We start from the raw sequence: 72,089 nt of genomic DNA on the forward strand, positions 1-72,089 counted from the left end.
TTGTAAAATTACCTCAAGATATCCTAGCAACCGTTGGTGGCATCCACAAACAGGATTCGAACAGTACTTCCAGAGGCGAGATGATGGAACCCCAAACTCCCGCATCTTCATCAGGCCCAAGACAATTACCGGCGTCACCTGTACAGAGGTCATTAACATCGGCAAATGACTCGGCAGCTGCTATCATCATGCCGTACTACTTCGGCGCCTTGTGGCTACCAACCTATTCGGGCAACACTCGATAAGGGTACAAGTACCTTTAGGGACTTCAAGGATAAGATGCGCTCAATGTTTAAGATTTATCTGCTCGGGGAAGAACAGAGAGTGTAGATAGTGATGGGGCAATTAAAAGGTTGGGCCCTATGAGAAGCCAAGGCGTGGGAGGATGAGGAGAGGAAAACAGCGGAGGGCATTTTTAAGAAATTAGAGCGCATCTTCAACTCCAGAACCACCTCTGATCTTAGGATCGTCTCTATGCGAGGAAACAGCAGCCTCAGGAGTCTCTGAGGGAATTTGCTCTAACCCTATAGGAATACATGCGGGCCATCCAAGCGCGAGAGACAAGAAAGGTGGAGCAGGTTGACGAGACCCTTATCAACTTATTCATCAAAGAGGTTCAAGTTGAAGTGACCCAGGCTAAACTCTGAATGTGGATGCGCCAAAACCCTGTATGTACATTCTCAGATTTGGAGGCTGTTCTATATATTCTTTAGCCTAATTAGAACCCGGACAAGGAGTATAGCACGTCAACAGAACCAGAGGACAGTGGAAATCTGGAAGAAGCCAGCTCATACATGACTCCCGACTTGGCGATGTCAAAAAAAACGGTCACCAAGCAAGTGCAAGTAGGTCAGGATCCGATTGAATTTCTTACCAATGCAGTCACCAAAATGATGAAAAAAATTAAGGAAATCCGTCTGGATCAGGCTGGGGACTGTCAGCAGGACTGGCACCAGGAACATGGAGGAAGGAATAGGCCCCGGTGGGGCGGCATTCAAGTGATCAGTTCGACCAGCACGGAAGACCCATCTGCAGAGGCTGTCAACAGGCTAGTCATATTGAAAGAAATTGCCCCCAGGGTAATTTAATCAGATAGACCCCGAGGCGAGGGACCGACCCTCGGGAGGAGGCACATCTGTAGGTCCCATGTCACAGGAATTGTGGCCCTGATATGTTGTGAGTGTCCCTATTTGAAGATTTGAGTCAACGATGTGGAGATAACAGCCCTGATAGACACTGGCTCGCAGGTCAGTACTATACAACTGTCTGAGTTTTGTTGACCAGGGCTATTGGGAGGTGAAGCTGAAGATTGGTCAAGTGAAGCTTCCAAGGCAGTGGTGCCTAGTAACCACAGATTGTAACAAACACTTACCCCTGGTGATTCTTGGGATGAATGTCCTGAAAACTGACCAGATGAATAGGTGGAAGCTCTGAAGGTGGAGATGTGAACTGCAGCCCCAAGGGAACAGAAAATACTGCAGCAGATAGTGCAGTTGCTGGAGGGGCAGAAAAAAATCACCAATGCTTTGGGAGAGGTCAGGAAGGCTAGGTTTGCTGATAGACGGTCGGGGCTGCTCTTACCAAACTCTGAGCATGTAATTTGGTGCAAGGCCAGAATTGGGCCAGGAGGAAATGACTACAAGGCAGTAATTGAGACTTGTGACTCGGACGGACAACAGCCATTCGCAAAAGCCATAACCTTAGCAAAAGTGGAGCAAAGAAGAGTACCGGGCCACATCCTCAACCCACATAGCTACCCTATCCAGCTCTTTAAGCACTGTCCCGTAGCATGAGTGCTGCAGGTGGACTTCCAGGGCATACTTGGAGAGAGCATGGCCACGGTAAACCAGGGGGCAATAACCGAAAAGATGACTGCTGCCGATAATGAGATTCCGTGGTGGAATGAGATCCATATTGGGGATATATACACCCAAGAGGAACAGAAAAGAGGGGTGATCTAAGTGGTGCAACATAACGCAGTGGTCTTCAGCCAACACTCTTCGGAGTTTGGGCTGATCGAAAAAATACCATCACATCCTCACTGGGACAAACCCTTCTATCAAAGAGACACCTTTGCCCAGTGATGTACCAACCTGTTTGAAATATGCTTGTGGAGATGAAGGAGGCTAGAGTGATCCAGGAGAGTCACAGTCCCTGGGCAGCCCCAATTGTTATTCTGAAAAAGAAGGATGGCAGCCTCTGCTTTTGTGTGGATTATTGCAAGCTTAACGCTGTAACACATAAGGATACCTACCCACTGCCCAGGATTGAGGAATCTATAACAGCCTTGCAGACAGCCGCCTATTTCTCCTCGTTGTATCTTACAAGTGGATACTGGAAGATCCCAATGGCCTCTAAAGACCGGGAAAAGACTGCCTTCACCACACCAATTTTCCTATTCAAATTTAACCAGATGTCATTTGGAATTTGTAATATCCCTGCCACGTTTCAACAAGTGATGGTGCACTGCCTCAGACATTGCAATTTTGAGATGGATGATGTGATAATCTTCTCTAAGAGTTATGAGGAACACCTTAAACATCTGGAGGAGGTGTTCACCCAGCTAGCTAAGTCAGGTCTGAAGCTCAAGCCATCAAAATGCCACCTGCTAAAACCCGAGGTGCACTATCTGTGACGTATTGTCAGTTCTGAAGGTGTGAAACCTGACCCAGAAAAGGACAGGGTAGTGCAAGATTGGTCGGTGCTCAAAACAGTGAAGGACATCCGAAGCTTCTTAAGGCCAGTACTCACGGCCCGATGCTGGAGAGATGTGTGCTGAGCGAACCGCTCAGCACACATCTCTCCCGGCGCTCAGCACAGCGCGATCTGTGCTGAGCGTGCTGGGGGAGACGGGGGGGCCGCTCACTTCACCCAGCGGGTGAAGTGAGTGACCCACTAGATTGGCCTGCATGCAGGCCAATCTAGCAGCAGCGATAGCGATGCGCGGGGCTGCGCATCGCTATCGCTGTTAGGGCTACACACGGAGCGATTTTGCTGAAAATCTAAGCAATCTAGTCAGATTGCTTAGATTATCGCTCTGTGTGTACCCCCCATTAGGCTTTGTCGGCTATTACCAATGCTTTATAGACCACTTCGGAAGGGTGGCTGCTCCCCTTCACGAACTCTTACGAGGCAGATCGGGTCAGGAGAGGATGTGTTCAACTTTGTTCATCTGGTTAGAGAAACACTAACGTTCCTTTAATCAATTGAAAGCTTCCTTGATTGAGGATCCATTGCTCGCCTACCCAGATTATGACAAGCCCTTCCAAATATACACAGATGTGAGCCATCGTGGGCTAGGAGCTGTGCTATCTCAAATACAAGATGGCCGTGAACGAGTAATAGCATATGCTAGTCGAGGTCTCCACAAGACTGAAAAAAACAATGAAAATTATAGCACTTTCAAATTGGAGCTGCTTGCCCTCATCTGGGCTATTGCAGAGAAGTTTAAAAATTACCTGGCCGCCACACCATTTGTGATAGTTACTGATAACAACCCACTGGCCCATTTATCTAATCCCTGTCTGGGGGCACTCAAACAAAGGTGGATGTCCCATCTAGCCAACTTCCATTACACTGTCAGCTACAGGAGTGGTAGAGCCAATGGGAATGCTATCGCCCTGTCTCGAATGCCCACCACCAATCTCACTGAGAGGGAAACAGATCGAGGTGAGGATGTAGAGACTCCTTTATTCAAGCTGGCAATGAAGAAATGTCGGACCACCACCTCTGATCCTGTTATTGCCACCACCATCTCGAGCCCTGAAAGCCTGGAGTCTGACACCCTGCAATTGGATTGGAATGAAGTTCAGGTAACAGATCCTGTGCTATGTCAGCCTATGGAAATAATTTGTCGAAAGAGCCGACTAACGAAAGCCCAGTGAGCCGACGCTGACCCTGAACTGGTGAAGTTACTCAGACACCGGGTTCGAATTCAGAGTAAACACGGACTTATAACTTGAAAAAGCCTGGACCCTTGCACTCATCAGCCCATCACTCAAGTTGTTGTACCCCGACAGAAAGTTGACTTTCTACTCGATTCCTACCACAACCAGTCTGGCCATTTTGCCACTCAGAAGTTGGAAGCTGTTATCCGAAGGAAGTACTTCTGGGTTGGAATGAAAGCAGACATCAAAAAACGGTGTTGTAACTGTGTGACCTGTAGCCTTAAGCGAAACCCCGATCCAAGACAAAGGGACCCACTACATTCCATCAAAAGCTGCTGCCCATTGGAGATAGTAACCATTGACCACGTCAAGCTTGAGCCCCGTTCCAGTGGCTTAAAATATGCTCTGACTATTACCGTTCACTTTAGTAAATTTCTATTTGTCATACCACCTCGTGATCTGACCACCAAAACTACTGCTGACCTTTTCTTGAGACACTTTGCCCTAAAATACGGGTACCCTGAGAGATCAAGGCCCAGCATTCAAGTCCCAGCTGTTCCACAAAATTTTTTCGCTATAGAAAGTTAGAATGACCGCCTATCATTCACAAGGGAATGGATTATGCGAGAGGTCCAATCAGACCATTGTCGGAATGCAACGGAGTTTATCCGTAGAGAAACGCTCTAAGTGGCCAACCTTTCTGTCCGAATTGGTCTATTTATATAATAACACTGAACACTGTTTTACGGGGTTTATCCATTTCTGCTTGCTCTTAGGCCGACAGGGAAAGTTGGCCAAAGATTTGGAACTGTCCCCAGAAGTACATGGGGCCATTGATTTGCAGACTGATTGGGTGCGAGAACACCAACATCGAATAAAGTCAGCTCAAGAGATTGTTGAGTCGAGAATGGAAATTGTGCGCCAGCATCAGGAAAAGTATTACAATGCTCACATCCGTCCTACCACCTTGAAAGTTGGCGATAAAGTATGGAAGAAGAAGAACCATCGCAACAGTAAATTAGATGCTATGTGGGAGGATATCCCATATACAATAGTCAGCGTTCCGTGTGATGGTCTTTATGTCTATCGAGTCCAGAGAGAATGAGATGGGCGAATCAATACCGTGTATAGAAACCAACTAAAGATCTGTACTGCTGAAGTATCTGCTCCCCAGGAAGAGAGTGTACCAGGGCAGAAGGAGGGAAATTTTCAGAGCATATTCCAATTGAAGATCTAATAGAGCTTCTAATGTTCATGGGTAGCTCAGTCCCAATCCATTCCATCAGGAGCGTAGCTCCAGAGCCATCAGTAGGAAGGTCTACTGAGCTCAGACTTGACCCCCCAGCAATAACTAATGACTCAGAGTGTAATTCGCCTATGATTGAGGTCAGAAGGTCAGAATGCAGTACTAAAGGCGTTCCACCCTTACGATACAGAGAGTAACCCACTGGTCGTATAGATGGTATATATGACATTTTGGAGTAAACTTGTTAGGATTCACCTGTATAGGTATGCTATTCTGATTACATTGTAGCAAGGAAGTACTGTGTTAGGCACTGTATAACCAAGAGATGTCTTCTTAGGTACAGACATTAGGGAGCTAGTTCTTGTATGTCTCGATATCGATAGATAACACTGTTATGCATGAGGACACAGACTCTTCTAGAGGGGAATAGGTGTAACACCCTGATTATGCCGATTATAAAGCATATAGGGTACCTTATGTACAAGTTAATTATTTAAGATGTTTATGTACAGCTCACAGAGGGAAACATTACTCTGGATCCCTCACAGAGGGAAATATAGCATGACGTTAGATCCTTTACAGAGGGAAAAACAATTGATAAAATGTTTCCTTCACAAAGGGAAGTCGGGTTGGCCCCTGTGCTGGCACTCTTTGGATAGCACCAGAGCTCAAGGAGGGGAGAGGACATCCTGGCAGCATGAGCAGTGATAGCATGAAGGGACTGCTCACGGCCGGACGTGAGGGAGATACCCGTGGTGGCTGCTGGGGAAGAAAAGTAAAAAAGTACTGCGCAGGGAGCGCGAGCAGGTACCTGGGTCCTGGAGGGAGAGAGGTGTCGTAGACATTCTGCACCAGAGCCGTGGCGGTGATCTCTGGTGGTGTGTGTCTGCGGTGGGAGGTGGTGGGGCTGCTGGTGAGTGATGGAGGAAGGCGGGAGGAGCCACGACTACAGCCCTAGCATTAAGGGAACATCCCAGAGGAGGAGCGTCCTGCTGATGAGTGACGGTGGTGGGCAGAGCCACAACTACAGCCCTAGAATTAAAGAGACATCCCAGAGGGGGAGCGGCATGCTGGATTGACAGCGGCAGGTGGAGCAACCCAGACAGCCAAAGCACAGAGATAGTGAAAAAGGCGGCGTCATTCCCTGTCTAGCCACACCATTGATTGACAGCTGTAGCTGCAACAGACCACAGGGACATAGACAGCCAAGGCTGAGATAATTACACAATCTCTTACAATAAAGGTAGTACTTCAAAACACAGCACAGTACATTTACACAGCTGATAGAGGAGGAAAGCAACATTAATTGAGTCCCTGGGACACAAACACTATATTGACCAGCATTATCACTGCTGACAGAGGACTCAATGTAGACAGTTCAACTAGTTAAAATTCAGTCCGTACTGAACTCACAGATTAATATTCAGCCAAATAATCAGTTACCCACAGTCCCTGGCTTAGGACCCACAGTCAGCTGTCAGAGTTTGGGATACCATATTAATTTATGACAGTGAGGGACTTCACTGGAGTAAGGTGTTTTAATGATAAGACACTAGAACCACAGTCTTGTGGGTTCTAGGTGGAAACAGCAGACGGTAGCTTTAACTCAAATTTATTCTAAGGAGTACAGTGTTCATCTAGACATCGCAGGGAGAGCACCTACCAACATATCCGGGTTTGCACCATTCAACCGCCTTAATATTGCAGCAGCCACATCTTATGTTCAGGAAACAATGTCGGTTAATGAGCAAAGCTTAGGAGCCACAACTGCATTTTTCCTTAGAGGAAAATAAGACGCTATCTTGAGTTCTATGTGCACCACCGTACTTCTCAGCTGAACTGAATTACTGTACTTAATTACTTCAGGGTATGTTCTATGAATGCCTATGTTTAATTAATTGTTCTACCAGACGTTAAGCTTTTATTAGTATTGCAGGGAACTAGTTTAACAAGATAACTAGGGTAGAGTGTTACTTATACTACAGTATTACGGAATAGTATTATTCGTAATATCTAATTGCTAAATTATCTGCAGGTTGGAAATTTATCTGCATCACTGAAACAATTGATATACGTGTTATTTGTGGAAGAAATTTCAAGACTCCACGTTGCTAAATAATGAAATTGTCTATTGTTTTATGGTTACGATTTCTTGTAAAATACCTCAAGATATCCTAGCAACCCATGGCCTGGTGGGTGTGACAGGGGCACTGCTGTGGGCAACGTGTGTGTAAGCGGCACTAATACTATGGGCATTGTGTGTGTAAGGGACACTGCTACTGTGAGTATTGTGTGTGTAAAGGCCACTAGTTTGTGGGGCAGCGAGAATAAGATTGTGAGGCATCATTGAATTGGGGGTACTATTCTTTAGCCATACTTGGAATCTGAAGTATTAGGAAATATTTAATCTTATCAATGTTTTATCTTTAAGTCTCCCTATGAAACCTGTGATGGTTATGTTATACAAAAAAACTAAAATCTTGGAATATGAAAAGTATCTAAGGTGATGCAGTTGTGATTGCATCACGCTGATACTAGGGGACCTTGTGCTGTTATATTATGTACTAACTGCATCTGCACAGTCATTAATCTTGTACAAACAGTTCACCTATACATCTGTTTTTATGCATCAGCTCTACAGCTGTGATATGAGGTGACAGAAATAGGCACAGTCTTAAGCATCTTTTAAGTTTTTACACCTCTCAGAAAGACTGAACTGGGCAATCATTTACAAGGCTAAACAATGCCTTGTAAATGGTTGCCCGTTTAAAAAAATGTCCGAGTTTGCTCGACGTCCGCCAAACAACTTCATATATACTTGGAAACAAAATCAGTTAAATTTTGGCATGATAAGTCAGCATGTTTTCTTGAAGAGGACAAAGATACAATTATTTGGCAAATAAAAATCATTTATAATGATAATATCAGACAAGCTCCTACTGTAGCCATGGGCCAACCATAACAAATATTCTAAAGTACTGTAGATTGTGTTAAGCGCTAGCCCTACAAAACACAAGCTCTAATACCAAAAGCAAAGCAATTGTGCTTTTTGTTTTTTACACAATATGCCAATATATCCAACTACCATCAGGGGTGTAGTATGGCTGACCGGCGGTCTCCTGACCGCCGGTTAGCTTACCGACGCTGGGATCCCGGCAGCATACCGACGCCAGGATCCCGGCGGGGAGGGGCGAGTGCAGCAAGCCCCTTGCAGGCTCGGTGGCGACCTGCGGTCGCCACGGGTTCTATTCCCACTCTATGGGTGTCGTGGACACCCACGAGTGGAAATAGTCCCTGTTGGTCGGCATGCCGACCATCGGGATACTGAGCCGGCGGGATGGTGGAGGAGGTCATATGACTGTCGGTCAGCAGACCACAGGTCACATGAATACCACCCACCATCAGATGTGACAGGAGGAGGAGTTGAGGTAATCATGCTTGGCAATGAGATTAATCATTATCTTTTGGATCCTTCTCCTAAAAAAAACAAAGCCCATAGCCTACATTGGCAAAAATCATCTGAAGATGGTGTTAGCTATCAGGGCCAAACTCTGGCAACCTATGGGGGCTGATTTGCAAATGAAAGTATGTGGAATGAGTAAATTTTTTTGATAAAAATGAAAGTCAGTTGACTAATGGAAGGGAGAGGGGAGCATGAGGGGTAGGGCAAGAGATGGTGAAAGGGGTGGGGACAAAACAGTATTATAAAGATAACTACACAATAAGCACCCCAAGAAAAAAAAAGTAATTTGCTTTCCATGGATCCACAAAAAAAGTTAGTACTCAAGAGGAAGGGGGCGTGGGTCTACGCTCCGCAAACAACCTGGGTAAAGGTCAAGCCTGGGTAAAAACATACCCTTGATCATGAGGGTAATAAGTTATTTCCTCTTAGGCTGCAACATGCCAAATCTGGGCCTTAAGTGCAGTGAGAAGCAGGGGAGAGGTCTTTTTCCAATTTAGAGCAGGCAATGATTTTCGCCAACTGTCAAAATGTGCACAAAATTTACAGACTGCCAGGTGCTGTTCCCCCGGGACAGCATAACAAAAATAACCAGGGATCCTTTAGTACGGTATCAGGACTATAGATCTACACTAAAAAGGTCTAGTCAGTAGGTCTACCACTAATGGTAGACATGCATTAGGTCGACAGGGTCAAAAGGTAGATGGTTCAACAGGTCGAAAAGGTTGACATGACAATGGTCGGATTCAGTATGATTTACCAGCGGCTTCTAATGGTTATATATTGCACCTACTCTCTTGTTCCTATACTTGCAGTAAACCCATCAGGGCCAGGAGATTATCCATTTTTTTGATCTATATAGTCAATTTCAATGGAAATCTCAGTGTTAAGATGATCTATAGCACTATAGCACTATAAGATAATTTTGGCAGGGTGGACTTGGCAAGTAATTTTTAAATCAGGTCAAACTGGGATGGGTGGGACTGGGTGGTAGAGGAGGGTTGTAGATTGTACAGGTCATTGCAGTAATTTTGAAAGGCAGCTCTAAAAACTGCAGGGTCATGAACCAGCTGCCCATGGGGATCCCAGATCAATATGATATTTTTATGGGCTCTGCAGATCGAAGCTGTGCCTCAAAAATGCTATCCACGTTGTCCCCTATTCATAAAAATTAAGGTGATCGGCCACTTGCTGGGAAAGAATAAGGTCAAGTTCCAACTTGGTTGCATGCAGTTCAGACATTGGGGGTAATTCTGAGTTGATCGCAGCAGCAAGTTTGTTAGCAATTGGGCAAAACCATGTGCACTGCAGATGAGGCAGATATAACATGTGCAGAAAGAGTTAGATTTGGGTGGGTTATTTTGTTTCTGTGCAGGGTAAATACTGGCTGCTTTATTTTTTTTTTTTTTATAAATTTCTTTATTAGACAGCCATAGAGTCACAACATAAGTTATCCGGGTCGAATTACAAGAATATTCAACAGTGACACGAACAATCAAATTCAATAAGAATAAAAATAGAGTAAATTGAGGGCTGTACAGCTTTTTTGTTTTTTTTTGTAGTAAGAGAGAAGGAAAAGCGAAAACATTTCACTTAGAGTAATCTCTACTCAGCTGTCTGACACAATATTAGGGGGTATGATTCACCGGGGTGCACCCTTACCCCCAACATCAGATAATATATATAATATGTAAACTAAGTATCACAGCTGTTAGGAAGAAAGGGAGACAGGAAAAGAAAGAATAGAGATGGAAAGTAAAGAGAAAGAAGTATTGCAGAGATACTATAAACAAATAGTATATATATTGTCGGGGGGGGGGGGTGGAGTGGGGGTTAGTCAGAAGCACAGTCTGGATTAGGAGGTGAAATCCTGGTTTTGGGGTGAGCATTGTAGTGTATAGTATAGCCTTTCTGGGGGGTCTATGTTATAAGTGGGGTCCATTCAGTAATTCTATCTTTAAGGAGCTTAAGATCAGCTAATAGTTCCCGTTATCTTGTTAGTCCAGTACCATGTTGTGTCCCGGAATACCCTCCAAATGCATTCACGTCTGTCCAAGGGCAGACTCTCAATATACATTCCCCATTTTTTATGAAAAAGTATAACTCCATTTTCTATTTGGAAGGTAGCCATTTTTCTCTCACAAAATAGTACATCCAATAAAGCGGATTCCCATTCCCCTACTGATGGGGCAGTTTTATATATCCAGTGTCTCAGTATCACTTGTTTTGCTACCGTGACCATCACAGTCAGTAGAGGGATCATCGGGGAGAGATCTAACTGTGTCAACCAGGGCGAAAAGTCAGCATACAGCAGCGGGGCCACCAGAGCAGGGAGAGTTATTTTGAGTAGTCGGGATAAATATTGGAGAATCTTACACCAGAAACGTTTAATTTTCCCACATGACCAAAGATTGTGTGTCAGGGATGCTCCACTTACTCCGCATTTAGGGCAGTTGCCCGACTCACCCGGGCGGAAGTGTTGTCTTTGGGAGGGGGATATATACATCCTGTTTACTACCCTTAGATGTATTTCTTGTAACTTAGCGGATTTTAGGGCCTTGAGGACTCGGTCGATGTTCGTGGAGGTCTCACCCATATCAGGTGCCCCTGGAAGTTCCCGCCGCCAGGAATCAGAGAGAGGGGACCAAGAGGGGGCCGACATTTCAATCAAGTCATTGTAAAGATATCGGATTTTGAAGGGATTTTGTCTGCAGAACGTGAGAGTGTCGAGAACTGTTCGAGTAGCGGCCATTTTACCTAAGGGGTCATTAAGAGAGTTGATATAATGGCGTGCTTGGAGAAACATGAAAAAGTTGGAGTGGGGTAAAGAGAATTTGTCTCGCAATTGCAAAAAGGAGAGTAACTTTCCACCAGGGTCAAAAACATCTCTAATAGTGTGTATCCCCTTACATTTCCATGTATAGAAATGGCGGTTGTCTAAAGAGGAGGGAAAGTTGGGGTTTCCCCATAAGGGTATGTATGGTGACTCATATGGATCAGTACCAAATAGTTTATGGATGGAGGCCCAGGCCTTATAAGTGTCCCAAAACAAGATATTAGTCTTAACTTCCTGAGGTAGTTTGGCCTTTGGTGTGTGAAGCAATGCTGCAGGTGAGTAAGGAGAGAACAAAGGCCCTCATTCCGAGTTGTTCGCTCGGTATTTTTCATCGCATCGCAGTGAAAATCCGCTTAGTACGCATGCGCAATGTTCGCACTGCGACTGCGCCAAGTAACTTTACTATGAAGAAAGTATTTTTACTCACGGCTTTTTCTTCGCTCCGGCGATCGTAATGTGATTGACAGGAAATGGGTGTTACTGGGCGGAAACACGGCGTTTCAGGGGCGTGTGGCTGAAAACGCTACCGTTTCCGGAAAAAACGCAGGAGTGGCCGGAGAAACGGTGGGAGTGCCTGGGCGAACGCTGGGTGTGTTTGTGACGTCAACCAGGAACGACAAGCACTGAAATGATCGCACAGGCAGAGTAAGTCTGGAGCTACTCTGAAACTGCTAAGTAGTTAGTAATCGCAATATTGCGAATACATCGGTCGCAATTTTAAGAAGCTAAGATTCACTCCCAGTAGGCGGCGGCTTAGCGTGTGTAACTCTGCTAAATTCGCCTTGCGACCGATCAACTCGGAATGAGGGCCAATGCCTCTTCCAGTTCCAGATTCGTGAATATGTCTGACTGTAAAAGCCAATCTGAGGCAAACTTAAACAGTGCTGACCTAGCAAACATCGTTATATTGGGCATACTCAGCCCGCCTTTTCGTTTATTAACATAAGTTCGGGCCTTGGGCATGCGTGGTTTTGAGTTTTTCCAAATAAATTTTGAGAATATTTGCGAACAGAGCATGGTGTCTTGTTTATTGATCGTAACGGGGAGCATCTGAAGTAGGTAGGCTAATTTTGGGAAGATAATAGCCTTTATCACCACTACCCTACCCAACAGAGAAAGTTTGAGATCTTTCCAAGATTCTAACCGTGTTTTGATTTGTTGAATAATGGGTGTATAGTTAAATAGATATAATCGGGAGAGCACCGAGGGGATATAGATACCTAAGTATTTTAGTTTAGTAGGGGTCAACTTGAATTGGGAAGAGAAGTCAGAAGAAAGAAGAGGGTCTGTTATGTTAGTCAAAGGGAGTAGTTCGGATTTATGGGTATTTATGCAGTAGCCAGCAAAGGTACTAAAGCGGTGTATGGTGTCAAAATGGCAGGTATCGAAGTGCGTGGGTTGGAAACAAATAAGATCATATCATCCGCAAATAGTCCAAGTTTAACTTCCCTTTTCCCTACTGATATTCCCGAGAAGGTTGATAATTGTCTCAGTGCTACAGCCAGGGGTTCCAATGCTGCTGCAAAGAGTAAAGGGGACAAAGGACATCCCTGTCTGGTCCCCCTATGAATCGTTAAGGGCTGAGATAAATATCGATTTGTGAAAACTTGTGTAGATGGATTATGATATATGGTTTGTATAATGGCCACGAATTGGTCTGAGAATCCGAAGCGTCGGAGTGTCTCAAATAGGTGATCCCACGTCACCAGGTCGAATGCCTTTTCCGCATCCAATGATAATAGGAAGGCTGGGTCACCCGTTTCAACGTCCTTCAGGGATTGTAAAACTGTTAGAACTTTACGGATATTGGTCACCGAGTGTCTGCCTGAGATAAAACCGGTTTGATCACTGTGGATTATTTCAGGAAGGATAAATTTTAGTTGGTTTGCTAATAACTTAGTAAATAATTTATAATCTACATTAAGTAAGGAAATAGGGCGATAGGAAGACGGGAGGAGTGGGTCTTTGCCAGGTTTGGGTAGTACTCGGATCAGAGCCGAGTTAAAATAGTGAGGGATAGTAAGGCTGGAAAAAATGGAATTGAAAAATGCTGTTAAAGAATCTACTATTTTAGGTGAGAGTAATTTAAAGAATTCCCCGGACAAACCGTCCGGGCCTGGTGTCTTCAGTGTCTTAAGGGCTTTAATAGCCTCCGTCACTTCAGTGACAGTAACAGGGGCCGTAAGGGATTCTGTTTTTTCTGAAGAGATCTGAGGCAACTGTAGTGTGTCCCAAAAAGAGGTTTTGGTAGGTTGGTCGATATTACTATGAGAGTATAAGTCGCTAAAGAAGGAGTAGAAGATGTCAGTAACCGCCTTCCCTTCGGTCCGCATTGCCGAAGTCGAATCCCTCAAAGCTGTCACATGTTGGGGCCCTTTGTCAGTTTTAAGTAAGTTGGAAAGCATTCTGCTCGGCTTATCTCCATATTGAAAGAGTTTGTGTTTACCTGCTATAAGGAATCTATTATCCATATGTGTCAGAGTATGGTCAAATTGGGTCTTAGCGTCTCTATATTTCTGTTTGTTAGCTATCGTAGGTGAGGATTTAAAGGTCTGGAATGAGGAAGTGAGGTTAGATTGTGCCGCTCTATATGTGGCATCTTGGTCCCGTTTATACTTTGTCATGTATGCAATTATATCCCCTCTTAGAACCGCTTTAGCTGTCTGCCAAAATAAGGCAGGGTCAGCTAGATGGTCAGAGTTATTGAGAGCATAGGAGTCCCAGGAATTCACCAACATAGCTTTAAAGTCTGGAGAGGCGGCCATCTTAGCAGGGAATCTCCAATGTGAGTTAGAACCCAAAGTGAGTCTACCTTGAAGCACTAGTGAGATAGGGGCATGGTCTGAGATTGTTATAGGGTTAATAGCTGTCTCAGTGATCCTGGGTGACAGATCAGTGGAGACAAGGAAATAATCTATACGTGAGAAGGAATTATGGGTTGAAGAGTAGTAAGTATATTCCAGTTCTACAGGGTTATGGAGGCGCCATATATCAACCAGTCCCAACTGTGTGGATATGTAATCTAGGTTGATCTTGGGTAGTCGGGTTCTCTGAGACGAGGTACCTTTCCTGTCCAAAACCAAAGATGATACCATATTCATATCTCCTCCAACGATGAGAGAGGTATGTGAATATGGGCGGAGAATATTCGTTATCTCCAGATAAAATGATTTGTCATAGACAGCCGGGGCGTAAATATTGCACAATGTTAATCTGGTACCCTCTAAGGTGATATCTAATACTATATATCTTCCCTGAGGGTCAATAATCTGATGATGTATGTCAAATGATACCCCTTTACGAATAAGAATAACTACCCCCCTTGCTTTAGATGAAAATGAAGAGGACGCCACAACTTCTTGTCTAATCATAGTAAGTTTAGCATGTTCAGGAGGGGTCAAATGTGTCTCCTGGAGCATGGAGACGTCGGCTTTTATTTTATTTAAATAGGTAATGATGCGTCTCCGTTTAATAGGAGAGTTAATCCCCCTAACATTCCACGATATTATATTAAGTTGTGACATCTACAGCATCATCAGAGGAATATAGAGGCCTAGTAAGCGGCCTTATGATAATAAATATCGTTATACAAGTAATCCAGAGTATCATAGAGATACACAATTTCCACCCCCGCCAGCTAAGTATCTGCAAACAAGTGGTATCATAGAGGAAAGTAAAGGAAGTCAGGGAGAAGAGAGAAAAGTAGAGACAAAAATAAAGAGAAAAATAACATATACAATCGTCTACATCAGCAGACATCAGGAAAAGTTTTCAACATGAAGCCATCGCAATGTAGAACAATAGAATAACATAATAACCAACAGGCAATCTGAAGATAATGAACTCAAGGGATCGTCCCTATGACCCATATAGAAAAGTAAGTGCTTTCCTAAATGGTCATGATAGGAGTGGAACCCAAATTACCTCTCAATAGAGTAGAACAAATAATCATATCAACTAGTATAAGAACCTGAATCAAGTCCCGGTATTAGGTTTCAGACATTATCGTCTGTCTTGCTTGGAGAAGATGGCATTGAGGTCGAGGGCGACCGTGTGGATCTGCTCAGCTCCGTTATAAATCCTCTAGCCGAATCTACCGATGTGAAATCTTTCGGCCCCTGCGGGGTGAAAATGCGCAGCCGCGCGGGGTAAAGAAGAGCAAATCGGATACCATTTTTCACAAGATGAGAGCATATTGGAGACATTTCTCTTCTAGCCCTAGAGACTTCAGCGGAGTAGTCCTGGAAAAGGAACAGCCGTTGACCATCCCACTGGAGTGGACCTTTGCTTCAGGCCGCAGCCCATATCAGTTCTTTGTGTCTGAAATTTAAGCATTTGAAGATTACCGGGCGGGGTCTAGATTGGTTAGAATCACGTGGGGGACCCAGTCTATGGGCTCGTTCAATTTCCAACGATGAGAGTTCCTCGGGAATACCCAAGAGGTTTGGTAAATCGGAGAGGAGAAATTTCAGAAGGTCCGGTCCCTTCAATGATTCTTTGAGACCCACAATTCTCAGGTTGTTACGTATCGAACGATTTTCTAGGTCGTCCATCTTCATCATCATATGTTGACGTGTAGTTGTTAAAGATACGACTTGTTCTTTAAGATCTTCAATTTCTTTGAAGTTAACTCCAATCCTGTTCTTGTTCACCGAAATTCTTCGGGACATAGAGCCGAGGTCTGATTTCAGGTCTGATACTGCGGACATAAATTTATCTGCCTGGGTTTGTAACAAAGGTTCCACAGTCTCTTTAATTGCTTTCACTATATCCGAGTAGGAGGGAGGAGCGGGGGGTACCTTTGGTGCCATGACCGGCACTGATTCAACTGTGTTATCTAGACCGATAGGATGGTGGGACAGTAGCAGGGAGGTAGTGTCTGATTCTCCACGTTTCTCGTCACTTCTGCCTCTTTGGGGTTTCGGTATAGAAGATCTTAAGTATTTGTCCATACTAGTAGTTATGAGCTCATGAGGGTCAGACGAGTGATATGGTTTGCCGTTGGTTATTAAAATGAGAGGAGATCTACATTACGATTACGGCCGGTGCAAATTCACATTACATTGTGAAATGTTTCCATCAGTGGAGAACTGAGATCGGTTGTATTACGCCAAATTGACAGGAAGATGTAATTGTGTCTACCAGGTAAAAAGTTGTTTTCGCCAATATATGTGGTAGCAGTGAGACTCAGAGAGCGTGGTAGATAATGTTGGTAATATAGTATTTCAATCACAACGGCAATCCGGCCCGCGGCATCACCGAGTGAGCACGCCAATTAGAGACAAATTAGTAGGTACTGAGTAGGTCTCACTCACCTCCCACACACACGGCGATGGGGAGGGGGTGTGAAGATGCAATTCACTTTGTGGCAGCGGACTGGAGAAATAGTGTTATATCTTGGGATCAGCTGTATTAGTAATTAGAGTAATCCGTTTCAATATGATGTTATCCAAAATAAATCAATCTGTAGAGGGTGGGGGAAGGGAGGATATGACAGACCTGTTGTGCTTCTGTGTCTGTTTATATATAGGGTTCATATAGATATCATATAAATAAATTTTTTTTTTCTCCCCTCCAGGTCCTTCCTCTGCCCCACTGCTGGTGTATATGATAGTGCCAGGGGTAGTGAGGGGTGAGGTGCAGGGAGATTATCACCTGTTCAGAGAGGTTTCAGTGTGTGCCAAGGGAGACTTGTGGCAGCGCAGCACCGGAAGTGCGGTCCCGCGGCTCTCTCCGTCTCCGAGTGCCGGGTCTCGACTCCCGCCTCGTAGGGCCTCAGGTAAGATGCAGGTGGGGGGTATCTTCCAGGCTCCCCAGCAGGTTGCAGGGTCCCCCGGGGTGTTTTCGCGGCCGCGGGTGGTCCCGGCGTCCGCGTCCGTCTCCCGGAGCTTCCCGGCGGGCAGAAGATGAAATTTAGGCCGCGGCTACGGCATCCAGTGTAGGCCACAACCCGCAGAGACCGTAAAAACAGTCTCCCGGCTCCGCGACCAGGCACACCGACACCTTGAGCCGCAGTGTAGTTAGTGAGGGTAGGTTGGGGATAATTATTATTGCTGGTTATGGTGGTTTTTCTGAAAGGAAAGCAGGAGATTTAATTCTCTGCTTCCATTCGTCTCTCCAGTCAGGCCACGCCCCCCTGGCTGCTTTATTTTTACACTGCAATTTAGATTTCAGTTTGAACACGCCACACCCAAATCTAACTCTCTCTGCACATGTTACATCTGCCCCTCCTGCAGTGCACATGGTTTTGCCCAACTGCTAACAAAATTCCTGCTGCAATCAACTTGGAATTACCCCCGTACTGTAGTAGTAGGGTCAGAAGATGTTTTATGTTGATATTCCAAAGTGTGGAGTTTAATGGAAAGTTTATTAATCTGGATGAGAAAAAAAAATCCTGTCACCACAAACAGCATCAGCTCAGCTTAATCACCTCCCGGGCAGGCCCTGCCCCTCAGCAGAATTCCTGACTATCCATGAAGCAGTTGGAAGCATCAACCCTGGCTGCCTGAAGCTCCACCCATTGCTGTCTGGAGCTCCACACCCTGGGGCAAATTTACTAAGGTCCCGATTTTGACCGAGATGCCGTTTTTTCATCAAAGTGTCATCTCGGTAATTTACTAAGCAATAATCACGGCAGTGATGAGGGCATTCGTAATTTTATGGAAGTCCAACAAAAAAAATACAAATGAATACACCATCGGTCAAAACGCGGCTGTTTAAGTATGAATCTCTGTAATTTACTAAGAAGTGCAAAGCAAAAAACAAACAAACACTGCCGTGAAAAATTACAACTCGTAAAAAAGTGCTTAAAAAAAACAGACCTGCTTTTTTAATCCGTGATTGTATAGGCATGCAGGGATCCATGAGATCCGTGCATGTATATCAGTGGGAAGGGGTGGGAAAGTGGTTATTTTCTTTAAAAAAAATTGCGTGGGGTCCCCCCTCCTAAGCATAACCAGCCTCGGGCTCTTTGAGCCGATCCTGGTTGCAGAAATATGGGGAAAAAATTGACAGGGGTTCCCCCATATTTAAGCAACCAGCATCGGGCTCTGCGCCTGGTCCTGGATCCAAAAATACGGGGGACAAAAAGAGTAGGGGTCCCCCGTATTTTTAAAACCAGCACCGGGCTCCACTAGCTGGACAGATAATGCCACAGCCGGGGGTCACTTTTATATAGTGCCCTGCGGCCGTGGCATCAAAAATCCAACTAGTCACCCCTGGCCGGGGTACCCTGGGGGAGTGGGGACCCCTTCAATCAAGGGGTCCCCCCCCAGCCACCCAAGGGCCAGGGGTGAAGCCCGAGGCTGTCCCCCCCATCCAATGGGCTGCGGATGGGGGGGCTGATAGCCTTTTGTGATAATGAAAAGATATTGTTTTTAGTAGCAGTACTACAAGGCCCAGCAAGCCTCCCCCGCATGCTGGTACTTGGAGAACCACAAGTACCAGCATGCGGCGGAAAAACGGGCCCGCTGGTACCTGTAGTACTACTACTAAAAAAATACCCAAAAAAAGACAAGACACACACACCGTGAAAGTAAAGATTTATTACATACATGCACACAAACATACATACATACTTACCTTATGTTCACACGAGGGTCTGTCCTCTTCTCCAGTAGAATCCAAGGGGTACCTGTTGAATAAAATCTACTCACCAGATCACGGGTCCCAGGGTCCTCGGGGCAACCATTTGTAATCCAGGTACTTGAATAAAATAACAAAACGGATACCCGAGCCACGAACTGAAAGGGGCCCCATGTTTTCACATGGGACTCCTTTCCCCGAATGCCAGAAACCCACTCTGACTGATGTCTAAGTGGGTTTCTTCAGCCAATCAGGGAGCGCTACGTTGTAGCACTCTCCTGATCGGCTGTGTGCTCCTGTACTGAGTGACAGGCGGCACACGGCAGTGTTACAATGTAGCGCCTATGCGCTCCATTGTAACCAATGGTGGGAACTTTCTGCCCTGCGGTTGACCTAAAGTGACGTCACCGCTGAGCAGAAAGTTCCCACCATTGGTTACAATGGAGCGCATAGGCGCTACATTGTAACACTGCCGTGTGCCGCCTGTCAGTCAGGACAGGAGCACACAGCCGATCAGGAGAGTGCTACAACGTAGCGCTCCCTGATTGGCTGAAGAAACCCACTTAGACATCAGTCAGAGTGGGTTTCTGGCATTCGGGGAAAGGAGTCCCATGTGAAAACATGGGGCCCCTTTCAGTTCGTGGCTCGGCTTTCCGTTTTGTTATTTTATTCAAGTACCTGGATTACAAATGGTTGCCCCGAGGACCCTGGGACCCGGGATCTGGTGAGTAGAATTTTTTCAACAGGTACCCCTTGGATTCTACTGGAGAAGAGGACAGACCCTCGTGTGAACATAAGGTAAGTATGTATGTATGTTTGTGTGGATGTATGTAATAAATCTTTACTTTCACGGTGTGTGTGTCTTGTCTTTTTTTGGGTATTTTTTTAGTAATAGTACTACAGGTACCAGCGGGCCCGTTTTTACGCCGCATGCTGGTACTTGTGGTTCTCCAAGTACCAGCATGCGGGGGAGGCTTGCTGGGCCTTGTAGTACTGCTACTAAAAACAATATCTTTTCATCATCACAAAAGGCTATCAGCCCCCCCATCCGCAGCCCATTGGATGGGGGGGACAGCCTCGGGCTTCACCCCTGGCCCTTGGGTGGCTGGGGGGGGGACCCCTTGATTGAAGGGGTCCCCACTCCCCCAGGGTACCCCGGCCAGGGGTGACTAGTTGGATTTTTGATGCCACGGCCGCAGGGCACTATATCAAAGTGACCCCCGGCTGTGGCATTATCTGTCCAGCTAGTGGAGCCCGGTGCTGGTTTTAAAAATACGGGGGACCCTTACTCTTTTTGTCCCCCGTATTTTTGGAACCAGGACCAGGCGCAGAGCCCGATGCTGGTTGCTTAAATATGGGGGAACCCCTGTCATTTTTCCCCCCATATTTCTGCAACCAGGATCGGCTCAAAGAGCCCGAGGCTGGTTATGCTTAGGAGAGGGGACCCCACGCAATTTTTTTGGGGGATTTTACAGTGTTTTATTTAAAAAAAAAAAAAAAAAAAGAACCCCAGCACGGATCACACAGATCCGGCCGAGATTCATTGTAAAAAAGTCGGCAGTGTTTTGCTAATCACTGCCGTAAAAATAAAAAAAAAAACACGAATGACATCGACATCGGAACAAAAGAAAAACCCGAATACGGCAGCTTAGTAAATCCGTCGTAACAAATTCAAAAAGTTGCAGTTTTACACTTTCGATGTCATTCGTGATTGAACTTTGACCTGAAACGGGAAAATACGAATGTTAGTAAATTTACCCCCCTGTGTCCGAAACTGTGTCGTGAGCTGAGCTGCTGTCTGAGTGAGGTGACAGTCTGGCTGGAGGGAAAGGAGGGTCTAGGATCTCCCCTCCTCCCAGATCCTCTCCTCTCCCTTTTGTTCAGAGTCTCAACCAGTTTCCTCTCTACTAAAATGCCCCTTTATTGATTGAATTTTGCAGATGCCCATACATGTATTAGTGTTAGTTTAATATTTTACTTTATTCATTTCATTTTTGCATTGTCTATCTATTGTGCTGCTGCATTATTTCCAGTGGGGCAGAACAATTGTTACTTCTCTGGGCGTGGTATTGGTAACTTGGTTCCGTTTGACAGACATGCATGTATGGCAGAAGTCTCTCCATGGTGCTTTTGGCACGCTAGAAAATAATACTGCACCTGGACATTGCAGTTTCAGTTTTTGGGTTCCGTCTGACGACGAACGCAGGCAACATGTGGATTTGCTTGTTTGAATGTCATGTTCTCACAGGTAAGGGGGATTTTTATTAATCTCTTTGGTTATATAAAGCCATTATATGGCTGTCACTGTAATGCTTTCTGTATTATATGGGGGCCACTGCAATGCTCTTTGTGTTAAATGCAATCACTGTAATGATCTCTGCATAATATATGGTGTTCACTGTTATGTTCTTTATTTTATAGCAGTCACTGTAATGCTTTCTTTATTATATGGTGGTCACTGCAATGTTCTCTGCATTATTAATGTAATTAAATAAGTGCAGTAGATAGATATGTAGGATGAACACTTATAGAAGTATGTAGATAGCCATTCCCATTGCACAGGCCACAGCTTCTACGTAGACCACACACACAGCACTGGTCATGCCCCACATCACTAGTCATACCACCACAACGCTTGTCACACTCCCTGCAGCTGCAAATAATAGGCCCTTCATAATATTCAGCTACAGGCCCATGTGGACCTTAATCTGGCACTGCAAAAAGTGCTGCAGGCAGAAGTAGTCGGAGTTGAATGGGCATGCAGGAACCTCCCACTGGTCACCACCAAAACTCCAGTCCCTGGCTTCTACAGTGTGTATGGTCCTCAACATGCGGGGGGCGCAACACCCAAAGCAGGGAGACTGCGTAGAGGAGGTAGGGTCAGATAGCAGTCACATACTGCCACTAGGAAATCAAATAGCAGACTTTTAATAACTACTGTCCAGGAGCTCGGGAGCTCTAGTGACTTTCCATGTGTCTTTGACATAAATATGTCAGTACCATGAGGAGAAGTAAGGAGGAGCCAATAGACAAAGAGGCACCAAGATGGTTACCTTAGCACTATTGGTCTTTGAGGATTTCAACTTTTACTGGCTTTTTATCACCATTTGGCCATGGTGGTACACTCTGTAAGGTTTCAATTTCCATGCTGATAACCTAAAACCCAGAATGACTGCGACTGAGATCTCCAGCTCACAACTATCGACAACAAGCATATTCAGCTTATTTCTTTCCCGATTTCAGTCCATAAGTTAAGTTAAAACACTTTCATAGGTTTATAAAATAGTTCATAGCTCCCAACATTATTGTGAACCATTTTTAAGTTCCTTACCCTTCAGAAACTCCTGCATATATTTAATGTCTAGGTTCCCATACACATCCCCACTATCAAATTGTTTATGTGACTGTACTTTTCAGGAATACTGTAAGGTGAGGGCATAATGACATGCCATCCTAACTCCCAGCCTAGTCCGGCAGTGTGTGTGTGTGTGTGTGTGTGTGTGTGTGTGTGTGTGTGAGGCAACCTGTGGAGGGAGAAAGGCTAGATGCCATGTGCATGTGCAGGCTCCTCCACGAGGGTACAAAGAAGTTTGGTGCCAGTTAATCAGCTGGGGGTCGCACAGCTGCTGCTGCCCCACTGCCTCTGCATTTGGCAACCACATTCCAATCACCTTGCAGCCATCATTGATGTTATCAAGCTGCCCAGAGCATCCTTTGGACACTCCAGCATGTACACAGAAATGTGTACAGCAAGTGCTGTATTTACCAGTGCAGGTGACCCAGCCCCCTTGGCATGATATCATGATGTCACATGTTCAGGAGCAGGGAAAGCACAAGACTCAGTATTACTACAAATATGGGCCCTCATTCCGAGTTGTTCGCTCGGTAAAAATCTTCGCATCGCAGCGATTTTCCGCTTAACGCGCATGCGCAATGTCCGCACTGCGACTGCACCAAGTAAATTTGCTATGCACTTAGTAATTTTACTCACGGCTTTTTCATCGGTCTGGCGATCGTAATGTGATTGACAGGAAATGGGTGTTACTGGGCGGAAACAGGCCGTTTTATGGGCGTGTGGGAAAAAACGCTACCGTTTCCGGAAAAAACGCAGGAGTGGCCGGAGAAACGGAGGAGTGTCTGGGCGAACGCTGGGTGTGTTTGTGACGTCAAACCAGGAACGACAAGCACTGAACTGATCGCAGATGCCGAGTAAGTCTGAAGCTACTCAGAAACTGCTATGAGGTGTGTAATCGCAATATTGCGATTACTTCGTTCGCAATTTTAAGATGCTAAGATTCACTCCCAGTAGGCGGCGGCTTAGCGTGAGCAACTCTGCTAAAATCGCCTTGCGAGCGAACAACTCGGAATGACCTCCATTATTCGTTCTGAAAAATATCTCTGTAGTCGTAGAGACTTCACACATTGAAGAGAACAATGGTAATTGGAGTTGAAGTCCCAATGTTATAGTCATATTAGGAAGGGTAGTCCTGGTGATTGGGATGCAGGTGGTCAAAATACCGTCAGCGGCATCCCGACGTGCATGATCCTCACACCTAGTAGGAAAGTACCCTTACCCCTCCCTTCTTTACACTAATCCTCCCTTCACATATTCTGACCATAACACTCCCATCCCACCCCACCCCACAGCCTAACCCTAATCCTCCCCAGTGGTGCCTAACCCTAACCTTCCCTCCCGGCAGCCTAACTCTAACCCTCCCATCTCAGTGTCACACCCTAACTCACCCTTTTTTTAGTGCCTAAACCTTACCTCTCCTCCCTGCAGCTTAACTCTGAATCAGCATGGATCTAAAAAGCAAAATCTTTCTCTAATGGGCAAAACCATGTGCACTGCAGGTGGGGCAGATGTAACATGTGCAGAGAGAGTTAGATTTGGGTGGGGTGTATCCAAACTGAAATCTAAATTGTAGTGTAAAAATAAAGCAGCCTGTATTTGCTCTGTACAAAATAACCCAGCCAAATCTAACTCTCTCTGCACGTGTTACATTTGCCCCACCTGCAGTGCTGCATGGTTTTGCCCATTAGAGAAAGATTTTGCATTTGCTATCCATGCTGAATCAGGCCCATTGTCTACCATGCATTTTCGATAAATGTTTACCTAAGGTAGGCATTTGGGTGACACCCATATATTATTCCTGTTTCTCTTTATCTGCCACTGCTGTTTGCAATGTACATTTTTAATTTTGAACATCCGCTATGAGATAGGGTCCTCATTTATCTGATCTCTCTGCATAGTGCAAACATCCCCGTTTTATTGCTTCCCGTCGTTTAGTGCCATCTGCAAAAATTAAAACAGTTCTCTTAATACCCACTTTATCACTTTATCATTTGGATCGGCCATTGATATACAGTACTTAGCATTATTCCCATTGTGTATTTGTACCGCAGACAAATAATGGAAGCGTGCCTATAGCTTGATGGCAGGCGAGCCTTGTGGTTTGTAATCATGCTCTTTGTTTTTATACCACACCAACCTCATGCAAATCAATTCCCATAATGCTCAGAGTGACATTCATTTTATGGTGTTTATGTATTCTCGCCATAAGGTTAAGCAATTGCTACCATTAAGCAAGATGAAATTGCATTACCTTAATGAAATTCAGTTTACTGGTAGAAGAAGAATGTCACTTTCACAAGTGGAAGCACTGTTAGCAAATTTTTACAAGAGAATTCCCAAAATCATATCTTAATTGCTTGGACAGCTGTAGTTTACATAACGAGCAAACAATGCCAAGTCTCCCCCCCCCCCCCCCGCCCCCCATCCTCTTAATTTCCTTTGTCGGCTGACTTGAATGTTAGTATGCATGGTGGACCTTTTTTGGTCTTTTATTACTTGATTGCAAATCATTCTTCATTGCTGCCCAAATTTATGGAAGGACATTGCTCCCTGAGGTGTCATATCCTTTCAGGTCTGTAACTGAACATGACTGATGGTTCCAGTGTAACAGTTGCTTATTACGACGCTCACTGAGCTATGATTGCTCCAATACTTTATGTTGGCAGATGTGTTTCCCTTGGAACAGCATCTCTGAGACAGAGGTCATTGATCAAACCCCCCTCTGGCTGTTCCATTATGTGCAAATTATAGCTAAAAGCGGAGCGGCTGGGAGTGTGTGTTCTCATTCTAGGTCTCGGAAGGAGGGAGCAGGAGCTAATGTAATGAAGCAGAAAAAAATCTAACTAGATTGGAACAATGTTTTTATTACACAAATTAACCCTTTTATGTGCTGGATCAGCAATCTATACCGCAGAAAAAGATTCCCATTAAAATAATTAGTTAGATAAATATATGTTAATGTAAATGAGAGCGGCCTTGTATAATGCATCAATGTTACTTATTGTGTATTGATGCCAATACTGCAAATTGCATAGAAAAACACTGAATAAGCACAGATGGTGTGACGTTTCCCTTATAACAGTGACTGAAGAGATGAGTGTTTACAATGGAGATGTATAACCAACGGACAAGTCGCTTCCCTTGAGCTGGAAATGAAAAGATGGATTCTGATAATATCAGTCTCCATTTTTCAGAACTGATGAGCCTTCTATTCATATATTTCATGTTAACAGTAATGGAAAGACATTAGGTTAGAGTTTACCCAAAATACAGCAGTGAATATGACATAAAAGTGTTAAGCAGATGTGATAGGGCTTTCTTTGTGCATATTGCTGAAAACTGGTACATTTGCCCATATGTAGAAATATTCCGTGAGTAACAACCTACACTGTATAGTAGGTGTATGAGAAATGGATTCAGAACACTAAGCTGATCAGAACATGTTAATTGTTTTATATATATATGTGTGCGTAGCAAATGTTCTAGACCATTACATGGTTCCATGACCACTAGACAACTATTTTTATTTGAAGATGGAATATTTATGGATTGTATAAACACAATGATACATATACAGTAGGAAAGCATGGGAGTTAATGAGGCAGATGTTCTAAACCTTACAGAGTGATAAAGTGTAAAGAGATAAAGGTGGTCATTCCAACTTGATCGCTAGCTGCTTTTGTGCGCTGTGCAGCAATGAGGCAAAAAATCGGCAGTTCTGCGCATGCCTATGCGGCGCAATGCGCACGCGCTACGTACTGTTACAGCAAACGATGTAGTTTCACACAGGGTCTAGCGAAGCTTTTCAGTCGCACTGCTGGCCGCAGAGTGATTGACATGAAGTGGGCGTTTCTGGGTGTCAACTGACCGTTTTCAGGCAGTGTTCGGAAAAACGCAGGCGTGCCAGAAAAAACGCAGGCATGGCTGGGGGAACGCAGGGCGTGTTTGTGACGTCAAAACAGGAACTGAACAGTCTGAAGTGATCGCAAGCGCTCAGTAGGTTTTGAGCTACTCTGAAACTGCACAAAAAAAACTTTGTAGCTCTGCAATCCTTTCGTTGGCACTTCTGCTAAGCTAAAATACACTCCCAGTGGGAGGTATAGCGTTTGCACGGCTGCTAAAAACTGCTAGCGAGCAAACAACTCGGAATGACCACCAAAGTACCAACCAATAAACTGCTGTAAATATTTTTGAACATAGGGCCTAATTCAGATCTGATCGCAGCAGCAAATTTGTTAGCAGTTGGACAAAACCATGATGGTCATTCCGAGTTGTTCGCTCGCTGGCATTTTTAGCAGAATAGCAATCAGGTTAAAAAAGGGCGAATCTGCGCATGTGTATGGGCCGCAGGGCGCACGCGCTAAGTATTTTCAGAAAAAACTATGCAAATTTACACAGGTCCGAGCGGCACTTTTCAGTCGCTCTGCTGATCGGTGAGTGATTGACAGGAAGTGGGTGTTTCTGGGCGGAAACTGAGCGTTTTCCGGGAGTGTGCTAAAAAATGCAGGCGTGTCAGTCTAAAACGCAGGAGTGGCTGGAGAAACGGGGGAGTGGCTGGCCGGACGCAGGGCGTGTTTGTTAGAGATGAGCGGGTTCGGTTCCTCTGAATCCGAACCCGCCCGAACTTCGTGTTTTTTCTCACGGGTCCGAGCGACTCGGATCTTCCCGCCTTGCTCGGTTAACCCGAGCGCGCCCGAACGTCATCATGACGCTGTCGGATTCTCGCGAGGCTCGGATTCTATCGCGAGACTCGGATTCTATATAAGGAGCCGCGCGTCGCCGCCATTTTCACACGTGCATTGAGATTGATAGGGAGAGGACGTGGCTGGCGTCCTCTCCATTTAGATTATAAGAGAGAGAGATTTACTGGAGCTTAGGACTAGGAGGAGTACTGTAGAAGTGTAGAGAGTGCAGAGAGTTTACTAGTGAGTGACCACCAGACAGTGCAGTTTATTTAATATATCCGTTCTCTGCCTGAAAAAAGCGATACACACAGTGACTCAGTCACATACCATATCTGTGTGCACTGCTCAGGCTCAGCCCAGTGTGCTGCATCATCTATATATATTATATATCTGTCTGACTGCTCAGCTCACACAGCTTATAATTGTGGGGGAGACTGGGGAGCACTGCAGTGCCAGTTATAGGTTATAGCAGGAGCCAGGAGTACATAATATTATATAGTGAGTGACCACCAGACAGTGCAGTTTATTTAATATATCCGTTCTCTGCCTGAAAAAAGCGATACACACAGTGACTCAGTCACATACCATATCTGTGTGCACTGCTCAGGCTCAGCCCAGTGTGCTGCATCATCTATATATATTATATATCTGTCTGACTGCTCAGCTCACACAGCTTATAATTGTGGGGGAGACTGGGGAGCACTGCAGTGCCAGTTATAGGTTATAGCAGGAGCCAGGAGTACATAATATTATATTAAAATTAAACAGTGCACACTTTTGCTGCAGGAGTGCCACTGCCAGTGTGACTGACCAGTGACCTGACCACACTGACCACCAGTATAGTTAGTAGTATACTTATATTGTGATTGCCTGAAAAAGTTAAACACTCGTCGTGTGACTTCACTTGTGTGTTGTTTTTTTTTTTATTCTATAAAAATAAAACTCATTCTGCTGACAGACAGTGTCCAGCAGGTCCGTCATTATATAATATATAATATATACCTGTCCGGCTGCAGTAGTGATATATATATATTTTTTATATCATTTATCATCCAGTCGCAGCAGACACAGTACGGTAGTTCACGGCTGTGGCTACCTCTGTGTCTGCACTCGGCAGGCAGTCCGTCCATAATTGTATACCACCTAACCGTGGTTTTTTTTTCTTCTTTATACATACATACTACTACGACATCTCTTTATCAACCAGTCTATATTAGCAGCAGACACAGTACAGTACGGTAGTTCACGGCTGTGGCTACCTCTGTGTCTGCACTCGGCAGGCAGTCCGTCCATAATTGTATACCACCTAACCGTGGTTTTTTTTTCTTTCTTCTTTATACATACATAGTTACATAGACATCTCTTTATCAACCAGTCTATATTAGCAGCAGACACAGTACAGTACGGTAGTTCACGGCTGTGGCTACCTCTGTGTCTGCACTCGGCAGGCAGTCCGTCCATAATTGTATACCACCTAACCGTGTTTTTTTTTTCTTTCTTCTTTATACATACATAGTTACATAGACATCTCTTTATCAACCAGTCTATATTAGCAGCAGACACAGTACAGTACGGTAGTTCACGGCTGTGGCTACCTCTGTGTCTGCACTCGGCAGGCAGTCCGTCCATAATTGTATACCACCTAACCGTGGTTTTTTTTTCTTTCTTCTTTATACATACATAGTTACATTGACATCTCTTTATCAACCAGTCTATATTAGCAGCAGACACAGTACAGTACGGTAGTTCACGGCTGTGGCTACCTCTGTGTCTGCACTCGGCAGGCAGTCCGTCCATAATTGTATACCACCTAACCGTGATTTTTTTTTCTTTCTTCTTTATACATACATAGTTACATAGACATCTCTTTATCAACCAGTCTATATTAGCAGCAGACACAGTACAGTACGGTAGTTCACGGCTGTGGCTACCTCTGTGTCTGCACTCGGCAGGCAGTCCGTCCATAATTGTATACCACCTAACCGTGGTTTTTTTTTCTTTCTTCTTTATACATACATAGTTACATAGACATCTCTTTATCAACCAGTCTATATTAGCAGCAGACACAGTACAGTACGGTAGTTCACGGCTGTGGCTACCTCTGTGTCTGCACTCGGCAGGCAGTCCGTCCATAATTGTATACCACCTAACCGTGGTTTTTTTTTCTTTCTTCTTTATACATACATAGTTACATAGACATCTCTTTATCAACCAGTCTATATTAGCAGCAGACACAGTACAGTACGGTAGTTCACGGCTGTGGCTACCTCTGTGTCTGCACTCGGCAGGCAGTCCGTCCATAATTGTATACCACCTAACCGTGGTTTTTTTTTCTTTCTTCTTTATACATACATAGTTACATAGACATCTCTTTATCAACCAGTCTATATTAGCAGCAGACACAGTACAGTACGGTAGTTCACGGCTGTGGCTACCTCTGTGTCTGCACTCGGCAGGCAGTCCGTCCATAATTGTATACCACCTAACCGTGGTTTTTTTTTCTTTCTTCTTTATACATACATACTACTACGACATCTCTTTATCAACCAGTCTATATTATTAGCAGCAGACACAGTACAGTACGGTAGTTCACGGCTGTGGCTACCTCTGTGTCTGCACTCGGCAGGCAGTCCGTCCATAATTGTATACCACCTAACCGTGGTTTTTTTTTCTTTCTTCTTTATACATACATAGTTACATAGACATCTCTTTATCAACCAGTCTATATTAGCAGCAGACACAGTACAGTACGGTAGTTCACGGCTGTGGCTACCTCTGTGTCTGCACTCGGCAGGCAGTCCGTCCATAATTGTATACCACCTAACCGTGGTTTTTTTTTTCTTTCTTCTTTATACATACATAGTTACATAGACATCTCTTTATCAACCAGTCTATATTAGCAGCAGACACAGTACAGTACGGTAGTTCACGGCTGTGGCTACCTCTGTGTCTGCACTCGGCAGGCAGTCCGTCCATAATTGTATACCACCTAACCGTGGTTTTTTTTTCTTTCTTCTTTATACATACATACTACTACAACATCTCTTTATCAACCAGTCTATATTATTAGCAGCAGACACAGTACAGTACGGTAGTTCACGGCTGTGGCTACCTCTGTGTCTGCACTCGGCAGGCAGTCCGTCCATAATTGTATACCACCTAACCGTGGTTTTTTTTTCTTTCTTCTTTATACATACATACTACTACGACATCTCTTTATCAACCAGTCTATATTATTAGCAGCAGACACAGTACAGTACGGTAGTTCACGGCTGTGGCTACCTCTGTGTCTGCACTCGGCAGGCAGTCCGTCCATAATTGTATACCACCTAACCGTGGTTTTTTTTCTTTCTTCTTTATACATACATAGTTACATAGACATCTCTTTATCAACCAGTCTATATTAGCAGCAGACACAGTACAGTACGGTAGTTCACGGCTGTGGCTACCTCTGTGTCTGCACTCGGCAGGCAGTCCATACTTGTATACTAGTATCCATCTCCATTGTTTACCTGAGGTGCCTTTTAGTTGTGCCTATTAAAATATGGAGAACAAAAATGTTGAGGTTCCAAAATTAGGGAAAGATCAAGATCCACTTCCACCTCGTGCTGAAGCTGCTGCCACTAGTCATGGCCGAGACGATGAAATGCCAGCAACGTCGTCTGCCAAGGCCGATGCCCAATGTCATAGTACAGAGCATGTCAAATCCAAAACACCAAATATCAGTAAAAAAAGGACTCCAAAACCTAAAATAAAATTGTCGGAGGAGAAGCGTAAACTTGCCAATATGCCATTTACCACACGGAGTGGCAAGGAACGGCTGAGGCCCTGGCCTATGTTCATGGCTAGTGGTTCAGCTTCACATGAGGATGGAAGCACTCAGCCTCTCGCTAGAAAACTGAAAAGACTCAAGCTGGCAAAAGCACCGCAAAGAACTGTGCGTTCTTCGAAATCCCAAATCCACAAGGAGAGTCCAATTGTGTCGGTTGCGATGCCTGACCTTCCCAACACTGGACGTGAAGAGCATGCGCCTTCCACCATTTGCACGCCCCCTGCAAGTGCTGGAAGGAGCACCCGCAGTCCAGTTCCTGATAGTCAGATTGAAGATGAAGATGTTGAAGTACACCAGGATGAGGAGGATATGGGTGTTGCTGGCGCTGGGGAGGAAATTGACCAGGAGGATTCTGATGGTGAGGTGGTTTGTTTAAGTCAGGCACCCGGGGAGACACCTGTTGTCCGTGGGAGGAATATGGCCGTTGACATGCCTTGTGAAAATACCAAAAAAATCAGCTCTTCAGTGTGGAGGTATTTCAACAGAAAAGCGGACAACAGGTGTCAAGCCGTGTGTTGCCTTTGTCAAGCTGTAATAAGTAGGGGTAAGGACGTTAACCACCTCGGAACATCCTCCCTTATACGTCACCTGCAGCGCATTCATAATAAGTCAGTGACAAGTTCAAAAACTTTGGGCGACAGCGGAAGCAGTCCACTGACCAGTAAATCCCTTCCTCTTGTAACCAAGCTCACGCAAACCACCCCACCAACTCCCTCAGTGTCAATTTCCTCCTTCCCCAGGAATGCCAATAGTCCTGCAGGCCATGTCACTGGCAATTCTGACGAGTCCTCTCCTGCCTGGGATTCCTCCGATGCATCCTTGCGTGTAACGCCTACTGCTGCTGGCGCTGCTGTTGTTGCTGCTGGGAGTCGATGGTCATCCCAGAGGGGAAGTCGTAAGCCCACTTGTACTACTTCCAGTAAGCAATTGACTGTCCAACAGTCCTTTGCGAGGAAGATGAAATATCACAGCAGTCATCCTGCTGCAAAGCGGATAACTGAGGCCTTGACAACTATGTTGGTGTTAGACGTGCGTCCGGTATCCGCCGTTAGTTCACAGGGAACTAGACAATTTATTGAGGCAGTGTGCCCCCGTTACCAAATACCATCTAGGTTCCACTTCTCTAGGCGGGCGATACCAAGAATGTACACGGACGTCAGAAAAAGACTCACCAGTGTCCTAAAAAATGCAGTTGTACCCAATGTCCACTTAACCACGGACATGTGGACAAGTGGAGCAGGGCAGGGTCAGGACTATATGACTGTGACAGCCCACTGGGTAGATGTATGGACTCCCGCCGCAAGAACAGCAGCGGCGGCACCAGTAGCAGCATCTCGCAAACGCCAACTCTTTCCTAGGCAGGCTACGCTTTGTATCACCGCTTTCCAGAATACGCACACAGCTGAAAACCTCTTACGGCAACTGAGGAAGATCATCGCGGAATGGCTTACCCCAATTGGACTCTCCTGTGGATTTGTGGCATCGGACAACGCCAGCAATATTGTGTGTGCATTAAATATGGGCAAATTCCAGCACGTCCCATGTTTTGCACATACCTTGAATTTGGTGGTGCAGAATTTTTAAAAAAACGACAGGGGCGTGCAAGAGATGCTGTCGGTGGCCAGAAGAATTGCGGGACACTTTCGGCGTACAGGCACCACGTACAGAAGACTGGAGCACCACCAAAAACTACTGAACCTGCCCTGCCATCATCTGAAGCAAGAAGTGGTAACGAGGTGGAATTCAACCCTCTATATGCTTCAGAGGTTGGAGGAGCAGCAAAAGGCCATTCAAGCCTATACAATTGAGCACGATATAGTAGGTGGAATGCACCTGTCTCAAGCGCAGTGGAGAATGATTTCAACGTTGTGCAAGGTTCTGATGCCCTTTGAACTTGCCACACGTGAAGTCAGTTCAGACACTGCCAGCCTGAGTCAGGTCATTCCCCTCATCAGGCTTTTGCAGAAGAAGCTGGAGACATTGAAGGAGGAGCTAACACGGAGCGATTCCGCTAGGCATGTGGGACTTGTGGATGGAGCCCTTAATTCGCTTAACAAGGATTCACGGGTGGTCAATCTGTTGAAATCAGAGCACTACATTTTGGCCACCGTGCTCGATCCTAGATTTAAAGCCTACCTTGGATCTCTCTTTCCGGCAGACACAAGTCTGCTGGGGTTGAAAGACCTGCTGGTGACAAAATTGTCAAGTCAAGCGGAACGCGACCTGTCAACATCTCCTCCTTCACATTCTCCCGCAACTGGGGGTGCGAGGAAAAGGCTCAGAATTCCGAGCCCACCCGCTGGCGGTGATGCAGGGCAGTCTGGAGCGACTGCTGATGCTGACATCTGGTCCGGACTGAAGGACCTGACAACGATTACGGACATGTCGTCTACTGTCACTGCATATGATTCTCTCAACATTGATAGAATGGTGGAGGATTATATGAGTGACCGCATCCAAGTAGGCACGTCACACAGTCCGTACTTATACTGGCAGGAAAAAGAGGCAATTTGGAGGCCCTTGCACAAACTGGCTTTATTCTACCTAAGTTGCCCTCCCACAAGTGTGTACTCCGAAAGAGTGTTTAGTGCCGCCGCTCACCTTGTCAGCAATCGGCGTACGAGGTTACATCCAGAAAATGTGGAGAAGATGATGTTCATTAAAATGAATTATAATCAATTCCTCCGCGGAGACATTGACCAGCAGCAATTGCCTCCACAAAGTACACAGGGAGCTGAGATGGTGGATTCCAGTGGGGACGAATTGATAATCTGTGAGGAGGGGGATGTACACGGTGATATATCGGAGGGTGATGATGAGGTGGACATCTTGCCTCTGTAGAGCCAGTTTGTGCAAGGAGAGATTAATTGCTTCTTTTTTGGGGGGGGGTCCAAACCAACCCGTCATATCAGTCACAGTCGTGTGGCAGACCCTGTCACTGAAATGATGGGTTGGTTAAAGTGTGCATGTCCTGTTTTGTTTATACAACATAAGGGTGGGTGGGAGGGCCCAAGGACAATTCCATCTTGCACCTCTTTTTTCTTTTCTTTTTCTTTGCATCATGTGCTGATTGGGGAGGGTTTTTTGGAAGGGACATCCTGCGTGACACTGCAGTGCCACTCCTAAATGGGCCCGGTGTTTGTGTCGGCCACTAGGGTCGCTAATCTTACTCACACAGTCAGCTACCTCATTGCGCCTCTTTTTTTCTTTGCGTCATGTGCTGTTTGGGGAGGGTTTTTTGGAAGGGACATCCTGCGTGACACTGCAGTGCCACTCCTAGATGGGCCCGGTGTTTGTGTCGGCCACTAGGGTCGCTAATCTTACTCACACAGCTACCTCATTGCGCCTCTTTTTTTCTTTGCGTCATGTGCTGTTTGGGGAGGGTTTTTTGGAAGGGCCATCCTGCGTGACACTGCAGTGCCACTCCTAGATGGGCCCGGTGTTTGTGTCGGCCACTAGGGTCGCTAATCTTACTCACACAGCTACCTCATTGCGCCTCTTTTTTTCTTTGCGTCATGTGCTGTTTGGGGAGGGTTTTTTGGAAGGGACATCCTGCGTGACACTGCAGTGCCACTCCTAGATGGGCCCGGTGTTTGTGTCGGCCACTAGGGTCGCTTATCTTACTCACACAGCGACCTCGGTGCAAATTTTAGGACTAAAAATAATATTGTGAGGTGTGAGGTATTCAGAATAGACTGAAAATGAGTGTAAATTATGGTTTTTGAGGTTAATAATACTTTGGGATCAAAATGACCCCCAAATTCTATGATTTAAGCTGTTTTTTAGTGTTTTTTGAAAAAAACACCCGAATCCAAAACACACCCGAATCCGACAAAAAAAATTCGGTGAGGTTTTGCCAAAACGCGTTCGAACCCAAAACACGGCCGCGGAACCGAACCCAAAACCAAAACACAAAACCCGAAAAATTTCAGGCGCTCATCTCTAGTGTTTGTGACATCAAACCAGGAAGTAATCGGATTGAGGTGATCGCAATCTAGGAGTAGGTCTGGAGCTACTCAGAAACTGCAGGGAAATATTTAATAGCAGAACTGCTAATCTTTTGTTCGCAATTCTGCTAAGCTAAGATACACTCCCAGAGGGCGGCGGCCTAGCTTGTGCAATGCTGCTAAAAGCAGCTAGCGAGCGATCAACTCGGAATGAGGGCCCATGTGCACTGCAGTGGGGTCAGATATAACATGTGCAGAGAAAGTTAGATTTGGGTGGGGTGTGTTCAATCTGAAATCTAAACTGCAGTGTAAAAATAAATCAGCCAGTATTTACTCTGCACATAAACAATATAACCCACCCAAATCTAACTGTCTCCGCAAATGTTATATCTGCCCCAACTGCAGTGCACATGGGCCCTCATTCCAAGTTGATTGCTCGCTAGCTACTTTTTGCAGCCATGCAAATGCATAGTCGCCGACCACGGGGGAGTGTATTTTCGCTTTGCAAGTGTGCAGTCGCATGTGCAGCCGAACGGGACGAAAACGTTTTTTGCAGTTTCAGAGTATAGTAGGTCTGAACTTACTCAGCCCTTGCGATCACTTCAGCTTGTCCCGTCCCGGAATTGACGTCAGACACCCTCCCTGCATACGCTTGGACACGCCTGCATTTTTCCAAACACTCCCAGAAAATGGTCAGTTGCCACCCATAAACGCCCTCTTCCTGTCAATCTCCTTGCGATCGACTGTGCAAATAGATTCGTCGCTAGAAGCGTTGCACAGCAATGATGCTGTTTGTACCCATACGATGCACATGCGCATTGCGATGCATACACATGCGCAGTAGTAACCTGATCGCTGCGCTGCGAAAATCTGCAGCGTGCGATCAACTCGGAGTAACCCCCATGGTTTTGCCCAACTGCTAAAAATTTGCTGTTGCGATCAGATCTGAATTACTCCCATAGTCTGTAACATGGCAGTTAGGAACTGATTGGCTGGTAAACATTGAAACCTACAATTTGACAGCAGATAAGAACCACTTGGCCCACCTAGTTAGTCCCTTTTTTTTAACCTTTTGGTAACTTTAACCCTATTTGATCCTTAGTTCTTTGTAAGGATATTCTTTTGTCTATACCAAGCATGTTTAAATTAGAGATGTGCGGCGGGCACTTTTTTCGTGTTTTGTATCTTGGTTTTGGATCTGGATCCTCACTCGTGTTTTGGATCTGGATTGGTTTTGCCAAAACCACTCTTTTGGGTTTTGCTTTCGGTTTTGGATCTGGATGATTTTTTTTTTTAAACATAAAAACAGCTAATATCACAGAATTTGAGGGTAATTTTGATCCTATGGTATTATTAACCTCAATAACATTAATTTCCACTCATTTCCAGTCTATTCTGAACACCTCACACCTCACAATATTGTTTTTAGGCCAAAAGTTTGCACTGAGGTCGCTGGATGACTAAGCTAAGCGACCCAAGTGGGCGGCACAAACACCTGGCCCATCTAGGAGTGGCACTGCAGTGGCAGACAGGATGGCAGTTTTAAAAACTAGGCCCCAAAGAGCACATAATGCAAAGAAGAAAAAAAGGTGCAATGAGGTAGCTGGATTTATGTGCAAAACATGGGACGTGCTGAAATTTGCCCAGATGTAATGCATGCACAATATTGGTGGCGTTGTCCAATAGCACAAATCCCCAGGACAGTCTAAGTGGGGTAAGCCATTGTGCGATGATGTCCATCAGTTTCCATAAGAGGTTGTCAGCAGTGTGCCTCTTACGGAAACCAGTGATGCGCAGTGTAGCCTGCCTAGGAACGAGTTGGCGTTTGTGAGATTCTGCTACTGGTGCCGCTGCTGCTGTTGCTGCGGGAGGCAATACATCTACCCAGTGGGCTGACACAGTCATGAAGTCCTTAGTTTTCCCTGCTCCACTTGTCCAAATGTCCGTGGCTAGGTGGACACTGGGTACAACTGCATTTTTCAGGACACTGAGGACACTTTTCTTAATGTCCCTGTACAGTCCGGGAATCACTTTCCTAGTGAAGTGGAATCTAGATAGGATTTGGTACCGGGTACACAGTACCTCCATCAATTGTCTAAATTTCACTGCACTAATGGCAGATACCGGATGCACGTATAACACCAACATAGCTGTCAAGGCCTCAGTTATCCGCTTTGCAACAGGATGACTGCTGTAATATTTAATCTTCCTTGCAAAGGACTGTTGGACAGTCAATTGCTTAGTTGAAGTAGTACAAGTGGTCTTCTGACTTCTCCTCTGGGATGATGATCGACTCCCAGCAGCAACAACAGCAGCGGCAGCAGCAGCAGCAGTAGGAGGAAGTGGTTCTTGATTTTTACCTATTTTATCCTCCAAATTTTTGTTCTCCATTATTTTTCTGGAGTTATATAACAAAATGCAGCAAAGGAGAGCATACCTCTACACCACACAGGGCAAACCCTGTAAACATTATATGGATTAAATATTAATAACCCCTTTATTTGGAGTAAATAATATACAGCACAGGACCTCACCACTGGACTTATACGGCAGTACCACTGGACTTATACGGCAGTACCAGTGGACTGGATTTATATAGCAGTACCACTGGACTTATACGGCAGTACCACTGGACTTATACAGCAGTACCACTGGACTTATACGGCAGTGTCTCTGGACTTACATGGCAGTACCACAGGAGTGGACTTATACGGTAGTACCACTGGAGTTATAAGGCAGTATCAATGGACTTTTATGGCAGTACCACTGGACTTATACGGCAGTACCATTGGACAGGATTTATATGGCAGTACCACTGGACTTATACGGCAGTATCACTGGATTTATATGGCAGTACCACTGGACTTATACGGCCGTATCACTGGACTTATACGGCCGTACCACTGGACTTATACGGCAGTACCACTGGACTTATACGGCAGTACCACTGGACTTGTACAGCAGTACCACTGGACTGGACTTATACGGCAGTGCCACAGACTTATACGGCAGTATCACTGGATTTATATGGCAGTATCAATGGACTTATATGGCAGTACGGTATCCGGACTCCAGGTCGACAACAAATAGGTCGACACACCTTAGGTCGACGCCAATTGGTCGACACACCTTAGGTCGACATGGACAAAAGGTCGACATGGACAAAAGGTCGACAGGAACAAGATCGACATGGAAAAAGGTCGACATGAGTTTTTCACAATTTTTTTATTTTTTTGAACCTTTTCATACTTAACGATCCACGTGGACTACGATTGGAACGGTAATCTGTGCCGAGGGAAGCGGTAGCGGAGCGAAGGCACCATGCCCGAAGCATGGCGAGCGAAGCGAGCCATGCGAGTGGACGCGGTGCACTAATTGGGGTTCCCGGTCACTCTACGAAGAAAACGACACCCAAAAAAATAAAAAAACTCATGTCGACCTTTTGTCCATGTCGACCTTTTGTCCATGTCGATCTAAGGTGTGTCGACCAATTGGCGTCGACCTAAGGTGTATCGACCTTTTTGTTGTCGACCCTGAGTCCCAGACCCGGCAGTACCACTGGACTTATACGGCAGTACCACTGAACTTATACGGCAGTACCACTGGACTGGATTTATATAGCAGTACCATTGGACTTATACGGCAGTACCACTGGACTTATAAGGCAGTCCACTGGACTTATATGGCAGTATCACTGCACTTATACTGCAGTATCACTGGACTTATGCGGCAGTACCACTGGACTGGATTTATAAGGCAGCATCACTGGACTTATACAGCAGCATCACTGGACTTATACAGCAGCATCACTGGACTTATGGCAGTACCACTGGACTTATACGGTAGTACCACTGGATTTATACGGCAGTACCACTGTACTGGATTTATACAGCAGTACCATTGGACTTATACGGCTTTACCACTGGACTTATATGGCAATACCACAGGACTTATACGACAGTATCACTGGAATTATATGACAGTACCACTGGACTTATATGGCAGTTTCACTGAACTTATATGGCAGTACCACTGGACTGGACTGGACTTATACGGCAGCATCACTGGACTTATACAGCAGCATCACTGGACTTATTCGGCAGTACCACTGGACTTATACGGCAGTACCACTGGACTTATATGGCAGTACCACTGGATTTATATGGCAGTACCACTGTACTGGATTTATACAGCAGTACCATTGGACTTATACGGCAGTACCACTGGACTTATACGATAGTATTACTGGAATTATATGGCAGTACCACTGGACTTATACGGCAGTACCACTGGACTAGATTTCTATGGCAGTACCACTGGGCTTATACGGCAGTACATCTTGACTTATACGGCAGTACCACTGGACTTATACGGCAGTACCACTGGAGTTATACAGCAGTACCATTGGAGTTATACAGCAGTACCACTGGACTTATATGCAGTGCCACTGAACTGGACTTATACAGCTGTGCAATACTTTTGTACTTGCACTTCTGCGGGGGGGGGGGGGCAGCACTTACATGTGGGGTGGAATAGCCCTGTGCCTGTGCTGGGCATCCCCTCGCATGTCTATTGTCATGATCGTAGCCCTGAAAAATTTTGCAGGTCTACGATCAACTCGGAATGACCCCCAGTATTCTAGCTGAGGCCGTACCAATGACCTATACAGTGGCATTATTTCTTCTTTCTTTCTGCTACTGATTAATTTCCCTATACAGCCAAGCATGTGTCCTCCGCATTTGTTTGTTACATTGCTTGTTTGTCTTTAAGTCACCTGAAACACTGATTCCTAAATCCCTTTCCTACTCAGTATTTTCCATTATAGTGTTGTTAATGCTATATTTGGCCTTTGGGATTTTGAGACCCAAGTGCATGATTTTGCATTTTTTGGCAATAAATTGTAGTTGCCACATTCTTGACCATTCCTATAGTCTACCTAGATCCTCAATCATTTGTTTTGTCCCTCCTGGTGTGTCTACCCTATTGCATACTTTTGTGTCATCTGCGAAAAACTCATACATCCCTTTGATATCATTTGCAATGTCCCTACCAAATATATAAAACAGCACTGGTCCAAGTACAGATCCCTGGGTTACACCACTTGTAATCTTTTCCTTTTGAGACTGCACTCCATTTACTACAACGCTCCGTTTCCTATCCTGCAACCAAGATCTTATCCATTGACCCATTGTAGAATCCAAACCCATGCTTTCGACTTTAGCAGTCTGTGACGTGGGACAATGTCAAAAGCCTTACTAAAGTCTAGATATGCTACATAGATGGCTCCTCCTTCGTCTATTATGTTAGTCACCTAGTAAAAAAAAGTCAGTAAGTCAATAATTTGTTTGGCATGCTCTCCCCTCATGATATTTATGCTGTTTGGTATCACTTAAATTGGTGGATTTCAGATATTCCACAATTCTTGCTTTTAATAGTGTTTCAATCAATTTCCCTACTAAGACTCACTAGTCGGTAGTTACTTGCCTACTCCATGCTTCCACTTTTGTGCAGTGGGACTACTTGCACTATTTTACAGTTCTCCGGATTTACTCCTGTAGCTAGCAACTGGTTAAATAATTATGCTAATGGAGTTACCAGAACCCCTTTAAACTATTTTTGTATCTTTGAATGTATCCCATCTGGCCTCACTGATTTATCCACTTTCAGTTTTAAGAATTCTGTTAGAACACGCTCATCTATAATATATCTATATATCTATCTATCTAACTAACTAACTAACTAACTAACTAACTAACTAACTAACTCATTTTTATGAATGTCCTTACAACTTATTTGTGGACCCTTCCCCTCTCCTTCTGTAGTGAATACTGAGCAACAGTAATTATTTTTTAATTGCCTTGCCTCCTTTGGCCAGGCTCTCACTCACTGTTTTAAGTCTTTTTAGCCATCTGTCTGCTTTCCCCCCCTTTAGCTACTGACCGGGTCATTTTCTCCTAAGCTTGTGGCTCTGCTTGTCTGACTACCTTCTTAGCCTCCTTTGCCTCACAATATGCACCTCTTTGTTGTCATTATTTTGCTTTGCTTATGCAGTATTTCCTAAAAGCCATCTTTTTTGCTTTCACACTAGTTGAAACCTCTTTGGTAAACCACACTGGCTTCCTTATCCTGGCGGTTTTCCTATCCCTTTTGATAAAAAGGCTTGTTGCTTTTAGTATTGCACTTTTTAATTTTACTCACCTCTCCTGCATTCCTTCCAAGTTCCTCCAATCTGCCAATGAATCGCTTACACATCATAGAAACATAGAAGCATAGAATTTGATGGCAGATAAGAACCACTTGGCCCATCTAGTCTCCCCCCCCCTTTTTTTGTTTAACCATATTTCTATCTCAAACCTTATTTGATCCTTATTTCTTTGCAAGGATATCCTTATGTCTACCCCATGCATGTTCAAATTGATCTACTGTCTTAGCCTCTACCACCTCTGATGGGAGGCTATTCCACTTGTCTGTAAAGTAATTTTTCCACAAATTTCTCCTGAGCCTACCTCCATCCAGTCTCAGTGTATGTCCTTGTGTCCTATTGCTTCTCTTTACTTGAAGACTGTTCCTCCACATCTCTGCAAAGTTAGCCATCCTAAAAACCAACACCTTTGTTTTTTTTCTTTCATTGTGACATGAGATGGTCTCTGGATCCCAGGTTTTCTTTCACATTTATGTCTGATATTTTGTTGCATTTGTGAGTATTATGTATAATATTGCATCTTTACATGTGGGCTCCCTCACCAATTGCTTAGGGGATGCTCCATGCAGGGAATTTAGAAAGTACCCACTTCTGGTAGAACTTGCAGAAGAGCTTTCACAGTTTACATCAGGTAGACTAAAGTCTCCCATGACTGTTACTTCCCATTTTAAAGCCATTTTAGTGATGTCCTGCAACAGTTTCCTGTCCAGTGTTCCCCCATGGCCTGGTGTTCTATCAATAACACTAGTGTGAATAATGTCCCTCTCCCCTGATTCTATTGTCACCCAAGGGCCTCAGTTTATTGTAAAAATTTTGTATTAATAGCATTTATGCTTATTTTCACATACATTGCTACTCCTCTGCTCTTTCCCATTCTGTCCTTTCTAAATAAAGTGTATCCCGGTATAGCCATGTCTCAGTCATGTTTTTCATTGCACCAAGACTCCTTAATAGCCACATTATCCACACATACCTCCCAACATGACCCTCGCCAGGAGTGACAGAATGCTCTGCTTCTGGACTTTCCTCCTAAATTATGATTGCTGGCACATGTTTTGAACAGGTTAATGGATAAGAAAGACATTTTGCCACAGGTGAGGGCAATCATTTATTAAGAGGGAATTCCAAGAGCAGAGCATTCTGTCCCTACTGGAAAGGGTCATGTTGGGAGGTATGTCCACATCTTCCCTTGTCACTATTGTAATTAGTTCTGAGAATTTATCTTCCAAGCGCCTAGCATTTGCACACATACAGTAGCTCTAAGAGTTTTGTTTGTGCATCTCCTATTCTTAGCCATGTTCAGACACTTAGTTCAGTACATAAGACAATTTACATTTTTAGGTTGTAATTACCTGGTTTTGAGATGTTGGTGTAAATCTAAGCCAATTGATTAGCTTCTCAAGATTTGCAATTTGTAATGTGTCTGCATAAACACTAGGCAGTATGCAACAGTAAACTATGCTTCACCAAATAACATCTCCCATACAGGTTGGGTATGGGTGATTCCTGCACCGGTATTCTGACCACTGGGATAATAAATATGTCCCCTCCCACACAGGTAATAGCAATTACAAGCAAATAATGAATTCAGATACATTTAAAAAACACAACGAGTTTGTTGAGGGTGAAGGAATGTTGAATTTGCTGTTAGTTACATAGTTTCAGAATTGTTTGGTTAATTACTGAATAAGTCCTCAATTTTGTTAAAAAATGTAGAACCCTTTTAAAAGAAACCTCTTATAATAAAAACCTCTGCCCAGCCTAGTTAGTTCTCCTTAAGAGTGGATACAATGCTTGCGTGTTCAATAGTTCCAAACAAGGCCAACAACCCACCCCCACCTGAAAACCTGCAATAAAGCATACCTCCCAAATTGACTCTCTCCAGGAGGGATACAATGCTCTGATTCTGGACTTTTTTATTAATTTGAAATTGTCGGCGCCTGTGTTGAACAAGTTGATGTATAAGAAAGGTGTTTTAGCACAGATGATGGCAATAATAAATTAAGAGGGAAGTCCAGGAGCAGAGCATTAATGTTGGGAGGTATGAATAAAGTCCCATCTTAGGGCCTTATTCAGGTTTTTTAGCAAACCAAAGAAGCACAATAATGGGCAAAACCATGTTGCACTGCAGGTGGGGCAGATGTAACATGTGCAAAGAGAGTTAGATTTGGGGGGGGGTTCAAACTGAAATCTAAATTGCAGTGTAAAAATAAAGTAGCCAGTATTTACCATGCATGGAAACAATATAACCCAACGAAATCTAACTCTCTCTGCACATGCAGAGGTGTAGCTAGGTGCCATGGTGCCCGGGGCAATGGTATGTTTTGGCGCCCCCTGCCCTGTATGGAATTGGGGGCCTGGCCAACATGTGGTCGCATGTTATATTTGAAAATAAAAAATATTTAAAAATTCTAAATTGGTGACAGGGCTGGTTCTAGACCTTGTAGAGCTCAAGGCGAAAGTTTCCTCTGGGCACCCCAAGTTTAAAACGGGGACATCGCATGCCCCAGGCACGCAACAAATATATAGGGTCATGGCTTCATGGGGTAGGAGTGTGACCACAGAATAGTACCAATTTACTTTACACCACACAGTAGAGACCGTTATTCACATTACACCACACAGTAGAGACGCTTATACATGTTACACCACAGAAGAGCTGTTTATACATGTTATGCCACAGTAGAGCCCCTTATACACGTTATGACACACAGTAGAGCTGCTTATATACGTTACACCACAGTAGAGCCCCTTATACTCTCTATGCCACACAGTAGAGCCGATTATATACATTACACCACAGTAGAGCCCCTTATACACTCTATGCCACACAGTAGAGCCGATTATATATGTTACACCATAGTAGAGCCCCTTATACACGTTACGCCACACAGTAGAGTCGATTATATATATTACACCACAGTAGAGCCGCTTATACATGTTACACCACAGTAGAGTCGCTTATACATGTTACACCACAGAAGAGCCCTTTATACATGTTATGTTGCAGCTTCTAACACAGAGAGAGGTGCTGCAGCAGCAACAGCTGGGGCATAGAGAGGTGCTACAGCATCAATGTAGAGAGAGGTGCTATAGCATCCGGGGCAGAGAGCGGTGCTGCAACAGCTGGGGCAGAGAGAGGTCTGCAGCAGCCGTGGCATAAAGTGGTGCTGTAGCAGCCGGGGCCGACTGAGGTTCTGCAGCAGCCAAGGGAGAGAGAAGTGCTACAGCATTCAGGGCAGAGAGGTGCTGCAGCAGCCAGGGCAGAAAGAGGTGCTGCAGCAGTGAGGGCTGCAGGACAAAAGTAACCCGGCTGCACAGCTACAAGCAGACAGTGAGATATATAAAGAGGGTGGGCAGAGCTTCGGCATGTGCTGGATGTCAGTGTCTCCTGCTGTCACCTCTGGACTGACCTGTTCCCCACCTAGTCTCTGAGTCCGAGTCAGTGTGCCCACCATCTGCGCCCTCTAACTTTTTAGGCGCCCGGAGCTCGCGCTCCACTGGAGTCACCCTCGCTACACCCCTATGCACATGGTACATCTGCCCCACCTGCAGTGCAACATGGTGTTGCCCATTAGAGTGCTTTTTTGGTTTGTTAACAAACCTGAATAACTCCCTTAGTACAGACTAATAACTGCTGATATAAATATTGCCACTGTAATTGCCTAAATAGTCTCAATTCTATCTGCAGCAATAATCTATACATAGCAGTGTAAGATAATTATGTAATTACCCAAATATTCTGAATTCTGTCTGCAGCAAAAATCTATATATAATCAGCAGTGCAATTACCTGCAAATGAATGGAGAACTAAAAAACTTCACATCACATTTATTCAATGCCTGGCGCAGATAAAGCAAACATGTAAGTCCTGAATAAGTCCTCAGTTTTTGTAAACATTTAGAACCCTTTAAAAAAACCCTTATAATGAAAAACCTCTGCCCAGCCAAATGACGGAGCAGCTTAGCTAGATCTCCTAAAGAATGGATACTATGGGGTATATTTACTAAGGTCCCGATTTTGACCGAGATTATGTTTTTTCTTCAAAGTGTCATCTCGGGAATTTACTAAACTCAAATCACGGCAGTGATGAGGGCATTCGTATTATTTTGGAAGTCCTAGGAAAAAATTACGAATCAATACACCATCGGTCAAATACCCCATGAATTTGGTAGAAATCGGTCATTTACTAAAAAGTGCAAATCACAAACACTGCCGACAATAGCCAAACACTGCCGTGCTAAAATACAAATCGTGAAAAAGTGCTAAAAAACCCCAGACCTGCTTTTTTTTTACCGTGTTCGGATAGGCATGCACGGATCCATGAGATCCGTGCATGTTTTTCAGTGGGATGGGGTGGGAAAGTGTTATTTAAAAAAAAAAAAAATGCGTGGGGTCCCCCCTCCTAAGCCAAACCAGCCTCGGGCTCTTTGAGCCGGCCCTGGTTGAAAAAATATGGGAAAAAAAGTGACAGGGGTTCCCCCATATTTAAACAACGAGTACCGGGCTCTGCACCTGGTCCTGGTTCCAAAAATACGGGGGACAAAAAGCGTAGGGGTCCCCCGTATTTCTGAAACCAGCACCGGGCTCCACTAGCCAGATACATAATGCCACAGCCGGGGGACACTTTTATATTGGTCCCTGCGGCCCTGGCATTACATACCCAACTAGTCACCCCTGGCCGGGGTACCCTGGAGGAGTGTGGACTCCTTCAATCAAGGGGTCCCCCCCCTCCATCCACCCAAAGGCCAGGGGTGAAGCCCGAGGCTGTCCCCCCCATCCAAGGGCTGCGGATGGGGGGCTGATAGCCTTTTTGTCAAAAAATGAATATTGTTTTTAGTAGCAGTACTACAAGTCCCAGCAAGCCTCCCCCGCAAGCTGGTACTTGGAGAACCACAAGTACCAGCATGCGGTGGAAAACCGGGCCCGCTGGTACCTGTAGTAGTACTACTACTAAAAAAATACCCCAATAAAAACAGAAGACACACACCTTGAAAGTAAAAGTTTAATACATACATCCACACCTCCATACACACATACTTACCTATGTTCACACGAGGGTCGGTCCTCTTCTCCATGTAGAATCCATGGGGTACCTGTTGAAAAAATTATACTCACAAAATCCAGTGTAGATGGCTCCTCTTCTTTTCAATTTGTAATCCTGGTACTTTGCAAAATAAAAAAACGGACACCCGACCACGCACTGAAAGAGGCCCCATGTTTTCACATGGGACCCCTTTCCCCGAATGCCAGGAACCCCCCCTGACTTCTGTCTAAGAGGGTTCCATCAGCCAATCAGGGAGCGCCACGTTGTGGCACCCTCCTGATTGGCTGTGTGCTCCTGTAGTGTATGTCAGGCAGCACACGGCAGTGATACAATGTAGCGCCTATGCGCTCCATTGTAACCAATGGTGGGAACTTTGTGGTCAGCGGTTGACCGAAAGTAACCTCACCGCTGACCACAAAGTTCCCACCATGACAAAAAGGCTATCAGCCCCCCATCCACAGCCCTAGGATGGGGGGGACAGCCTCGGGCTTCACCCCTGGCCTTTGGGTGGCTGGAGGGGGGGGACCCCTTGATTGAAGGGGTCCCCACTCCTCCAGGGTACCCCGGCCAGGGGTGACTAGTTGGGTATGTAATGCCAGGGCCGCAGGGACCAATATAAAAGTGTCCCCCGGCTGTGGCATTATGTATCTGGCTAGTGGAGCCCGGTGCTGGTTTCAGAAATACGGGGGACCCCTACGCTTTTTGTCCCCCGTATTTTTGGAACCAGGACCAGGCGCAGAGCCCGGTGCTGGTTGTTTAAATATGGGGGAACCCCTGTCATTTTTTATCCCATATTTTTTCAACCAGGACCGGCTCAAAGAGCCCGAGGCTGGTTTTGCTTAGGAGGGGGGACCCCACACATTTTTTTTTAAAGATTTTAACAATGATTTTTATTTTAATAAAGGTGCACAATGAAGACCAGCACGGATCTCAAAGATCCGGACGAGATTCATTGTATTAAAGTCGGCAGTGTTTTACAAGTCACTCACGTAAAACACTGCAAAAAAAACCGAATGACATCGACATCGGTAAATACGAAAATGCAGAATACGACAGCTTAGTAAATTAGTCGTAATAAATTGAAAAAGTTGCAACTTTACACTTTCGATGTCATTCGTGATTGAACTTTAACCTCAATCGGGAAAATACGATTTTAGTAAATATACCCCTATGCATGTGTGTTCAAATACTTTATCTCTCTTCATTTTATCACTCTCCAAGGCTTAGTGCATCTTCCCTAATGGGTGGTGCATGGTGGATTGCAGGGGCACTAAAACCACTTTATATACCATGAATACAGATTAAAATATGAATACAATATGTTGCTTTGTCACTGCACAGGCCATTGTTCTGTCTCTTTTTTTGCAGAGCAGGGTGATTTGTAAAGTTTTACATGGATATAATGTTAGCTATATACAATTAATTACACAATAGAGATAACGGCACAATTGAGCAAATTGCTTAAACTACAATTCACAATCGATTCAGCTGATCTGGTAGTGCAATTTGCAATTACAAATCTGTCTTTATCTTTTGGAGGTTACCACTGTGAATGGAGGTTACAGATGTAGCAAGCATTAAACTAACATTTAGCTCGGCACTGCTTCATTAATACAATGTGCATGGACTGTAAAGGAAACACAATATATCATTTCCCAAAGTGTTGTATTGAAAGACCCAGCAATACAATTGGTTGAAAGCACCTTGACAGAATCGTACCACATATGTCAGATGAATATGAAGTGTGCAGTGCGTACATACTGTGCCTTGTGAATCCAATTACCGTTTGCATCTCACTTTAAATTAATAAATTGGCAGGGTCTGTGGTCTGAATGAAGGTAACTGTCAGTCACTTTCATAAAAAACACATGCGACTTCACAGCAAAGAACTGTAAGAGATTGACAGTTACCTCTGCTCAGAATACAAAGGATGTACTGTGTAATAATAGTAATAAACAGCATTAACCAACAGTGCTGATACAAATTCAAGGTTGTGCAGAGATGGTACCTTTTCATGGACAGCTGGGCTGCAAAACAGTGTGTCCTTCTTACCAGATGCAACAAGCTTTGAGCTGTAAGCAGGGGTGGTTTTAGGTGCAGACAAGCAAGGTGGGTGCCCAGAGTGCTGTGACCTGACGGCATGGCCGCACTCACCCCACAGGTGTCAACAGCCGGTGCCGTGGGTTGCGTGGGCGCCCACTGTAGCTTACACCACTGAGGGAGACAGTCAGATGCTAGAGGTCCCACTTGACCTTTAGCATCTGAAGCAGAGCAGGGAGACAGATGCTATAGGTCAAGTGGGACCTCTAGCATCTGTCTCCCTCAATGGTGTTCAATGCAGTGGGTACCCATGCAGTCCACGTCACCTGCTGCAGCCGGGGTGCGGGCAGCATATGAACCCCCATGGAAATGAGCAGGAAACCCAGTGGCAATGAGCAGGAAACCACTGGAAATGAGCATGAGACCCATGGCAATGAGCAGAAACCTCTGGTAACAAGCATAGAACCCAGAGCTTAAAACCCCTGGTAATGAGCAGGAAATCCCTGGCAATGAGCATGAAACCCCTGACAAATAGAAGAAACTCCTGGCAAAGGGCATGGAACCCAGAGCATGAAACCCCTGACAATGAGCAGGGAAACCCTTGCCAATGAGAATGAGACCCCTGGCAACGAGCATTGAACCCAGAGCAATGAGCATGGAACCCAGAGCAAGAAACTCTTGGCAATGAGCATTAGACCCCTGGCAATGATCAGGTAATTTAAAAGTAATTAGAAGTCTTACTATGGGACATAATTTGTGTGTGGGGCATAAAATGCTGTCAGGGGCATAACTGTATGTGGCATAATATGTAATGGGCATTACAGTGTGTAGCATAATATGTAATAGGCATTATGGTGTGTGGCATAATTTGTACTAGGCATTACGGTGTGTGGCATAATGTGTAATGGGCATTATGGTGTGTGGCATAATGTGTAATGTGCATTACAGTGTGTGTCATAAATTGTAATAGGCATTATGGTATGTGGCATAACGTGCAATGGACATTACGGTGTGTGGGATAAGTTGTTATAGTTATTATGGTGAGTTGCATAATGTGTAATGGGCATTACGGTGTGTGGCATAACATGTAATTGGCATTACGGTGTGTGGCATAATGTGGAATTGACATTACAGTTTGTGGCATAATGTGAAATGGGCATTATGGTGGGTGGCATAATGTGGAATGGACGTTATGGTGGGTGGCATAATGTGGAATAGGCATTACGCTGTGGGGCATAATATGAAATGGGCATTACTTTGTGGGGAATAAGTTGTAATAGGCATTACAGTGTGTGGCATAACGTGTAATGGGCATTACTGTATATGGCATAAGTTGTAATAGGCATTATGGTGTGTGGAAAAATGTGTAATGGGCATTATGGTGTGTGACATAATGTGTAATGGAACTTGCGTTGTGTGGCATAACATGTAATAGGCATTACGGTGTGTGGCATAACATGTAATGAGCATTACAGTGTGTGGCATAACATGTAATAGGCATTATGGTGTGTGGCATAACATGTAATAGGCATTACAGTGTGTGGCATAAGTTGTAATAGGCATTACTGTGTGGCATAACATGTAATGGGCATTACGGTGTGTGGCATAAGTTGTAATAGGCATTACAGTGTGTGGCATAACATGTAATTGACATTACGGTGTGTGGCATAATGCTAATGGGCGTTACTGTGTGTGGCACAATGTGTAATGGCTGTTACTGTGTGTGGCATAATGTGTAATGGGCATTATGGTGTGGGGCATAATATGGAATGGGCATTAAAGTGTGTCATAATGTGCAATGGGCATTATGATGTTTGGCATAATGTGGAATGGCATTATGGTGTGTGTTATTATGCGGAATGGGCATTATGTGTGTGGCATAATGTGTAATGGGAATTATGATGTGTGACATAATGTGTAATGGGCACAATGGTGTGTGGAATAATGTGTAATGGGAATTACGGTGTGTTGCATAATGTGTAATGGGCATAACTATGTGTGGAATAACATGTAATAGGCGGTACGTGTATGGCATAATGTGTAAGGGGCATTATGATAAGGAGGAAAAATGACAAATAATGTAAAGTGCATGAATCAAGTTTTTTTCCCTGTGTTTTTGTTTTTCCTGTGTTGTATAAGGGGCTCTACCGTGTGTAATGTGTATAAGGGCTACTACTGTGTGGTGTAATGTGACTGATGGACACTACTGTGCGGTATAATGTGTAATGGTACTATTCTGTGGCCATGCCCCTTCCCCATGAAGCCATGCCTCTATTTTTTTCTGCGCGACTAACCCTGTTTTGCATTGGGTCACCAAAGGAAACTTTCCCCCTGGGTGCCACGAGGTCTAGAACCGGCCCTGGATGCAAGTGATGTACAGTAGCTCATTCGAAACCTCCTGAGCTGTGGTAGAATACATTTGTGCTAAACCAGTGGTCCTACTATATTAGGACAGTGAGGGTCAGTCTGAGTTGATCGCTTGCTGCCATTTTTCGCAGCGCAGCGATCAGGTCACTACTGCACATGCGTATGCACCGCAATGCGCAGGTGCGTTGTACGGGTACAAAGCGGATTGATGCTGGGCGCTGGATTTAATGAAGAATCCATTCGCAAAGCAGATCGCAAGGAGATTGAAAGGAAGAAGGCGTTTGTGGGTGTCAACTGACCATTTTCTGGGAGTGTTTGGGAGTGCAGTCGTGTCCAAGCATTTTCTGGGCGGAAGTCTGACGTCAATTCCAGCACCAAAAAGACTGAAGTGATCGCAAGGGCTGAGTAAGTCCAGAGCTACTCAGAAACTGCACAAAATGTTTTTGCAGAGCTCGGCTGCAAAGGCGTTCGCACACTTGCAAAGCAAAAACAAACTCCCCTGTGGGCGGCGACTATGTGTTTGCATGGCTGCAAAAAATAGCTAGTGAGTGATCAACTCGGAATGAGGGCCAGTGGTACTTAATATCAAAATATACAAAACTGTATATTCACCAGTCGACATGGATAATATGCTAGAATTAATTATCTTTTAATTTGAACAAAATAGTCCAAGGTATGGTTAGAACAAAAATATAAGTATACAAATATGGACAGAAATACAGTTCATAAAAACATCAGGAAAGAAAATACAGGTGATAATATTTCAGAAGCATAACACTTACACAAAGAAGCTAGATGATTGCGATGTGAGGGGATTTCACAGGTTAGGACAGTGCATTCCTCAGCTCTCCTAGCTGAATCCCCAAAAATAATGAACTCTGAGCTTTTAAGAAGGGGTGGAATTATGCTTTTTCTTCAGCTCCACTCCTCCCTCCAACCTTTATGTTTTTTTTAACTAGCTCACTGCTGGACACTGGACTTGTGAGGGATCATGTCCTCCCAAGTCTGTATCTTAGTAAATAGGGGAGAGGGGTTTAACCCAGATGGGGCATAGACATTCCATCCTCCTTAAGAGGTGAAATTCTGCTTTCATTGATTACTCCTAGCCTAGCGTGACCAGGTCTGGTTGTTTGAGGATAAAGGATGCAGTTTTGCACCCCCAAATATTTATGACTGGTACAAGATAAGCTATCTGTTCCCTGAACATGAATTTCTCCTTCTCCCCTTACCCTGGATAAACTTAGGTCAACTTCAGGACACAGCTTACCAGCCATGTTGTTCAACGTAAGGATATTTTCATACACTTACATAAGAGACAATTCTGATACTGCTGTCTGCATGTAAATGTAACACCCCCATCACAGGCTCCTCTAAACCACCCAGTGGTGATTTATTTTATAATACATGTGTATGATGTTCAGCCTATCCTCAGATACCGACTGGGTCGTGATGGGTGCACACTTTGGTCACTCAGGATAAATACAAATTACCTCTACCACCACCAAAGAAGTTATTGGAGTCTTTTGCTTCTCCACACAAATTTCATACTCACATATAGGTACTTAGCTTTTGACATCACAATCCCACGAGTTTGACAAGAGACATGGAGAATATGTTAGATTAAATAGTATTTTAATCCAAAATATATTTCCAAGATTTTTGATTACAGAAGAAGACTTAATACAAAACATGGACAATAGATTATAATGCACTGGTTTCACAAATAAAAGGGGAAAAACAAGAGAACAAGGATCAAGGCTGCTTACATAAAGTGTACTGGTTTCTTGCTGTGGGAGAGATTACAGAACATCTGGGTGTACACCACAGTCATATTTATTTGTCTCCAGCTAATGAACGCTTTGTGTTGTTTTCAGCTGCTTCTAATTCTCTGGCAGTCACTCCACAGAAAATGCCCCCACCCTTTAAAGGTTGTAACTCTCTAGTTGCTGGACATTAATGAATCAGTCACTCTCTTCTAAGTAACTGTACCCAGTGGAAAGGGAGGTTGGGGCAGCCCAGACAGATACAAAAGTACTTTTAAGGGATGTTCCCATAACCTAGTCAGGATTTACACTTCTTGATCTGGTTTGAAAGTTCTGGTATTTTGAGGAGTGAGGCATGAAGCTTTTAACACACAGCCTTTTATGACTGGTATGAGATTTACTCCAAAGAAGAACATAATCTATCTCCCCACCAGGTTACATTCAGGACACAGTATAGAAGTTATTTTAATATACAAAACCAAGTCACATCTTGGTTAATAGACTACAACTGTTTTATACATTAAACTGACATACAATTATTTTTCTTTAGTTATTATTATTTATGAAATATTTGAGTTTAATCTCTATAGCTCCACCTGAAGACAAGTGCATGGGGATTAGGAAACACGTCACAGTTTAACCTGTGCACCACCGACTACCTCCTCATATTGCCAAGAGAGCCCATGAGCATTACTGTGCTCTGCACCCTTTCTGTGCTGGATAGTGAAGGTGTACTGCTGCAGGGTAATACTCCCTCTTAGAAGTTTCCCAGTATTGGCAGAGATTCTATTAAGCCATAAGAGTTTATTGTGGTCCGTTATTATGGTGAAGTCTGTTCCATACAACTGCTAATCATTACTACTCAATGGTGGCATAGGCCACTTCATGGGAAGCAGTTTCTTACTTAAGAAAATGACAGTAAGTTCTTCCACCTGCTCATTGACCTGACTGAGCACAGCACCTAATCTATAATTAGAGGCATCAGTCTGTACTATGAACCTACTTTTGAAATCTGCACCTCCCTCATGCAAAGCTGGCACTTCTCTGGTTTGATCTTCAAACCTGTCACAGTGATTCAGCCTAATACACTATTCAGGTGGATCAGGTGTAACTCCCAGGTTTGGATGAACACTGCAATATCATCCAGGTAGTCAACTGCGTGTCCTTCCTAGCCTTCCAGCAGGTCATTAGCCAGGTGCTGTAAAGACACAGGGGCATTGTTTATTCCAAAGGGTATGACCAGAAACTTGAACAGACAAAGTGGGGTGATAAATGTGGATCACTCACAGACCTCGGGTGACAATACGATCTGCCTTTACCCCCTACAGAGATCCATGATATTGATATTAGCATGCCTGGGCAAACTGATCTAGCAGTTTACCTAGCCTGGGCATGGGATAAGCATCAAATACAGTGGCATAATTTAACCTCCTAAAGTATACACAGAACCAGGTTACTCCACATTTCTTTGGGACCAGTACCACTGGGGCAGCCCAAGAACTGTGAGACTTTTTGGAGCATTTCATCTATTTCTCTTTTCATTGCTTCCAGCACTTCTAGGGAAGGAAGATATGCTGGTTGTCTGAGGGGATCTGATTACCTGTGTTTACATAATATGTGACGAAGTGTGTTTTCCCAGACTTTATTGTGAAATTGGACTGGTAGGGCTGCAGTGTGTCAGTTAGCTATTTTAACTGCACCTCAGATGACTCCTCACTGCAATGGACATCTGTCAATGACCCCACCTCTTTAGCAATATCTGCTGAATCCACCAAGGGGTCGGGTTCCTGATCATTCTCAGGCAAGCTACACACAGCAAACACACAAGTTTCCCTTTCATGATAAGCTTTGAGCAATGTGATGTGGTACACCTTCTGCCTCTTGCTCCCCTCCTCCTTGGTCACTACATAATTTACATCATTGAGTCTCTTTACTATGATGTGGGGGTCAGCCTGTAACTTGTTCTGCTACATAGGGATCAGAACCAGGACCTTTTGCCCCACCTCAAATATGTGCTCTCTTGCTCTGTGGTCATACTAAAGTTTCTGTTTTGCCTGTGCAGCTTTTCAGGTTGTTCTGTGCCAGTCCCATTAGGGACTACATTTTCTCCCTGAACTGCATGGCACGGTGAATTACTCACATTTCAGGAGTGATCAGTTTTCTTTCCCATTCTTCCCTGACTAAATCTAAGGTGCCACGCAATTGGTGTTTATAGAGGAGTTCAAAGGGTGAGGATTCCTGTGGCACCTCGTGGTAAGCAAAGAGGAGGTGTGGCAGGAATCTCTCCCAGTCTCTACCCTGAGACTTCACAAAAGTCATCAACATTTGTTTTAGGGTGCAATTAAAGCGTTCCACTAGCCCATGATATGGTGAGGTGATAAGATGATCCACCTGAATCCTCTTGCAGGCTAGGCTGTTTTAGCAGGATGCCATGCCCTGTCTGATTTTTAATGCACCCTGCTCCTTTAGCGGTTCCCTTCTAAAACAGCCTGCCAACTGCTGCACCACTGCCGAGTAAATAGATGCCATGCACACATGCTGTGCACCTTCATAGGGGCTGGGCATGACCCCATCAGTGACACCATGCCTTTGATGTGCCCACTACCTGCCCCTTCACCTATGTGCCCTGCCCTAATCCTATGCGGAACACTATTGCAGGGACTCTGCATGAGGCTACACATGAACTGGGTACCCGGATCACTTAAGGTTTCTTTTGGAAATCTCACCCTAGAAAAAATGGTTATGAGGACATCAGACACGTTCTCTGTATGAAAGGAAGAAAGTGCTATGGTTTCTGGGAACCTTGTAGCATAATCCACCACAGTTAGAATGTATGCTTTTCCAGAACTACTGGGAATAGCTAGGGGCTCCACAATATCTACAGTAAGCCATTCAAATGGCTCTGATTTGACTGGTAAGGGGATGAGAGGTGCTCGCCCCACATCTCCAGATTTTCCACCAACTGGCATGCATGGCAGGTGGGACAGTAATCAGTTATGTCAGTCCATAGGAGCGACAGTAATCAGTTATGTTAGTTCACATGCTGGGCCAGTAAAAATTGGGTATCAAATGAACCCTGGTTCTTTTAATGCCAAAACCACTGGATTAGGGGGTAAATTTATTAAATGTTGATTTTAATAAATTTTATATAGATCTAAATGGATGTGTTTTTATGGGCTAAACACACATGAACTTACCCGATATATTAATATCAATTTATAACTGTTAGCAAATGTGTGATTTAGCCACTAAGAGACACAACATCAATTTAAAATTGAAACTCGGCCTTTAGTAAACTTAGCCCTAGGGCTCTACATTGCATCTTGTAAGTTAGATCAGAACACTGGTCAGACTTACCTTATCATCAGAAACTATTTAGGTCCAGATGGAAGAATTGACTTTAAAGCATGATTTTCCGCTCATTGCTCTCTGACTTCCCTGAAGCCTATAAACTTATTTATAGCCCTTATGCCCCATAGCATTTATATTACAAATCTGTGGGTCCTCCATCAAACATGTTTATGCCCATTTCCATCCATGTGCCTTCCTATCACATTTCCACATAATCTCATTCCTGTTATTTCATTATCAAACTCAGCTGAAATGGGGGAGCATATATTAATTGACATCTATCATGCTTTCTCCCTTGACCTTCCCAGCCTAGAGTTATGATTTTAACCATTTATCCTTATGACTAAGTTCAGAAGAGGGTATCCATCTTTGGATGATACAAATTACTATTGAGAAGTCTTACTGTACTTTCTTCGAAAGTGGAACTTAGGGGGCGTGGCCTGGTGGGTGAAGGAGAGGACACATTTGAGGAGAACTCCCTGGCTTGGCTACTATCTTTCAACCTACAACCTCTCCCTGGTGGTTCCCACCAACAGTGACATACCTTACTGCCTCTTCTATTAAAATCTGCTACAGGGGGTTAAACCTGCTGAGTCAGGTTGTGGCCTACCAACCCTCCCAGGACTGTGGTCTCTAGATGGATTACCTGCCCAGGGGCCGGCGTTTACACCTTTGGATGTCTCATGATTCGGCTGAGGACAAGAGGCAGTGAGTGGAGATTCAAGAGGTTCCCGGTGAACAGGGTTGTTTACAAAGCAGCAGTTGCCGGAGACACTGATGGATGTAGCAGCACTGCCTCCATTCACCTATCCGCGTCCTATTTAGAGTGCAGGTGCACCATCACCATCTAGTGTCTGCACTTGCTATTAGGAGCCACATCCCTAGGGGCTGGGAGCCTTCTGCCCTATAATAGTTTTACCATTTATTGGGATCAATTACAGCATTACTTTTAGTGGAAGCCACCTCTATAAATTGACTAGCTGTTCTACCCGTTCTTCACATGGGAGTTTTTCTGATTTTCACAGTTGCGAATATAAATGAGTTTTAAAGAATTTGGTAAATCTATAGAAATTTAAATTTGAGACATCTTAATGTAAGTAAGTATTAATCCATGGTTCTTGGCGATACCCAAGGAGCACCCGCAGCAGATACATTAAAAAGTGACAGTACAATTTTTGTAGTTTATTAAATTCTACACATGGAAGGTGCAATCCAAATTTTGATCCAATTGCCCATTTGGGCATTATCGCTCACACAATGCAAGCCATGCATCAGTAATTACATCATAATATCAACCCCCTTAGGGGAGGTTTATTAAAAATCGATAACTTAGTTTTCCTATTTCCCACCTGCAGAATACCTATGTTAAATGTTATCTTCTAATATATCGGGAAGAGAATTAGTGATGTGTCAGTTACTGGCTGGGGTCTGTTGCTGTATAGTTGTGAGGCACGAGTGGTGCCATTGGTGCAGGCACGGCTGTGTCCTCTGAGCATCCACATTGGGTTGCTTAATGCTCTAGTTAATCTGCTTTTTATATGTACCCACTATCCCCTATATTTGAAATAATGCTGTCTCACTAGACATGTCCTCTCACCTACATCACTCACTTGCAGTGAGGAATGATGTTTTGATTTATGGGACTGTGCTAAGTTTAATTCACTATATTCCCTATTAGTGCTACCAGTGTCTCTTATTTCAGCTTCTCACTATACTTCTCATGCCTCCTAATTGTCATAAGAATCCTGTAGGGGTCCCCCAAATGAGCTTATTTTAAAGTTATCCCCCTGTGCAAAGGGCAAAGGATAATGCTAATTCAGATAAAAGCCATAAGCAATTATCTGCACTATCTGCATCCTTTGCAACATCCCCTCTGTCCTCTACCTCAACGGGTGAGCAAGGGGATAATGCACTGCTAACATTAGGCTCCATGAAACAACTATTGGCATCCTTTAAGGCTGACATCTCCATGGAATTCAAGGCTGCTTTACAGACAAGTCAACAGTCTGTTGAACAGCGTACTGCTATTGGACAGCATACTGATCATCTAGAAAATAAACTCACAGAGTGGTTAAGTTGCATAATGATCTCATCACTCTTCACAAGGAACTCCAGACGAAGATTACTGCTCTTCAGAGTAAAGTTGATGATTTGGAGGACTGCTTGAGATGCAATAATATCAAGATTTGCAGATCTCTTTATGAAGCTTTTCCCTATCCTGTAACTTATTTCCTTCTGGACCACATACATTGTATCCCTAAGGCAAAGAAAGCCCTGATGTATGTGCCTAGAGATACTCTAATGCGCCTACATTATTTAGATGTCAAAGAAATGGTTCTTCATGCTGCCAGACCCTCTGATACATCTATTCCTATTCTTGGGGACCTAAAGGTATATGGATACCTTTCTCTGGCTACGCTGGCTCTTCACAGATCATTTTATTTGGTTATGAGAGCTCTTCAGAAGGCTGATAACCCATACTGTTAGGGCTTTCCGACAAAGGTGTTGATTAGGTAGAATGGCACCATGTCTATCATTTCTACCCATGCGTAGGAATGGTCAACTGTAAGCCATTACAACTGTGTCCATTATATAGTTACTCTTCATGCTAATGCTATCTCTGCATACAAGTCTGGTTGGATTTTTTGTTTTCTTTTTGGAATCTGACTTAGGTCGTATTGTGTATCCTAACCTACAGCTCTTCCTGTCTCCCTCCTTTGATGCTATTTTTGCTTAGTAGAGTCTGTTTAAGTTTACATTTGTATCTTTGTTTGGGTGGGGATGATGGGCTCTAGAATGTCTATTTATTGACATATTTTTGCTATTTATTACGGCCTACGTTGATTTCCACTATGTTATTGTTATATCATAAATATAATCTGTTTTCTGATTACATAGCTTAACCTCCAGTCCTTTTCATTTGATGGAGGTGTTTCTAGTATGTTAAACTTCAGTTTCTTTCAATATGTTACAGATGACCTTTCTGTGCTATAATTGAAGCAGATTGATAGGGTTTATTTAAGGATGACACCCCAGAGGGTCTTCATTTACTATCAGAGTGATGGAGGGGTACTGCTGCCTCCACGTACTCCAATGTATCACCAAGTAGTCCCTTTTAGGCGATATAATTATTTTGTTTTTTTTTCTTTTACCCTTCCTGACAATTTTGTTATTTTTAACTCCCCTTGATAGAAACCTTGAATGGTACAATATTTCAGTTGCAGTAATTTCTCTTTCTTTCCTTTGGTACACCTGTCCATTTATACACTATTATTCACTTGTCCATCCATATTACTCTTTCTTACTGCTGATTTATAATGGTTAATGTTCTTTACTTAAATATTATGGGTATAAACTTACCAAATAAATGGAGATTAGCTTTACACCACTTTGCACAACTCAAAGCCCATATTGTAGGACTACCAGAAACACATTTTATGCAATCTTTACTTCCTCAATTCTCCAGTGTTAAATATCCTTTCTGCTATATGTCCAATGGCCCTAGTAAAAAAGTTGGGATTGGAGTTTTGCTATCCAGTACTTGTAATTTTGTACCGACCAAGCAAATCTCTGACCCGGAAGGAAGATATCTTGTATTATCTGGAAAGTGGTAAGATAAGCCGGTTACGATTGCTATAGTATATGTACCATACGGTAAACAAGTTCAGTTTATTAGGAAATTTTGTAGTATGTTACAGTGCTGTAGGACTGGCTCAGTGCTGATTTTGGGAAATTTTAACATGGTCCTCAAGCCTAGTGTGTATAAGTTATCTAAAGTTCGTACATCTCGTGTCACCCCCATCCATGACCATTCTTGCATATTTAGACAAGTCCTTCTTGAGTATCATTTATAAGACAATAAGGGAGCTAAAAATCTGATGACTAAATACTATACATTTTACTCACCAGTTCATAAAACTTTTTCACAAACTGATCTGGCCATTTCATATAAATGGACCCTTCAACAGGTGAAAAAGGCTTGTAATGTGCCAGTATTGTGGTCTGACCACTCTGCTTTAAGCTTATGTTGGAACCTTAACACTTTTAAAATTCCTCCTAGCCCTTGGAGTTTAGGGGAACATTTAATTTTGGATTTGGAAGCCAAACAGACTAATGTTTAGTCTCTTTCTATGTACTTGGATACTAACAATCCTGCAGACACATCCCTGTTACTTTTTGGGGCTCATTAAAAGCAGTAGTTCAGGGTTCAGAAATTCAAGCCACAGCCCATCTACGCAAACTTGCTATATATCACCAGAAGGACATAGTAACTCGGTTGGTGGATCTAGAGCGAAAACTTAAATCCTCTCCATCTGATGAGAAAATCTAACATGAACTTTTCAATTTAGGGAAGAATGGAATGTTTTGGTGTTAAAAGAGGTCCATAAAAACTTTTTTAAGCTGAAACAGAAGTTTTATGTCCAGGAGGACAGGGATGCTAAGAAATTGCAGGAGAAACTAGTGAAAGAAGAAAACAGGATTTTAATACCTACCGGTAAATCCTTTTCTCCTAGTCCGTAGAGATTGCTGGGGTCCACTTCAGTACCATGGGTATAGACGGTTCCGCAGGAGCCATGGGCACTTTAAGACTTTTCTAGAGTGTGAACTGGCTCCTCCCTCTATGCCCCTCCTCCAGACCTCAGTATAGGAACTGTGCCCAGGGAGACGGACATTTCGAGGAAAGGATTTACTTTAAAGTTAACGGTGAGATTTACACCAGCTCACAATTCAACCATGCCGCACAACATGGTATTCAACAAAACACATGCCAACAGCATGAACATTACAGCAAACGTGCTGAAAACATTTTCAACAAAATAACAACTGCAGGTAAAGTACGCACTGGGTTGGGTACCCAGCATCCTCTACGGACTAGGAGAAAAGGATTTACCGGTAGGTATTAAAATCCTGTTTTCTCATACGTCCTAGAGGATGCTGGGGTCCACTTCAGTACCATGGGGTTATACCAAAGCTCCAGTACGGGCGGGAGAGTGCGGATGACCCTGCAGCACCGATTGACCAAACTGTAGGTCCTCATTGGCCAAGGTGTCAAACTTGTAAAACTTAGCAAACGTGTTTGCCCCTGACCAAGTAACTGCTCGGCAAAGTTGCAATGCCGAGACCCCCTGGGCAGCCGCCCAGGATGAGCCCACCTTTCTAGTAGAGTGGGCATTCACCGAATTCGGTACCGGCAATCCTGCCGTGGAATGAACGTGCTGAATCGTACCACTGATCCAGCGTGCAATAGTCTGCTTAGAAGCAGGACACCCAATCTTGTTGGAAGCATACAGGACAAACAGAGCCTCTGTTTTCCGTATCTGAGCTGTTCTCGCGACATAAATTCTCAAAGCCCTGACCACATTCAGAGACTTTGAAGCAGCAAAAGTGCCAGTAGCCACTGACACCACAATAGGTTGTTCTATATGGAAAGAAGGAACCACCCTTGGAAGAAATTTCTGATGAGTTCTTAACTCCGCCCTATCTTCATGGAAAATCAAGTAAGGGTTCTTGTGAGACAAGGCCCCTAACTCAGACACCCTCCTTGCGGATGCCAAGGCCAACAGAATGACCACTTTTCAAATGAGAAACTTCAACTCTATCTCCTGGAGAGGTTCAAACCAATCCGATTGAAGGAACTGCAACACCACGTCAAGATCCCATGGTGCCACAGGAGGCACAAAAGGAGGTTGGATGTGCAGAACCCCTTTCACGAATGTCTGAACTTCTGAAAGGGAGACCATTTTTCCTGAAAAAAACGGACAAGGCCGAAATCTGGACCTTGATTGAACTCAACCGTAGGTTCACATCCACACCCACCTGGAGAAAATGGTGAAAATGTCCTAACTAAAACTGTTCCATTGGAGCCTTCTTGGATTCACACCAAGATATATATTTTCTCCACCTATGGTATAATGTTTAGACGTTACTCCTTTCCTGGCCTGAATAAGAGTGGGAATGACTTCTTTGGGAATACCCTTTTGGCTAGGATTTGGCGCTCAACAGCCATGCCGTCAAACGTAGCCGCGGTAAGTCTTGATACACGAACGGCCCCTGCTGCAGCAGGTCCTCGCAAAGAGGAAGAGGCAGAGGATCTTCTATGAGTAACTCCTGAAGATCTGGATACCAAGCCCTCCTTGGCCAGTCTGGGACAATGAGGATCGCTCAAACTCCTGTTCTTCTTATGAGTTTGAGAACTTTTGGTGTCAGTGGAAGTGGAGGGAAGACATACACCGACCGAAACACCCACTGGGTCACTAGTGCATCCACTGCTATTGTTTGAGGGTCTCTCGACCTGGAACAATATCACTGAAGCTTCTTGTTGAGACGATATGCCATCATGTCTGCTTGAAGAACTCCCCAAAGACCTGTCACCTCTGCGAAGACTTCTTGGCGGAGGCCCCAATCTCCTGGATGGAGATCGTGTCTGCTGAGGAAGTCTGCTTCCCAGTTATCCACTCCTGGAATGAAAATTGCCGACAGAGCTCTTGCATGTCTTTCTGTCCAGAGGAGAATTTTTGTCACCTCTGGCATAGCCGCTCTGTTTTTCGTTCCGCCCTGACGGGTTATGTACGCAACTGCTGTTACATTGTCTGACTGGATCTGTACGGGGTGATCTTGAAGAATATGCCCCTCTTGTAGAAGGTCATTGTAAGTGGCTTTCCACTCCAGAACGTTAATGTGAAGACAAGTTTCTTGACTTGACCATCTTCCTTGGAAGCATTCCCACGTGTGACTGCTCCCCAGCCTTGGTGACTTGCATCCATGTTCACCAGGATCCAGTCTTGACTCCCGAACCTGCGTTCCTCTAGGAAGTGAGAACTGTGTAGCCACCACCGGAGCGAGATTCTGGCTTTGGATGACAGGATTACCCTCTGATGCATGTGTAGATGGGATCCGGACCTCTTGTCCAATAGGTCCCACTGGAACACTCTGGCATGAAATTGTCCAAACTGTATGGCCTCGTAGGCCGCTACCATCTTCCCCAACACCCGAATGCATTGATGAATCAACACTCTTGTTGGTTTCAGAATTTGTTTGACTATTCTCTGGATTTCCAGAGCCTTATCTACTGGAAGAAATACCCTCTGTACTTCTGTGTCCAGTATCATCCCCAGAAAGGACAATCTTGTCATCCGTTCCAATTGTAACTTTGGAAAACTTATGATCCAACCGTGATGTTGAAGTACTGTCAGGGAGAGTGCCATGTTCTGCACCAACTTTTCCATGGATCTCGCTTTTATCAGGAGATCTTCCAGGTCAGGAATTATATTGACTCCTTGTTGTCGAAGGAGGACCATCATCTCCTGCCATCACCTTGGTGAAAACTCTCGGTGCCGTGGAAGGTCCGAACGGCAACACCTGAAATTGGTAATGACAATTCTGTATTGCGAATCTCAGATAAGCTTGATGTGGAGGATAAATGGGAACGTGTAAATAGGCATCTTTTATGTCTACTGACACCATGAAGTCCCCCTCCTCCAGACTGGAAACCACTGCCCTCAGAGATTCCATCTTGAACTAGAACCTCTGCAGGTAGAGATTCAGATTATACAGGTTTAGAATCGGTATGTCCGAGCTGTCTGGCGTCGGAACCACGAATAGGGTTGCAATAAAACCCTTCTCCTTGTTGTAACAAGGCAACCAGGACAAAAGCTTGATCCTGACACAATTTTTGTATTGCTGCTGCCACCACTTCCCTGTCTGGGATAGAAGCTGGTGAGGTCGATTTGAAAATATGGCCTGGGGAAATGTCTTGAAACTCCAGTTTGTACCCGTGGGACTCTATTTGTATGACCCATGGGTCTAGGCCAGATTGAACCCAGAACTGACTGAAGAGTTTTAGACGTGACCCCACCTGAGCGGACTCCAGCAAGGGAGCCCCAGCGTCATGCTGAAGATTTGGCCGAAGAAGAGGTTGATTTCTGCTCCTGTGATCCTGGAGACACTGAGGACTTTATTTCCTTTTCCCCTTCCTTTTACCCACAAAGAAAGGGGGACCTTTACCCTTTTTTGTAATTTTCGGGCCGAAATGACTGCATCTGAGACTGATGTATCTTTTTCGCCGGTGCAGGAGCAATAGGCAAGAATGTCGACTTACCTGCGGTAGCCGCAGAAACTAAAGCATCAAGCCCATCTCCAAATAAGGACTCACCTTAATACGGGAGAGCCTCCATATTCCTTTTGGAATCGGCGTCAGCATTCCATTGGCGAATCCACAACACCCTCCGTGCTGAGATTGACATGGTAGCGGCTCTTGATCCCAAGAGTCCAATATCTTTCATGGTTTCTAGCATGTACGCAGCAGCGTCTTTGATATGACCTAACGTTAGGAGTATCTCGTCTCTATCTATTGTGTCAATGTCTGATGACAAGTTTTCTGAGTAGTGTCCCATTGGCCACATCAATAGATTACAACGTAGTCTCCAACTTGCGGTCTGCCGGCTCCTTAAGTGAAGCCGTCCCAGGCGCAGGGAGAAACACCTTTTTTCTTTAACCAGGGCACTGTCTAAAATGGGGGGTGACTCCCACCTTTTCCTGTCCTCTGCATGGAAAAAGATAAGCTGCCTGACTTCTTTTGGGAATCTGAAAATGTATTTTTGGGTTAAACCAGACTCCCTCCAAGAGACTGTTCAGCTCAAGAGGTGGAGGGAAAGTTACATTACTTCTTTACTAAAGTAAGCCTGCTCCTGTGGTAAAGGAGGGGTCCCCGTAACTTTTAATACGTCCTTTATAGCTAAAAACATGTTTTTAATGTTTTTTGCTAACTTAGGACCTATTCCCCTGGAATCACTATTGTCGACACAGGAATCAGTGTCCGTGTTGGTATCAGTTCATACTACTTGTGCAAATGTTTATGTGACCCAGAGGGGTCCCCTGTGGATGAAAGGCAGAACTATTAAAAATCACATCTTCAACAGATTATTTTCAGTTTTCTGCATGAGACTCAGACTTATCCAATCTCTTACTGATATGATTCACACTATCACGTAAATCTTTCACCCAGTCAGGCTCTTGGTGTCACATTACAACTCTGTGTCCCTAACATGGCTCCCACAGAGGAAGCGCTCCCTGCCTCAGACATGTCACACATGGGTACAATCACACCACAGACACTCCAGGGCTTATAGGGGATAGACCCACAGTAAAATCTGTCAGAAGGACACAGAAAGGAATTGCCAGTCCACAAATCAGCGCTTAAATAAAAAATCTCTGTGTCATGTACTTTGTACACAGAGACTTTCCGCTCTATATATATATATTGTCAATAATAGGTTATAATAGCACAATATACACTTTCCCCCCTTTTTTCACTCTGATACTAAAATCATAAGTTGAGAGGAGGATCAGCGTTTCTTCCCTTGCTTTTTGCTGGAAGAAAATAACACTGAACAGTGTGCTGGCTGCCTGAGGAAGAAGCCCCATCCCCTGCAATGGCGCGTTTTTCTTAGCAAACATGATGTAATATTTATACTGGCGTGGGTGTAGGATTGTGCCACGGCCCAATATGCTACCTTTTTGCCAGTCAGAGTAGGTTTTCATGCTTTCCATGGCGTCCCCCCACGCCCTGCACCCTGCTGTGCGCTGTGTATGGACAGCATGTCCGCGCAGCATTCCCGCTCGCTGTGCGGTACCTTGAGCCATCATGATGACCGGAGGTCCCTCTTGCAGATCTTCGGTAATAATACTCACGCGTCTGAAAAGTCTTAAAGTGCCGAAAGCTCCTGCCGAACTGTCACCGCTCTCTGCGCGATACCTTGAGCCGTCACGATGACCGGAGGTCCCTCTTGCAGATCTTCGGTAATAATACTCACGCGTCTTCTGACTTCTGGCTCTGTTAGGGGGGTGATGGCATGCTGTGGGAGTGAGCGCATAGCCGCAGCTAGTGTTCAGTACCCTTCAGGAGCTAATGGTGTCCTGTCAGCAAGAAGCAGAGCCATGAAACTCTTTAGGAAGTTGGTTCCTACTTCTTCCCCCTAAGTCCCATGAAGCAGGGAGACTGTTGCCAGCAGTCTCCCTGAAAATAAAAAACCTAACATAAAGTCTTTCAGTGAAACTCAGTAGAGCTCCACTGGAGTGCGACCAGTCTGCCTGGGCACATTTTCTAAACTGAGGTCTGGAGGAGAGGCATAGAGGGAGGAGCCAGTTCACACTCTAGAAAAGTCTTAAAATGCCCATGGATCCTGCAGAACCGTCTATACCCATGGTACTGAAGTGGACCCCAGCATCCTCTAGGATATATGAGAAATTAGGGTGATTACTAACTTGAATGGCATTAAAGTACTTTCGCCCTAACCCCTGACCCCATATTAAAAGTTATGTCTTTGATTAAGACCACACCTTACAAATTTAGATATTTATACCCTTGTTTGCCTGCAGCTACCCAAGCATAGACACGTACCTTGTCAGGCTGGTCCAATGATATTCCAGCTATACAAGCTCCCACTGTGTGGCCTCACCGATGGGAGACCACTCTTAAATCTTTACCCTCAGCTGGTTTACATGAGGTTCACATAAAAGTAACGACTAGAGCGTATATTTCACAATTGCAGTGGAAACACATGGTACCTGATGAAACAGGCAGTTGTCTTACAGCTGCTTTCTTTCACAACTTCTGGGAATACGGCAAGATTAGACGATTTTGGGATAAAGTAATAATGTATATGAACAAAACATTCTCTTTGTTTAACTAAACATCCCGTCCTATGTCTACTCCTCAATTATTCCCATTGGGACTTGGGTACTAAGGGTAGACAAATAATCCCTTTACTTAATGTTATTTTAATGATAGCCAAGAAAATTATTTTATGTCATTGGATATCCAAATATCCCCCATTTCTCAATAAGGTTGTCTAGTGGTCACTTCAATAAAGCTTTAATCAAAAAAATGACAATAGGATCTGCGATCACGTGACTAAAAGCACATCTGTAAATAAACAGTCTGTTTGTTATATGAAACCAACTCTGTATCTAGCATTTATATCTGTACTCTGCCTACAGCTTATACTGTGTGTAGCTGCAAACAGGGAACACCTGTGTGTGGCTAGTGGCTGTGTCTGTGCCCATATGACCAATAAAGTTATTCTGGTCACATGGGCCCTCATTCCGAGTTGTTCGCTCGGTAAATTTCATCGCATCGCAGCGATTTTCCGCTTAGTGCGCATGCGCAATGTCCGCACTGCGACTGCGCCAAGTAAATTTGCTATGAAGATAGGATTTTTACTCACGGCTTTTTCTTCGCTCCGGCGATCGTAGTGTGATTGACAGGAAATGGGTGTTACTGGGCGGAAACACGGCGTTTTATGGGCGTGTGGATAAAAACGCTACCGTTTCCGGAAAAAACGCGGGAGTGGCTGGAGAAACGGAGGAGTGTCTGGGCGAACGCTGGGTGTGTTTGTGACGTCAAACCAGGAACGACAAGCACTGAACTGATCGCAGATGCCGAGTAAGTCTGAAGCTACTCTGAAACTGCTACGAGGTGTGTAATCGCAATATTGCGAATACATGGTTCGCAATTTTAAGAAGCTAAGATTCACTCCCAGTAGGCGGCGGCTTAGCGTGTGCAATACTGCTAAAATCGCCTTGCGAGTGAACAACTCGGAATGAGGGCCATGGTTATGTTTATACACATCATGCTTTTTTCAAAAGTATATAAAGTTATTTTGATCATGTGCTAGTATCAATAAAACTTTACCAAAAAATAACATTACCATTTGCGGTCACGTGACTATAGAAATGTGTCACATTCAAACAATATATTGTCATGGTAACATATCTAATAATATAAATAATTATATAATTGTGTTGTCCGATTACATATAACTCCAGTCCCTTCTAATGGAAAATGGGTATACATAAATAACCGAATTCCATTTACAATAAGATAACACACACATCTAATAATACAAATGACACAAGTACATACATTGCATAAAAAATGACTGAACTTCATGACACTTATATGCATATTATACAAAGCTCTTTTTAAAAATGTAATATAAACCACAAATATCACAGAGGGATCTTTTTCATTAAAGGAACTACTTCACTTCAAATACATGGTTCAAACCATGTGGTCTCAACGTGTTCAAATCATAAATGCAACGCATTTCCCTTTCCGCTAGCCTTAAGTCTCTATTATTGGTAGAGATGTGCACCGGACATTTTTCGGGTTTTGTGTTTTGGTTTTGGATTCGGTTCCGCGGCCATGTTTTGGATTCGGACGCGTTTTGGCAAAATCTCCCTGAAAATTTTTTGACGGATTCGGGTGTGTTTTGGATTCGGGTGTTTTTTTTCAAAAAACCCCCAAAAACAGCTTAAATCATAGAATTTGGGGGTAATTTTCATCCTATAGTATTATTAACCTCAATAACCACAATTTCCACTCATTTACAGTCTATTCTGAACACCTCACACCTCACAATACTATTTTTAGTCCTAAAATTTGCACCGAGGTCGCTGGATGACTAAGCAAAGCGACCCAAGAGGGCGGCACAAACACCTGGCCCATCTAGGAGTGGCACTGCAGTGTCGGACAGGATGGCACTTAAAAAAATTGGCCCCAAACAGCACATGATGCAACGAAAAGAGAAAAAGAGGTGCACTGTGGTCGCTGGACGGCTGAGCTAAGCGACACAAACACCTCAATATCACAGGAATTATTTGTTTTAATCAATGGTATTATTGGTCCAAATCACTGGAAGAAAATGACAAAATCACTTGAATTATTCGTTCTAATCAATGGTATTATTGGTCCAAATCACTGGAAGAAAATGACAAAATTACTGGAATTATTCGTAAACATTTGTAGAAAGTCGCTACTTTCTGATTACAGAAATGCTCAGATATCCTGCGAATCCACAATCCCTTCCCAGAGGAAAAAGAAATTGAGAAACCGTTGTTTGAGAACATTTGTTCTCTTTCCCTTACAAAGGAACAAACCACTTTCCAAGAAGACTGACGTTTTTGGGATTATGGAGACATGTTTTTGAATATAAATCCTAAAGCAGGTGGTGTATTAGAGCAAAAGAGTGCAAGAGACCAGCCATGCAGTTTCTGAAATATTATGACATAATGTTACTGTATTTCATAAGCACTCATTCCTAACTCTGCTAAGTACTGTTTGGTATACTGTATCTGGATTCCATAAGGTAGTTGTCCATTATTTCAGCTTCCATTGACCTTTTTGAAAGCGGTAGAAGTTATCGATTCTTTTTTTTTTTTTTTCCTTATTTGTAATTTTCTCCTGCATAGCCCAGTAAAATGTTGCAATGTTAAGTATTGACTTGTGTCTTCTGGGGGTCCACTTCTTCACCAAACCCAGCCAAATCTCATCCTGATTCCTAACCCTCTGTTCCACGTTCTCTATGTACCCCATCTGTGTCACCCATGTCTGTCTACCCCTCCCCTTTAGATTGTAAGCTCTCACGAGCAGGGCCCTCTTCCCTCATGTGCTTATATACTGTTGGTCACCAAAATGCTGCACTGTAATACAATATATACTGCTCACAAAAATGCAGCACAGATTTGGAATGGATACTAGCAGTGACACAGATCTGCAAGATACAGCAATGGCCTACTGTACAACTATATACTATTAGTCACCAAAATGCTGCACTGTAATACTATATATACTGCTCACAAAAATGCCGCACAGATATGGAATGGATACTTGCAGTGACACAAAGCTGCAAGATACAGCAATGGCCTACTGTACAACTATATACTGTTAGTCACCAAAATGCTGCACTGTAATACTATATATAATGCTCACAAAAATGCCGCACAGATATGGAATGGATACTTGCAGTGACACAGAGCTGCAAGATACAGTAATGGCCTACTGTACAACTATATACTGTTAGTCACCAAAATGCTGCACTGTAATACTATATATACTGCTCACAAAAATGCCGCACAGATATGGAATGGATAGTTGCAGTGACACAGAGCTGCAAGATACAGCAATGGCCTACTGTACTGTACTACTATAATTATTATATACTGGTGGTCCCCACAATGCAGCACACTGATCAGATATTTGCAGCACACTGAGCACAGATATGGAGCGTTTTCAGGCAGAGAACGTAGATATTTTCAGCACACTGAGAACAGATTATTTGCAGCACACTGAGCACAGATATTTGCAGCACACTGAGCACAGATTACGGAGCTTTTCAGGGAGAGAACGCTGCCACGTCCTCTCCGTTCAATCTCCAATGCACGAGTTAAAATGGCGGCGACGCGCGGCTCCTTATATAGAATACGAATCTCGTGAGAATCCCACCGCGGGATGATGACGTTCGGGCACGTTCTGATTAACCGAGCAAGGCGGAAAGATCTGAGGCTGCTTCGGACCCGTGTAAAATAGGTGAAGTTCGGGGGGGTTCGGATCCAGAGGAACCGAACCCGCTCATCTCTAATTATTGGTTCTCAAATTTTCTTTAACCAGAGAAATTCCACAAAGTCTATTAATCCCTTTAGTGGAACTGTTATGTTTCTCCTTAAAGTGAGCAGAAAAAGGGTGACAATCGAAACTTTTCTCAATGTTCCTTACATGCTCTGCCCATCTAACTTTTAGTTGTCTTTTTGTTTTACCTATACATACCATGTTGCACTTGCATTCTATTGCATAAACAACATAGGCTGTGTTGCATGTAATGAAATCTGTGATTTTATATTTATTCCCCTTAGTTTCAAATTCAGTGATTTTACTTGAGGGGCCCCCACATGCCTTACATACAGTATTTTACAGTCACAACATCTATAAAAACCCTTATTTCTGGGTAATAACCTTGTTCTGTCCATAGGTAATGTGCTGGTCACTAGTGTGTTTTTAAATGACGGTGCCTTTTTATAACTAAATTTAGGTTTTGCAGGAAGATTTTTTTCCAATGTATCATCCTCGAGTAAAATGTTCCAATTATTCCTAATTATGTTTTCTACCCTTCTGTGTTGTCTGTTAAAAGTCGTGCAAAAGGCCATATTAAAATTATTTGCTGGCTGTTTATTTTCTTTTTCTTTTAATTAGGTTGATCTATCCATTTGGTCTATATCCATGATAGTTTTGTTCAGAACGTCTTCCTTATAACCCTTTTGTACAAAGTTTTCTGCCATTGTATGTGTCTGATTTTTGAAAGTTGTCAAATTCGAACAGTTCCAATGTAACCATAGGAACTGTCCTTTGGGGACACCATCCAGCCATTATGGTAAATGATTGCTGGATTTAGGTATATAAGTATTTGAATCGGTTGGTTTATTGAAATTGCGTGTTGTAACTATATTATTCTCTATTTCAATGCACAAATCCAAATATTTTACAGTGGTGGAACTGATATCAAAGCTGAGACGAATGTTTAAATCATTGTCATTCAAATATTGGCAAAAGATACTGTATCTAAATCAGATCTTTCACCCTTCCATATAAAGAGAACATCGTCGCTGTATCTCCACCTCACTATATTCGATACATGCTTGCTAGAACGGACAGCAAGAACGGTATAATGAGGTGGTATAATCTTGTGCTTAGCTTCCAAAAATCACCTACCGTATATACTCGAGTATAAGTCGACCCGAATATAAGCCGAGGCACCTAATTTTACCACAAAAACCTGGGAAAACGTATTGACTCGAGTATAAGCCTAGGGTGGGAAATGCAGCTCTAGCCGTACACAGCCCTCATAGTGCCAGATATGCCCCCACAGTGCCAGCTATGCCCTCATAGTGCCAGATATGCCCCCACAGTGCCAGATATGCGCTCATACTGCCAGATATGCCCCCACAGTGCCAGAAATGCCCTCATACTGCCAGATATTCCCCCACAGTGCCAGATATGCCCTCATAGTGCCAGATATGCCCCCACAGTGCCAGATATGCCCCCACAGTGCTACATATGCCCCCCCCACAGTGCCAGATATGCTCTCACAGTGCCAGATATGCCCTCATACTGCCAGATATTCCCCCACAGTGCCAGATATGCCCTCATAGTGCCATATATGCCCCCACAGTGCCAGATATGCCCCCACAGTGCTAGATATGCCCCCAAGTGCCAAATATGCTCCCCCAGTGCCAGGTACAACTTACCCTCCGCCAGTCCCGCGCTGTTTTGTGAAGGAGGGACACGGAGGGCACAGCGCGCGCCTCTCCTGTGTCCCTCCTGCGTCTCCGGCGGCGGGTCTGTTAAATGAAGTGCCGGTTCATAAGCCAATCAGAGCTCACGAATGAGTACTTCATTTAATAGACCCGCCGCTGCCGCCGGAGACGGAATCAGTCTGTTGTTGTCATGGCGCCGCCTCCCCGCAGGCTGCAGCACGGGCTCTGGCACCGGGGGAGGCAGTATGGCTGAGCCCATCGTCATCTCTGACTCCGAAGACACGGGAAACGAGCCGCTCGGGGCACAGCAGCAGGCGACAGATTGGAGGTTAGAGCAGAGATGTCCGGGAGGTGCCGGTGCCCAGGTGAGCGGCAACACGGGGGCCCGCGTCTCATAC

This window comes from Pseudophryne corroboree, chromosome 1 (assembly GCF_028390025.1).
Source record: "Pseudophryne corroboree isolate aPseCor3 chromosome 1, aPseCor3.hap2, whole genome shotgun sequence".
Lineage (NCBI taxonomy): Eukaryota > Metazoa > Chordata > Amphibia > Anura > Myobatrachidae > Pseudophryne > Pseudophryne corroboree.